Source organism: Theobroma cacao, chromosome 4 (assembly GCF_053813885.1).
Source record: "Theobroma cacao isolate CCN51 chromosome 4, ASM5381388v1, whole genome shotgun sequence".
Lineage (NCBI taxonomy): Eukaryota > Viridiplantae > Streptophyta > Magnoliopsida > Malvales > Malvaceae > Theobroma > Theobroma cacao.
Window position 1 is genome coordinate 20,208,428 of NC_142642.1, and position 72,089 is coordinate 20,280,516.

At 32.4% G+C, this 72,089-nt stretch overlaps 5 protein-coding genes and 2 long non-coding RNA genes across 8 annotated transcripts; 3 read left to right on the top strand and 4 right to left on the bottom strand.

Moving 5' to 3' along the window:
• Nucleotides 1-25,494: 25,494 nt before the first annotated feature.
• On the bottom strand, nucleotides 25,495-29,795 carry LOC18601426 (beta-glucuronosyltransferase GlcAT14A). The gene is made up of 4 exons (XM_007032357.3): nucleotides 29,065-29,795; nucleotides 28,808-28,883; nucleotides 28,576-28,691; nucleotides 25,495-26,149 (listed from the first exon to the last, which is right to left on the bottom strand). Exons 1-4 carry the CDS (start codon nucleotides 29,654-29,656, stop codon nucleotides 25,635-25,637), a joined length of 1,299 nt encoding a protein of 432 aa, XP_007032419.3. The 5' UTR covers nucleotides 29,657-29,795; the 3' UTR covers nucleotides 25,495-25,634.
• Nucleotides 29,796-35,115: 5,320 nt separating this feature from the next.
• LOC148763155 (Tetratricopeptide repeat (TPR)-like superfamily protein) lies at nucleotides 35,116-37,337 on the bottom strand. The gene has a single exon (XM_088805339.1). The coding sequence runs from the start codon at nucleotides 37,294-37,296 to the stop codon at nucleotides 35,278-35,280; it is 2,019 nt and encodes a 672-aa protein (XP_088661465.1). The 5' UTR covers nucleotides 37,297-37,337; the 3' UTR covers nucleotides 35,116-35,277.
• Nucleotides 37,338-44,996: 7,659 nt separating this feature from the next.
• On the bottom strand, nucleotides 44,997-48,447 carry LOC18601428 (HIPL1 protein). 2 transcript variants are annotated; one of them, XM_007032359.3, is made up of 7 exons: nucleotides 48,299-48,447; nucleotides 47,970-48,127; nucleotides 46,844-47,632; nucleotides 46,539-46,755; nucleotides 46,284-46,462; nucleotides 45,832-46,073; nucleotides 44,997-45,568 (listed from the first exon to the last, which is right to left on the bottom strand). In XM_007032359.3, exons 1-7 carry the CDS (start codon nucleotides 48,387-48,389, stop codon nucleotides 45,154-45,156), a joined length of 2,091 nt encoding a protein of 696 aa, XP_007032421.2. In that variant the 5' UTR covers nucleotides 48,390-48,447; the 3' UTR covers nucleotides 44,997-45,153. The 2 variants fall into 2 exon arrangements, with proteins under 2 accessions (XP_007032421.2, XP_088661348.1); XM_088805222.1 differs by having other exon boundaries at nucleotides 46,284-46,465.
• Nucleotides 48,448-50,499: 2,052 nt separating this feature from the next.
• Nucleotides 50,500-52,757, bottom strand: LOC18601429 (actin cross-linking protein, putative (DUF569)). The gene is made up of 3 exons (XM_018119281.2): nucleotides 52,170-52,757; nucleotides 51,769-52,060; nucleotides 50,500-50,576 (listed from the first exon to the last, which is right to left on the bottom strand). Exons 1-3 carry the CDS (start codon nucleotides 52,755-52,757, stop codon nucleotides 50,551-50,553), a joined length of 906 nt encoding a protein of 301 aa, XP_017974770.1. The 3' UTR covers nucleotides 50,500-50,550.
• A 1,554-nt stretch (nucleotides 52,758-54,311) lies between these two features.
• On the top strand, nucleotides 54,312-57,537 carry LOC148763156 (uncharacterized). Its single transcript, XM_088805744.1, has 6 exons — nucleotides 54,312-54,698; nucleotides 54,888-55,362; nucleotides 55,543-55,607; nucleotides 56,287-56,686; nucleotides 56,957-57,183; nucleotides 57,304-57,537. The coding sequence occupies exons 1-6, from the start codon at nucleotides 54,312-54,314 to the stop codon at nucleotides 57,535-57,537; spliced, it is 1,788 nt and encodes a 595-aa protein (XP_088661870.1).
• Nucleotides 57,538-61,392: 3,855 nt separating this feature from the next.
• LOC148763157 (uncharacterized) lies at nucleotides 61,393-63,188 on the top strand. The gene is made up of 3 exons (XR_016025736.1): nucleotides 61,393-61,535; nucleotides 62,185-62,268; nucleotides 63,138-63,188. It is a non-coding gene; the product is annotated as an uncharacterized LOC148763157 (long non-coding RNA).
• Nucleotides 63,189-68,472: 5,284 nt separating this feature from the next.
• Nucleotides 68,473-70,346, top strand: LOC148763158 (uncharacterized). Its single transcript, XR_016025713.1, has 3 exons — nucleotides 68,473-68,615; nucleotides 69,265-69,348; nucleotides 70,218-70,346. It is a non-coding gene; the product is annotated as an uncharacterized LOC148763158 (long non-coding RNA).
• The last annotated feature ends 1,743 nt before the right edge of the window (nucleotides 70,347-72,089 follow it).

Genomic DNA, 72,089 nt, shown 5'->3' on the forward strand with positions numbered 1-72,089 from the left:
ATTTTTTAAAAGACATAATACTCAAAAAAGCTTTTAAATTATTTAAGAAAATTTAAATAAATCTTTATTCTTTTATTGCGTTCAATTAAGTTCTTATATTTTTATTTTAAGTCAAATAAGTCCTTATAACTAAGGGTTGATTAATTGTCATTAATCAAAATACCACTTGTCATTTTATATCCACATGGTACTAACATAACATTGGTGTAAAGAGTGAAAAGTGACATATATATGGTCATGTTATTATGTCATAGTAGCATGTCACGTTATCATCAATTATAATATATTAACATCATTTTCAATTATAACATATTAACATGTTACGTCAGCATCACGTGATATTGAATGACAAATGGTATTTTGACTAATTAATTATTAGTAATAAAAACTTATTTGATTCAAAACAAAAATATAAAGACTTATTTGACACAAAATAAAAGTATAAGCACTTGATTAAATGTAACAAAAATATAAAAATTTATTTAAATATTTTAAGAGGTTTTTAAATATTATGCCTTCTTGAAATCAAATCCAAATTATAATGCAACTGGTTTCTCCCACACCATGACCGCATCATTGCCTGTCTCAATTCAGAAAACAGCTCTGCAAAAAATCTATAACAGTTTTAATAGGTTCTTTGACCTTTTCATTAGATTAACTCCAGATTCAGTGGTCTTATAGTCTTTTAATCAAGTCTAACGGAAACATTAATTTCAAGGTCCCTACAGGCCGAACTTCTCTAGTCGTGTTTATATGGACCAAAGAACTTTTCAAACTTGTTTACTGAAAGTTGAATAAAAGGACATTTACCCGACAGAAAGTAATCAAGTCTTTCTTTCAAATGCACGTGTGCACAAATTTGTCCACTTATAAGGGTCCTCCTCTCTCAGAAACTTAAAGATTAGCAAAGTGTGATTCAAGTTAATTAGAAATTCAGAGTTGCATTGGAATCCTGTCGCAAGGGAGATGGTGTATATTTCATTTTATGTCAGGACTTTGAATAGTCCAGGCAATGTTTTTGAAATAGGCATCATCTCTTTGCGCCAGGATTCCAGGAATCTCTATTCTTTCCTTCCCTGCTTACCTATATATGCACATTTGTCAAGGTCGTTGCACTATCTCTCTTGATGGTTTCCGCATGCATTTTTAGTGACAGTTGAGGCTGGTTTGATCAGTAGATATCTCTTGATCTTGAGTCTATCTCTCTGCATTTTTTTATTTTATGGATTCTTTTGGTTGATTTTTCATTCCTTCGGCAATAGATTTATCCTGAGTCCTTGATACGCTCAACAAAAATTTTCTTTTCTAAACAAGTTATGATTTCTGCATTCCTGTGGCGATATGAAGCAAGTTAGAGGTGCTCTGTGGTTTTCCAGCCTGTAACTTCTTTCTATGCATTTTATTACAAAAGCCTGCATCTCCATGCCTATCTACTTATCTTCTCCCTTTATTTAGGTTCCTTTTCTGAAATCATAATTATTTAATTAGTTTCTTTACCAAGTTCATTCTTTCCTAATAATCTTTTATTTAATACTTTCGGAGAAAGTAGGATGATAAGGTTTACAGGATTTTGAATTACACAAACAACATATAACTATGCACAGGTTACATGAAACCTTTCAATTAGTCATTTTACGTTTTAATGATTTGTGTGTTTTCTTTAGACCTGGCAATTCGTGTTTTCGTGTCTTAAACGTGTCAGACACGATTAGACACGAAACACATTAAGGCTAAACACGAACACGACACGTTTAATATTCGTGTCTTAAATTTGAAACACGTACACTTACACGTTTAATACACGTATAACATGACACGACACGATTAACACGTTTTACACGTTTATTAAACGTGTCAATATACGACACGACACGATTAATAACACGTTTAACACGATTAACACGTTTAACACTATTAAATAAAAATATTTATAATTAAATATAATTTTATTATTTAAATTTAAAATCTATAATTATAAAAATAATTATAACAAAAAATAATAATAATAACATCAAATATAATAAAATTTAATATAAATAACATATATAAAATTCATTATCATACATAAGGTTAAAATACACATTAAATAATTATTAAAAATTATTTATATAAGGTTAAAATAGTTTTTAACTATTAATGTTTAATAAGTTAATAAACATGTAATGTATACACGTTTAAACACGTATACACGTTTAAACATGATAACACAATTAAGTAAGCGTGTTTAAACATGTTTTAAATGTGTTTGTCGTGTCTAACACGTTAAGACACGAAAATTTTCGTATCTTAACGTGTCAGACACGATTAGACACGAAACACGTTAACAGGTTACATGAAACCTTTCAATTAGTCATTTTACGTTTTAATGATTTGTGTGTTTCCTTTAGACCTGGCAATTCGTGTTTTCGTGTCTTAAACGTGTCAGACACGATTAGACACGAAACACATTAAGGCTAAACACGAACACGACACGTTTAATATTCGTGTCTTAAATTTGAAACACGTACACGTACACGTTTAATACACGTGTAACATGACACGACACGATTAACACGTTTTACACGTTTATTAAACGTGTCAATATACGACACGACACGATTAATAACACGTTTAACACGATTAACACATTTAACACGATTAAATAAAAATATTTATAATTAAATATAATTTTATTATTTAAATTTAAAATCTATAATTATAAAAATAATTATAACAAAAAATAATAATAATAACATCAAATATAATAAAATTTAATATAAATAACATATATAAAATTCATTATCATACATAAGGTTAAAATACACATTAAATAATTATTAAAAATTATTTATATAAGGTTAAAATAGTTTTTAACTATTAATGTTTAATAAGTTAATAAACATGTAATGTATACACGTTTAAACACGTATACACGTTTAACATGATAACACAATTAAGTAAACGTGTTTAAACGTGTTTTAAATGTGTTTGTCGTGTCTAACACGTTAAGACACAAAAATTTTCGTATCTTAACGTGTCAGACACGATTAGACACGAAACACGTTAAGGGTAAATCCAAAACCTATTTAACCCATGTCTTCTCGTGTTGTGTTAACGTGTCATGTCCAAAATTGCCAGGTCTAGTTTTCTTGAAGGATCCATGTCTTTTGTGACAACAAATTTTGTAGTTAATATTATATTCAACGATCTCTGGCTCCCCAGTAGAATCTATTGCTGGCCAAATACAAAAAAGATGTTATAACTTATAGTAACCATCATTAATTAATTAAACGGATCATGGTTAATCTTCTACTTATATGCTAGTGCAAAAATATTCTTCTACTGAACTAAAATTTTGGGGTTTTGACTAATAATTTTGAAATAAATAATCGCGCGCACGTGTGTGTGTATATATATATATATCGTTTGCTGTCTTGAAAGTTTTTACACCTCATTTGATTCACGGAATGAAATAAACGGAGAACGGAATAATTATTATGTAGAAAAATAAAATAAAATATGAATAAAACAAAATAGTTATTATATAGTTTGGTTCGTGAAATAGAATAAGACACGAATTGCTATTATGACTCATTCCAATGTATGATCAATAAAAATAGTTTTGAAAAAACAAAGGATAGGCCATAAAAACACAAAAATGAAAACGTTTATTATAATATTTTATTTTTAATAAAATATTTATTTTTTATAATTTATAAAAAAATTTAAGAAATGTCAATTTAAAACTCTAATATGGTTATTCATTTTAATTCTGTTTATTTTTTTAAAATATTGACGATGTATGATTTAAACATAAATAGGATTATTTTATTTAATTGTTATTTATTTATAATTTAAACATTATTATGATTAAAATATTTATAATTTATTTATAATTTAAATATTAATATTTGAAAATTTTTATTATTAAAATATTAAAAATTAATTTTCCAATTTAAAATATTAATTTTTTATCATTTTATTTTAAATTCTTTTTTCCTTGTTTGTTTTTTTCATTAGTAAGCCACTAGAGATGTGGCAAATGTAATGGAACACCGATCTAGCGTTTCTTGTGGCTGGATTTGGTCATTAGGGCGTTAAATCGACAATTCCTGCAGTTAGATATGGCCTTGGAGTGTCAGATCTAACATAGGGATCTGGTCGGGGAGTGTCATATCCAAAGCTTTCGATGATCAAATCTGGCCATGGAAAATAGATCCGGTGTTTCCCATCCTCAAATAGATGGGTAGACCGAAGTGTGAATTGATCTCTAAGTAGCATACAACGAAGTCTAGTCAATGATCATCCTAGAAAATGGGAATTTGTCATCCCTAAAGCTAAATTTGCTTACAATAGCTCTCATAATCATTCTACAAAGAAGACTTTCTTTAAAATTAATTATCGGAGTAATCCTCGACATGTTATTGATATTATTTCTTTATCTATTCAAGCCAGAGTGAGTATTGAAGTAGAGTAGTTTGTTGTTCACAATAAGAAAATTCATGATTAAGATCATGAGCACTTGAAGAAGTCTCAACGTTACAAATCTAAAATTGATGCCCCCAAAAGAAGCAAAGAGTTTGACGGAGGTGATCTGGTAATGGTTTATTTGAGAAAGGAAAATTTTCTTGGTCCATGTCGTATTATTAAAAAGCTTGGTCCTAAGGCTTATCATTTAAGATTACCAAAAGGATTTGCCATCAACCCTTTGTTCAATGTTAGTATCGAGTTGTACCTATTCTATAAGAGTGAAGACTGAGGTACTCCATAACTCAATGAACTAGAGACTAATTCTACATGTCTTAATCGAGTGAAGATTGATGTCTTGGATATTTGTAGCATTACAACAAGAAAAGGAACTTACACTCAATATTTAGTCCATTAAGAAGGAAAACCTAGTAGTGAAGATACTTGGATTTCAACTGATGAACTCAAACAGCTTGACGACGCTCTTTAGAGTGACTTAGTTTCTTACCAAGTTGGGGAGAATGATGTAGAAGCATAGTTAACCATCAATCAAACTAGTTATTTATAGTCAATATTAAAGAAGCCTTTTAGAAGTTAAATTATTGAGGTAATTAATAAAATTATGATTTATAGAAACTTTTGGGAAATCACCTTAGATTCTTGGAAAATGTCTTTCCCATCAAAATAATTTTGACCATGAGATCATATATATGTGATCTATGAAATGACAAAGGCTGACTTGAAAAAAAAATATAAAAACTTGAATTGTAAGTGTTCTTGCTTGAAGATGAGTAATTCCTCTTACAAATGAAGAGGAGGCTTGGTCGCATTGACTAGCATCCATGATTAGTGCTGTTGAGTGGCTTTTGTCACCTTTTAGTTAAGCACCATCCTGAAATATCCTTCTTATTTCCCTTGCACTTGTCTTTACTATTTTTTACAATTCTCTAATCTTTTATCAGCAACTTGGCTTGCATCACCATTGCCCCTAACCAAATGTTCCTTTAAATTTGATGACCTTATAAGATTTTGAAAATTCATCAAGGTGGTGTTGGTATGGAATGATCTATTTAAAATTTAGGATAGTCTTTTTATTGTGATTAGATCATCATGTTTGACAGTAACCTAGAAATATTCTGACAATTAATTTTTCCTTAAATAAACTTGTTAATCTGTATATAAATAGTTCTTGTTTCCCATCTAAAAAGCTTTTACATTTGATGAACTAATAATACTTTGAAAGTTCATCAAATTGGTGTTAGTATGGAATGATTGCTTTAAAATTTAAGGCCATTTATTCACTGTGATTAAATCCAATTGTTTGGTAGTAACCGAAAAATCTTGAAACTCAATTTGCATCTAGCTTTAAGTTCCATCAAGACTTATATTGCCTTTTCTTACTTGAACTTTAAATTGATTGTATTTTTTAAAAATATACTTGAAATACTTGATATCTTTTCAAAATGGGGAGCCTTTACCAGAGTTTTACTAATTGATACAATGAGCTTTAAAAGATTTTATCCATTGAAATTGTTTTTATGCTTATTTGCTTTTAGAAAGGGGGAAATTTTACTTATATCTATCAATTGGTATTTTTTAGCTTTATATTGATCTTTAAACATTTGGTATTAAAGTTGAACCTCTGTGACATGATAATCTATGTGTTTATTGGATATCTTTATGCTTATTTTCTTGAACTTCGTGAATGGTATGCTCACATTTTGACCTCACACATTTATATATATGTGGCATATTTTTTAATGTCTCAATACTTGGTCATAATGAATACTTAAATGACTTTATGCATCTTTTGATGATTTGGTTGAGGATATTAAGTGCATATATATGATTACTTGGTGGCTTAATGGTTACATATCCTTGGTCTTAATGTCTATATTTTTTATGATTTTCGTTAACTATTAGTTCTTGAGCTTACATGTTTAATGCTCACACTTCTTAACCTTTTTGATATAACGAAAAAGGAGAGAAGGCTTATAAGCAAATTTGATGCATAAGTTGAGGGTGAGAATTTAATCTTGAATCATTTCAAATAAAAATTATGCTCATTGTTTTGTCACATCAAAAAGGGGGAGATTGTTAGCTTTAAAATGATTATAGCTTTGATTATGACAAAATGATTAAATTTGCTTGAACGTTATTTGATTGATTCTTGACAAGATTTTGAAATGATTTAACTTTCATACATTTGTTCTTACATAATTACAAGCTTGACTCTTGAAGATATTGAACTATATCAATAAACTTGTATGATGTAGTTGTATGAGTTTATGATCCTTCTAGCATTTATCCTTGAGATTTTAAAATTGCAAGTTTGGTTCACAATTGTTGGAGTTTATATCAAAGCATTCAAAGATCATCAATTTACACTACCCCAAGCTTGCTTCAAGTCAAGAAACTCAATCATCACTCAACATTGGATCACGAGGAAGATATAGCCAAAGTTACATGCTAAAATGTCAAGGAATCTTGAAAATACAAAGCTTGAATCGAACCTAGAGCAAGGCAAGTCGATCCTATGGTAAAACAGACAAGGAAACTTGAAAAATACACAGCCATAGTCGACCCCATAAATTCTATGGTTGACCTTATGGAAAGACTAATGAAAAATCATGAAGAAATGAAGCCATAGTCGACCTTGACAAAGTTATAGTCTACCTTCCAAGCTCTGATGTAAAAAATACAAGCTTTCTGGAAGTGGATCAACTAGAGAACTTTTATACTTGACTAAAGATGACCGTTAGACATAAAATTTAAAAGGAAAATGACTAAATTCTTGCTTTAATCACGTCCAGGCTCCACGATTTCTTTAACTATAAAAAGGACCATTTGAAAGCATTTCAATGTGAGGAAGATGAAAGAAAACGGCCAAACTCTTGAAGATCAAAGCCTTGAAAGAAAATGAGAAAAACCAAACCTACTTGAGCTAAACCTTTTTTGTGTTTACACTCTTATATTTATATCCAATATTTATAACCATTGTTAGACATTCTTCCTCCTTTGTACAAAACTAGCAAAATCCATTTCTTAAAAGCATTCTTGCTATTCCTTGTAAAGGTTCTAACTCATCCTTGAAAAGTGAGTGTGGGTTTGCGGTTGAGCCCGTTAAAAACCATAGGTTGTGCTTGCTCTTAGTAAAAGGCATTATAAGGGTTGTGCTTGTTCTTGTTAAAAGGCATTTGTAAAGTTTGTAGTGGAGCTTGTTAAAAACCATGTGTTGTGCTTGCTCTCATTAAAAGGCATTTGTAAAGGTTGTTGGTTGATCATGTGAAAAGTTGTTATGAGGGTTTAATGCTTGATCACGTAAAAAGTACATTTCCTTGTGTGCATTTGAAATTCCTTGGTGTTCCAAGGGAGTGGATGTAGGCACTTGAGAAAGCCGAACCACTATAACATTCCTGTGTCTTCATTTTTATTGTTTACTTTAACTAATTGCATTACATTTCAAGAAAACTCATTTCATAAGTTTCATATGTTTCGATTTATGCTCTTCACATATTGATTTGTTTCTTGGCTAAATCTTTTTCAAGCATCACTCTTGCCTAATTTTTATTAAAGAGACTTCTTGAAATGTTCTTCTTGAGTTACACTTGTTAAATTTCACTTAAAAAATATTTGAAGTAATTCAAAGGTAATCACTTGCTTGTGCTTGATTGAGTAGTTTTGCAAAAAGATTTACATATGCATCAAAACCCTCTTTAAAAATTATTTCCCATATTTTGAAAATGATTTTTTGGTCAAGGGTGACTATATTGTCGACCCTTGTAATTAACTATATAGTCAACTACAAGGTTTTCAAATTGCTTTAAAATGAGTTCTTCACAATCATAGTCGAATACAACAAGTACTTTCTACCATCTCAAGTTCAAAACAATTTTTAAAATCTAATTCAACCCCTTTTGGATATTCTTGGCCTTTATTCTTTGAGCTAACATTATTAACACTTATCATACATACCTTATTCATTCGTATCACACATTCACATAATCATATAATAATTTATTCATGCTTTCTTGTGCGCCATCACAACACAATGGAATTCTACATCATAACATGTGGGAACGCTATAAACTATATAAATCAATGTATCTATAGCTTTACTCTTGTAATATCTTATCATAACATGCATGGTCACTCTAGGTGCTTAACTAGGCTCTTGAGCCATCATAACCATTCATCTATTAAAAACATGTAGAACATAATGCCATCTAGTGGCTACATAACCATGAAAACATCCAATAGCATTTAAACATAAACATAAAGACTAACTCGTCAACGGAACATGAACCAAACCTTTAGGCTTCAAATGAATTGTTAAAACACTTACCAAAGAAAGATCAGGAGCTCATCTCCATGACAAAGGTAGCAAGCTAATCATTAATCTACAAAAAAAAAAAGGCAACTGACAAGGGAGTTACAAAGACTCCATGAGTAAATACGGGAAGGGGACAAGTCAATGTGAAGAGCTTTTGCATAATCATGATAATTATGAATTTCATAGGTTTCTTTCAAATCCTTGAAATAATGTTGTTCAAAGTCTTTTCATGAGATTCTAGTCAAATATGAAGTTGCATAAAAATTTGGAGTTAAATGGAAATTGAAAACCTTGTGAAAAAGAAGTGAAAAAATTGTTCTGTACCTACGGTATCAATACTTCTTTGTGAGGTATTGATACTTTTACTCCAAAATGCTTTCGGGACTATAAGTGTCGATACTTTCCCAAAAAGTATCGATACTTTTTACAAAGAATGCTTCTTGGGGCATTCTGTTTGTTAGGTATTGATACTGTACTTATAAAACCTAGATTTCAAGGTACTTTTCTGTCTTTCCATTTCTACTTCACTTCTTATACTTAAGGACAATTATGTAGCCTAAGATTCTAACTTGGACTCAGCCATATAACATCATTTTCTCAACTACTTAATACATAACTCACATTCACATCAAGAACTTAACCTTTTCATAAATCTACATTCTATTTGTTAGTTGAAAAAGCTTTGAGGTATAAACCAAGAAAAGGGTGAATTGGTTTTTAAATAAAAATTTCACCTTCTATGAAGAACTAGTTAAAGATTAAAACTTTTGTTGGTCCCAAGTAAATGTGCTAGAGGGGGGGTGAATAGCACTTTTTGGCTCTTGGCAAGATGAGGAACTAATATGAAAAGCAATAAAAATAAACAGAGTAGACAATACGCAGGAATTTAGAGTGGTTCGGTCCAAGACCTATATCCACTACCTTGATTATTCAACCAAGGATTTTCAAACTAATCCACTATGAACAATGCAATTCACTAGCTTTCATCAAGCTTTTACAATGGCTTTTACCATGCTCAGCTAAAACCTTTCATAATAGTTTTTACTGGGATCAACTAAAACCCAACACCTAACTTTTTAAGGCTAAGTTAGAACCTATCCTCAATCAAGCAATCCTAGCTTGAATCAATCCCTTAGAGTGACTCGCTCACTCTAAGAATACAAGAAGAGAAGTGATAAGAGTGTACCTATCATCACATGGTTGATCTAAGTGGTACAAAGTGAAGTGCAGATCACAATTACAAAGATATGAGTTGAGTGCAGTAAATGAGCAAAGAGTATTTGTTGGGTTTTTTGAGTTTTCTTGTGTTCTTAGAAGGCTTCAATGCATTTCTAGCCATTAGAACCCTTTTTTATACTATGAATATCAGCTCTGAAGTGAGTTAGACAGTTTTTGACCGTTGAAAATAGTTTTGTTGCAATTCTGGCAGTTAATCTGTCTTCTAGTGCACAATTCAAATTTTCTAGCAGAATGCTCTTTAGTTGACTAACCGATATCTTAGTTGATTAAGTCATCTCTGTCTTCCGATCCTAATTTCTAGCAGTGTGCACTTAGTCGACTAACTTACTTCTTGGTAGACTAAGTTGGTTCTGTCTCTCAATACTCTTCAGCCCGTCAACTTCTGATTTGAATTTTAGTTGACTAACTCCTCATTAATCGACTAAGGGGCTTCTGTCTTGTTGATCAATTGTGACTTCCTTATTCTTTTTCTCTTTGATATGTGCATTTGAATGATTTATTAATTATTTGCATACAATTTTTGTCATGCACACTCCAGTAAAGATATTAGACACAAATGAATGGGAATATTTTATTATCATCAAAAACTAATGGAGCCAAAAACTTTAAGCACAAATGTTGAAGATCGAACAATATAAGCACAAATAAGTAAGATATGTAATTGGTAAAGTGAAAGGAAAGAGAATAAAAGCACAGCTATGATTTTTTTAAAGGTTCAGCCTCATAAAGCCTACATCTTCTCCTTTGACATCACAAGGAGTTTGAATCCACTATTAGTTGTCTTTTTCAACTAGGTTTATGCATAACCTTCATAACCAACTACCTTTTAAAGATCAAGTACAACCTATCACAAAGTCACTACCTTTTCAAGGTTTAAGCATAACCTCTATACCTTTTAATGTAGTTATAACCAAACTACTTTTTCACTAGCTCAAGTATAACTTTTCTACCTTTTCAAGGAGGTATAACCTTTCACCAGAGGATTACATGATTTGTTGCCTCTAGATAGGCTAATCAACAAAGTGTAAATACAAGAGAATGGAACTGAATCAAAGAATGTAAGCTCAAGAATGACTGATTTGTTTTGTGGAGATATATAGAGTGAAAAAGATGTAAACTTAAGAATGAAAGCTTTTTCTCCTCTTGCAATGAAGATTTTCTCTCTTTTCTTTCTTGGTGTTCTTCTCTCTCTTAAAATGAAGTTCTTGGAGGGTATTTATTGTCACCCTAGAATTCTACCCACTAGAGAGAAAAAAATATTCAAATTTCAAAGTTAAGCGCATTTGAATCGTGTCAGCCATCCTTTAGGAATCAATTTGTGATCTTCTGAGAAGTTGATTCTTTTGCAGTCTACGACATTCTGTTTCTATAGAATCAATCTTTCTACTTTTTAGGTGTTAATTCCTCTTGTCTCAATTTTGAGCCTAATGCTCTTTGTTTATGAAAAATTAATTATTGAGCTTTTGAATAGTGGAATCTTTTCTTCTCATATCAAGTCTAGGGTACTTTGTTTCGTAGGAATCAGTTTATGCTCTCTCTAGAGATTGATTTTTCTTCTTTTTTGGGTGGCAAGTTGAAATCTCAAAATTTGATTTTCCTGCTCAAATCTTCTCCTTTTCTCTTCCTTTGCTTCTTCAATAAGTTTCCCAATTTTCTTCATCGTTGCTTAGGAATTGATCATTGGTAACTTAAGAAGTTGATCCTCTCTGTCCGATAGCTCTTCATTTTGCTTTTGCCTTCGTAGGAATCAATCTGTGTCTCCTTCAAAAACTTATGCTAGCAATCTAGTGGCTTTCTGTTTCTTTAGAATCAATTATTCCTCTGTTGGTAAGTCGATTCCTTCCTGTTACAAAGAAGATATATTGCTTTCTGTTTTGCAAGAGTCGATGCTTCACTTTCAAAAGTTAATTCTTATTGCTAGAACTTTGTTTTTAAAGCATTCAAATGAATCTTTCTTTTTAGAAACAACTTTAAAACACTTAGGGAAAAAAATTCTTCCATTTGAAAATCATTTGCATTTAGTTCCAACACATATTTAGAACACTGAATTTTGTCATTCCAAAACTTGGGTCAATTTCAAAGCTAAAACTATTCATAGTAATCTAATTCTAAAACCTACCAAAGACAATGTACGGTTCCTATTGTCGAGGATAACCAGGGATAGTGGTACAATCCCTGCTATTTAGAACCACTGAGGATAATTGTTCAGTCCCAAATATCTAGGACATTCTTTGAGTGGTATTCTGCCTCAACTCATGGCTATGTATAACTGTATGTGTGGTATATGTCCCACATTAAGACTCTCATAATCATATAGAATTTGACATTTTCATAACTTGTAGCAACATAAAACTCATAATCACATTTCACTATAGCTCATGTTCATGATCGAACTATCTCATCTTGCATGTGGTACTACTTCACATACCAAATTCATAAGTATTCTTGACATACATTCTTGACATTTTCATGTAGATATCACATAATCATTCATAATCATACAAGTGGGAATACATACATCCACCTAGGCAATCTTATCCAAACATACATTCATTTCATACTCAACATTATATCTTGGAATCATTTTGAAGGAAACTATTTAAAAAGACTTGTCTCCTCTTGTTAAAAACTAATATATAGTAGAGATATTTACATACATTTATTGATTCGTAAACCTCTTTGTAAAACATCGAATTTAGATAAAAAGGATTTACTATTATAAGGATAACATTTAAATCATGCAAGCCAAACAAAGTTCATAGAAACCATGCTTAACTTTACATATTAAAATACTTAAAATGGTGTATCCATTCACCTTGAAAACTCAACCTTTACCAACATGTAAACCAATTAGCATTTCATTCCAAGGAATTCCTTGGAGTTTCAACAGCATGTTAAGCATTCAATAATCATCATAATTGTTACTTAAGCTATAAAATCTCGTAGTACTCAACTAAGCTTATTAACTTACTCGAGTTTGTCTAATACTAATTTTCTAGCTTAAAATCCATTTTTCTTCAACTAATTAATGATATAAGCATTTAAATCTTTATTTCTCCCTTACCTTGGTGAGCTAGTAGTGAGAAAAACCTTAGCTTCTTTGAAACAAAATGAAATATGTTGAAAGGATTAAAATTTGTGCTGAAAATCAAGGATTTAAGAGTTTAAAAGTTGAAAAACATTACCTTAGTTGGTTCAAAACTCAAAACAAGCTTGAAATCTTAAAAAATGGGGTCGTTTAGTGAGAGACAGAGAGAGTAAAAGAGTTGTTGGAAGTTGAGAGAAAAGAGAGGGAGAGGCGATCAAAGTTGAGGAAAAAGAGAAAAATACCTAAATAGGAAATTTTTAGGTGAGAAAATATTGTTTTGCTTTTTATTTTTGTGTTTAGGGTATCGATATTTGTGTTTCAGGGTTTCAAGTATCGATACTTGTTCATCAAGTATCGATACTCGATCTTCAAATCCTTTTTAAAAGCTTTCTGGGCAGCAATTGTCAATACTTCTTTTCAAGTATTGATATTTTTGTTCCAGAATGTAAAATTTCATTTGAAAACACATCCATTTAGCCCATATCTCTTCCTATAAACATATTCACTTAGTAACTTGAAAATTTAGGCTTTTCTAAAGAAAGTTTTCAAAATCTTTGAACTAGAAGCACATTTTAAATGCTCACCAAGTAAGATTTACTTTCCTATCCTTCATCTAAAGTGAGGGGTTTCACATTCTTCTCCCTTAAGAAAATCCGTCCTCGAATTTTTTTAATAATCGTACTAACCTTCATTACTGAATAGGTGGGTATTTCGCTCTCATGTTATCCTTAGCTTCCCATGTCACCTCATTGCTTGAAGGATTTCACCATTCTACTTTAACCAAGGCTACCTACTTGGAGTGTAATTTCTTCACTTGCCTATCCAATATGGCTATCAATTCATCCTTGTAGCTCAAGTCATCTATCAACTGTAAGGCGTTGTGCTAGATCACGTTAGATGGATCGAGGTTGTACTTCAAAAGTACGAAAACATGAAACACTGGATGCACACTAGAGAGATCCGGTGGAAGTGCTAACTAGTATGCCACTACGCCAACTCTCTCATGGATCTCAAACGGTCCAATATACATTGAGTTCAACTTGCCCTTCTTGTTGAATCTTGTACTTCCTTAGCTAGTGAAACTCTAAAAAACACGTGATTTCCTATCTCAAACTCGAAGTCTTGACGTCTATAGACGACGTATGACTTCAAAAAAAATTTTAAATTTTCGTTATGCATGTATATTGAGTTGCATGGCTTTTCCCAACACTTTTTTGACCGTATCTCTCCTCTCATTCTTTAGAATTTTTTTTTCAAAACTTATCTCTTGTTCCTTGCTCTTTCCTCAATATTTCAAAATTAATGTTTTGGCCAGGTCTTTCCTTCTCGCTCATTCTTTAGGATTTTTTCTTCAAAACCTCCTTTTTTTCCATTTTTTCCCCTCCCTCCCCGATTCTTCTCAAATTTCACTCATTCACCTAATTTTCTCTCTCCCCATCCATCCCTGCTTTCTTTCTTTTTTTCTTAATTTAGGAACCCAGCCACGTCTATTTGTCAAGATGGAGTACAAAAACGATGCCGCTTTTGTTAAAAGGCAAGCCAATAAAAAAACAAAAAACCATCAATGGAGATGATGTTTATTTTTTAAGCTTTTGGTCAAACACAATAACATTAATCACTTCATATTCGTTGCTCATACTAAATGAAAGAGGTATGGTTAATTATACCTTATAGCAACAATTTATTAACCATAAGTTTGACCTAACCTAATATTTATAATCTATGAAAACAAACTATCTAGATTTTGCAAGGTAATAATTGTGCATAGACGCCCACGTGATTGAATTAGTTAATATCCCACCACTTAACACGATCCCTCCTATTAATAATTATTGGTTCAAATTTCCATTCTCTTGACTAAGGGCTCCTAATTTCCAAAGAAATGGTGCAAAAGATAGAAAACCGATTCTTTCGTTTTCATTTTTCTTGTTTGCTTTTATGAAATGAACCACAAAATTTGTAGCTAGCTAGTCGTGATAAGATTTATGTTACAAGCAAATTTAGTCAAAATGGGACAGTTATGCATGTAAGTTACTTGCAAGCTTCCTATGGGGAGTGAGATGCTCAAATTTGTTGAATAGTTGAGGATGGAACGTTTAGGTTTTTTTCCCATCACACAGCACCTTCTTAGATTTTTCATGGAAACTAGTTATACTCTACTTTAAACTGTCGGAATTAACCGGCCATATGCATATGGAGTAAAGTACTAAAATACTAGCTAGAAAGCAAACAAGTCAAGTGTTTTGCACTATATATAGATGTGGGGGGAGCGCAATTAGATTAATGCAAATCATGGAGATGGAGAAGAGCAGAACAAGAGAGATAAGATAAGAGGAGCTGGAGGTCTCTTGTCGCAGGAGGGTTGACACTGGCTTTTTCCCTTGTCTCTTGGTAATTTAATTAAAGCCCAGTGTCACCCTTTAGCGACACGAAACCTTGCAACTTCTTTGCTACCTAAATTTTCTTCTTCGTGCATGAAGGTATGTAGCTTATGATGTAACTTTGTTACATATATATCACTTAGTCCTCAAACTCTTACCTTCTTTTTCCACTTTTCATTTTCAATATATGCATGGGTATCTCAGACTGCAAATGAAATGAAAATGATCTAATTAGCTATTAGCTATATATTAGAAACTAATTTCTCTTCCAACTTAACCTGTGAAAAAGGTATCATAACTCAGAATTCAGAAAACTATAATATACAATAGATCAAATAAAAATTCTCTCCAGCCATATCTGCATCGACTCTTATGTAAACAAGACATAATAAATTTGGTGCGTTCATAATTTCTTTTTTTTTTCTACGATGAATGGAGGATAAAACCTTGGAATTGCAAAATACCTAAATTAGTAGCCTCCCTATTGAGCTAATCTAGCTAGTGGACTACATTAATTTGAACAAGCACAAATTTGTATACATATGTTTATTTAATTATATGTTCAGAGTTAGAGAGGTTGGACTTTAAGCCTGGATTTTCAAATAGAATACTTGAAGAGATCAAAGAAAAATATAACTATTCAAAGGAAGAGCAAGAACATAAAAACTGAGATGCTAATAGGCTGAAGTTGTGATACCGGCCTTCTATTCTACCACATGCGCACGATATTTTTTCTATTTTTTGATATGACAGACCTTTGGCAAATAGTTTTTGATGTTCTGCCAAACAATTCATTTTTCTACCAAAAAAGTTTGGAATATGGAAATTTCCAAGAAAGAATTAATGGACAATCTTCTGTCAACGGTCTTTGATGGGTTGTAAGGTGACAGCTCATGTCCGGGGATGTGCAAAGAGACCTAGACTCCAAATAGACATAGATAGAGAAAGAGGAGTACTTATATCTCGTTTATTAACCAATTAATTAATTAATGACGATAAATATTCTTAAATTTGTCCTGGCCTCGAACAACCTTTATAATTTATGGGTATCTTAGACATATTTGTAAGATAAGAATATGAACATTATCCTAACCCATCAAGCTTAGCTCTAATATTAATCAACTAATTGAAAAAAAAAGGGCCAAAACGATTGTTCTCAGCTAATATGACCACCTCACCTGGCCAAGTGACTGAAATGGATTTCATAAATGAGATATATATATTTGTGTGTTCAAGAATCTGATTTATAGCCTACCCAATTCGAATTTGGCATCTTAACTACGGTAACTTTCAAAAGAGCTGGATGACTGAATTTTTCCCCACTCCACTAAATCATTTCAAGCAACGTTGACATGCTATTGTCGAGCAATTTTTACCTAAAAATCTTAAACCTGTGCTTTCTTCTTATTGTTACATTTGATGCATCCACCACTTTTTTTTATTTTGAAAAAAAACAAACCCACATTTTAATATATATATATATATCATTAAATCAAATACTCAATTACTATATTTATTTTTTTTATCGAATACAAAGTAACATTCGATGCACCAAAGCCATATATATAACATGACATGAATTAGAAATGCCTAAGTAATTTCTCATTGTTTCATAGAACAAAAATAAAAAGTTAAACTAAACTCACGCATAACAATGTTATGCGTCGAATTCAAACATGATGACATTTCAAACATTAGTGTGCTTCTCGTGTTCACATATATATATATATATATATATATATATATATATATATATATATATATATATATCATGAATGTTTACTCTCTTGTCTCCTAAAACTAAAAATCGGGCAGACAAGAGATGCATGCACTAATGATCATCATATTTCCCATTAATTATAACCGACCATATAATGAAAGTTTGAAAAACACATTAATCATTTAGTGTATCTTCAAAAGTGAATTGGGCCAGATGCATCGTTTCAATGCACAAAATAAATTGACCTCTGTAGTGTGAAAAACATACATCATTTTCCATGATTTGTGTGCAAATATGCACAAGCATACAAGAAATATATAAAATGTCATTGATTAATATTGTGATAACCCATCTCAAATTCGATAGAAATGTAATTGATGATTCTTGTTTAAGATTTAAATTATTTACAATTGACAATTTGAATTTAAACTTATGAAAATCAAATAGTTCAGGTATGAAATTTGCTTCAATGAAAATTATATATATATATATATATAATTTGTATAGCAATTTAATGGGTAATGCAAGGTTAGAAGAGCTTTCGCCGAGTCAAGCGGTGCTGCCAAGGGATTATTCACGGCTGAGTCTTGCCTAAATCCCATTGTTACATCTCAATGATTGAGTAGTCTGCAATGGGTTGATTAATGGTTATGGGTTTGGGAGGAACGGGTTCAGCATTTCGTATATCCATTACGTTGACAACACCATGATCTTGAATCAGTCAAATTTTGACTCTATAATATTAAGAGAATTCTCAAATACTTTCAAGTAATCCCTAGTTTGAAGATCAATTTTCCAAAAAGAAGTATACGGGGGCACAGTAGAGGAACAAGATGTGGCATGGGCTAGATAGATGTGCAACGCATGGGAGCTACCTATTACCTATACGGGCCTTCCTCTTGAGGCCAATTCAAATTCCTTATGATTTTGGAAGTTCGTGCTTAAAAGTTTTGAGCAAAGACTCACAACTTGGAAAGCGAAATTTTTGCCTATATGTGGTATCGTCACTTTGACAAAATCTATTCTTTCCAAGTAGGGTCAAGGATTCAGAGAAATTTTTCTAGAGTGGGGCCTCAAATGGGCGATGGGACATATTTTTTAATTACAGAAATAATGAAGTGTACAGGCTAATTTGTACCTTAAACAGGGATTTTTTTTATTGCATTTAAATGTGGTGCATCCACATGGCATATAATATCATTAATTATTTATAAATAATTAATTAATATTAGATATTATTTTGATATATTTTAATTAAATAATTAATAATAAATATTTGAGATAAGATAAATTTAAATTTAATTTATTTAAATTTAAATTATCTATTCATTGTATTTAAATTTAATTTAAATAAAGATTATTTATTTTTTAAATTTAATTTGTTTAAATTTAAAATATCTTATCTCTATATTCTTAATATATCTATAAATAGTGAATAGACGTATTGGTTTCAAGATACAGCAAAAAGAGTGAACGTGAGTTCTTCTGTAAATCAAAAAAACCAAAAAGCTCTTTTCTCCCTTTTTCTTTCTCTTCATTCTTGACGCACCATTAAAGGCTAGAGGGTTTTGGAATGTGTAGTTCCTTACGGAGGACTCTAGTAACCACTCCATAACAACGAGAGTATAGAAATTATTGTGTACACGAAGGAGGATTTGTAAGGCAAGCTTCTTCAATCAGAAAGGGAGTGGTATATTTTGTTCAAAAGGTAAGCCCACATCCCTACAGTGGTATCAGAGCAGGTTTTGGCTTGCTTTCTTCCTTTTAATTTTGTGTATATTTTGATTATGATTATTGATACTGATTGTTTTTGAAATTGTTGAAAAGGTAAGACTTTAATCTAGTGCAAAAAGGTGCATTGGTCTAAGGCCACATTGTGCCTTATGGATGGCAACGAAAAAAAAAAGAGAAAAGAAAATGCAACTAGCAAGATTCGAACCTACATTAAGAAGGTCATTAAGACTTTAAAAATATCCTTCAACAACTGCACCAAGGAAGCATCCTTAAGATAAGAGTGTGGCAAATAATAAAGACCAAAAGGATCTAGACATTGCCATAAAGGGCTTGATGTGGCAACCACATAGCACCAAAGGATATATTTTTTCATAATTGCATTTTTACCCCACAAGTTTTTGTTTTTACAAAATGCCCAAAAAAAATTTCAATAACATTATTTATACTTTTAGCATGTTACTATTTTATTAAATCCACATGTGTTATAAATATAATTAATTAATATGTTAATTATCTAATTTTTTTTATATATATGTTGTATATTAGAAATTATTTTTCTTCTAAAACATATATATGAATTAAGCAAATGTTTGTTAATGCAATTATTTTACATATGTTGTAAAATGCTACGTAATTATTTTACTTATTTGTTAGGTAAAATTTATAAAATACATGATGTATTTATTTTACTTATTTGTTAGGTAAAATTTATAAAATGCATAATGTAATTATTTTACTTATGTTGAGTTCTTGGTTGGTCCTATCACTGCACCAAAGTTTCTAAATAGTGCTTCAAGACTTAGTTTGAATGATAAAATCCTGCACCTGATTGTAAGCCACACACTCAGACCTTTTGGCTCTAAGCACTCAACTGTTTCAATAGAGGGTATGTGGTTCATGTACACACCAAGAGGAGGACATCTATTGACCTGGCACACTTCATATACAGAAACATGGAGTCTTTGGCTAAAGGTGCGAGAAACAACTTGGTATATGGAATGGCAATCTCTGAAATGCTGGATAACTAAAAGGTCAATAGCTCAATTGATAAACCAGTTATGTCCAATAAGGTTAACTTTTTAAATAAAGGCACCCTTAGTAGGATGGGATTTGAGTATGATGTTGCAACCAATGGGTACATCAAGAAAGGTGATCTACCTCCATAGGCAGCAGCTCCACCTCCTTATGCATCCAACATGCCTGCTTCGCCATCAGTCAATCCTCCAGCAGCATATGTTCCACCTCTACCAACTGGTCCAGGGCCATTTGGATTGCCTTTCATAATGTATATGCCAGAAGGTGCATATTAATTTTTATGTACTCGGATGGACAATCAGGAAAGGTTGTTTGATGAACATTTCACTACAGTTGAGAAAACAATTGAGGAAGTAGTGGCTGCATATGCTTGCAAGTATCAAAACATGTTTGATCATTGTTGCTACTCCATCAACAAAATGAATGCCACTATACTCAAGCTTCAAGAAGGAATGTTAAAGCTTGCAGAGAATCAAAGGTAGCTTTCTGAAAACGAAAAGATCTTGAATGACAAGCTAACCAAACAACGTTCTACATCAACCATCAACATTGAGACCGAAAGCTCTAACTCAGATTGACTAGCACACCTCCAATCACCACAAGCATAACATTTTCATACATTTTCATCACATTTTGTATTTATGTTTTTGCAGTTATGAATCTTTTTACATCATTCTTTACTATTTAATGAAGTTCTTATTTTGTTTATCCACTTGTGCTATTAATCTTCTTATGTTTCCTTGAGCTTCAAAATTGTCTTTATACTCTGTTTTCCACTTCTTTTTTATATAACAAAAAGGGGGAGAATATATAGAGTAAATTTGCTAGCTTTCCTTGAATTCCGTGGCTGGATATGTTCTGAAAATGCTTTTAAATTATTTCAAATAATTTGAAAGGTGAGCATAAATTCAAGGGGAGTTCCTCATGAGCAAATTTAGCTTTTAATTTGTCATATCAAAAAGGGAGAGACTGTTAGTTTTAAAATTGACCCTAGTTTTGATATGACAAAATTAAATGATCTAAATATATACTTTGAAACTAAATGAAAATGTTTTTGAACTTGACGAACAATCCTAAAAGAATTTTGAAGTTGGTTGTGCAAAGAGAAAGCTTTAAATCAATTAATCTCTCAAGTTCCAACTACTAGGATTAACACTTTGAAAGTGAAGGATCGATTCTGAGTAAAATAAAAAGCAAGATTTCCCTTCTAGAGTAGAAAGAATCGACCCTTGAAAAGGAAAAGTGGATTCTAGAGCAAACAAAAGCATTCTAAAAAACCTTTAGAAGAACAAAAATTGACACCAGGTGAAGCAAGTGTCAATTCTAGGATCGCAAAGGGTACACAGAAGCATACTCTGAATGAGAAAATGGACCCCCCAAAGAAGCAAGGTTGAATCCAAACAAGTGAAGAACCAAAGAGAACAAATCTGAGGATTTGGATCGACCCCTCAAACATCAAGTGTCGATCCTTGAAGCTGCAAAAAGAAAAAAAAAAATCAAGACTAGGGGGAAAAGGAAGCCATGGTGTAAATGATAAGGTTGAAGCGTCCCAAAACAAGTTTGAAATTCAATTTTGGCACCTAACGTGGAAATAGGATTGACCCCTGAAGAAGTAAGTGTCGATCCTCAGGAAAACAAAAAGCTCCTGACTTTGGAATGGGACAAGAAGATTCATCACCTCAAGAAGCAAAGGTCAATTCTCAACAGAACAAAATGGTTCTGAATGAAAATCAGACAAAAAGGATTGACCCCTCACACATCTGCAGGTCAATCCCCAAAAGCTCCAGACTGAAGTAAGTGTCGATCCTAGACTATAAAGGATCGATCCTTGAAGAACGAATGATGCAATTCAAGTGGTCCCAACGGTCAAAATTTTGACTCTTAACTTACTCAAACGAGCAAAAATCGCAAGGCACTATAAATACCTATAAAAAGATGTCATTTTGCAAGGAAAAAGAGCAAACGATCATTTCAAAAAGTCCAAAAAGTTGAGAAATTCTGAAAGTTCATTCTTTCTCTCTCTCTCTACTGCTTATTCCCTGAACAGAGCATTCTTTTGCAGTCTTCGTTCTCTGAAAAACCTTCATCCATTTAATTACAAGTGGAAAGTACTTGAAAATCTAATCTCCATCGTGCCTTCTTGTGAGTCTTGGCTTCGTTTAAGAGAAAGCCTGTTTTGTCAGTTTTGTTTACATTTTCTGCCTGATATCCCCTGTGGGGAGGCCGAGCTACAGCTGCATAATTTGGAGTACGGTTTGGCCAAATCTTCATTAATTATGTTATATAAAGCGTTCAAATTTATCAATTAAGTAAATGAAAAAAGCTACTAAGTGTGGGCTCAAACATAGTATATATTTAGACAACATGGGATAAAAAATTTTTAAAGCTCAACCATGGATGGGGCTCAAACAAGCACCCAGCTAATTGTTTGTTCTGGCATCCCAACCCCCCCATTAATCCTTCTCCAGCTAATTAAGTAATTTAATAAGTAATTAATTAATTCTTTCTCCAACATTATTTGGACTAGGATTAGGCGGTGAAGCATATGATTTAGCATAAGCTAGGTGGTCCTGTTTTGGTATTTGTTTAATCAACCACTTGCAAACTGATTAGTAGAAAATGACAATGTTTCTTAATTAGAAAACAGCCATTCAACATCGTTGAACATGCAGTCTCCTGCAAGATGATTTCTCACTCTTGCAAAGCACTACTACTGTCTGTGATAAAAATTTTCTTCATCTCGGGAACTAATTTTTTATGGGAAGAAAAATGGAGAGGCTGCTGTAAATTATAGGCGCTGCCGGCTGCTGGGGTGTGGAAGACTGAAGAGTACTGCAGCAAGGCAGCAAGCGCCGGCGGCCTGTGCATGGCAAGATTCTCCCTTATTTTGCGCAAATGGCTTCTCATCACTCTCTTTATGATCATCTAGGCATGCATATATATGCTCTAGGGTTTGCAGTTGTTTTACTTTTTGTTTGCGGGGTCGGGTTGTGGGGGCTAGAATTTCATCTATCCTAGGATTAGATACTACATTTTGTCTATACCCTTTTATCATCTTGTGACTTTGTCAAAGGAATGCATAGTTAAAAGAAGCGAATTAAAAACAGTGGCATCATATATCTTAGCTAGTAGTATTAAAATATGGTCCATTTTCCAAGTTATTTATTGGATACGATAGCAAGGAGGGATTACAGAATTGATGCTTCACCTGCTAGACTTGTGTACAACATCAAAACTAATTGATATCTTTATCATCCAACATGACATCACTTTATGAGATAATTAAGCTGATTTGATTACTGTAATCATGGTTCGTTGACAATGGATAAACCAATCATTAATACTACAATATTTGTCCTGGATTTGCAGGCTTTTATTGTAGTTTATTACTTTATATCTGTCCTATGAGTTTTCTTTTGCTTCCTTACCCTGGAGCCATCTTCTTATAATCATTTGATGGGTGTCTTTCTTTTAGGAAAAAAGATAGAGAGGCACATCCTTTTTAGTTTAAACTTGGATGTTTTGATGAATTCCTAAAACAATTGAACAAAAACCACGCACGATAACATAACAACTCTGTCAAAAATGAGAATCCAAAAACCAAGAATCAGCCGTTCGATTGCTACTAGCCATACATATTCCTACTAGTCCTGGATATCAGAAGAAACAGGGAACTACGTATATATTACTCGAGAAGCTGCAGAAGATAAGGAGCGGTGCAGAAAACCAAGATGTTACAGCAAGAGATGAAGAGGGACTCCTGTCGCAGGAGGGATGACGCCTTCTGCCATATAAGAGGCATGCAACCCTTTTCAATTTGAGCAGTAAGCTTCATCTCTCCTCGACTGAAGCCCCTTTCAATTTCTTCCAAATGTGTATATTTTATACCTAGTTACTCACAATACTTCGAACTTGAACAGAGGTGAGCACCTCCTTTCTGTTTATTTTACCAGCCAGGTGAAGTGTATATCAGATCGTACTACTTCTAATTGCTTATATATCCCGTAAGATATATATATATATCTATATGCATCAGATCTTACATATTGTGAAATTGAAAATGGGTCGGATTTTGCCCGTCTCAGCTCAGCTCCTCTTCCACTAATTGGCTAAATGCTTTCGGTTGTTACACATTCTTGTTGCATGCAATGAGAAAGGACTCATGTACTTGCAAATTGGAGATAATATTGGTGCCTAAATGTAATGGATAACGAACAAGGAAACCACGATTTTCATGAGGATAGATAAACTACTAATCAGAAGAGAATGTTGTGGTAATTTACTCTTCATTTATCGGAAGAAACTCATTAATTGGTCTGCTATACTCTATTTTCTCTAACTCGTTACAGACGTTAAACCAAATATCCGCCAAAAGGAAGGAATATGTCCATTGCAAGACTAACAAAAGGAGCAGGAAAAGGGGTTCATTCAGACGGTAAGTTGGCAACTGAAAACGGGGTTTAACACCCCAAATCAAGCCATCAATTTTGCAGTATTTACAGGAGAAAACAGAGCAGACGAAATTGTGAAAGCAGAAGAAGGTTTTTCCTTTTGGCTCACGCGGTTCAGCATCAAAGACTGCAGTTGCAAAGCCACGAGTTTTTTATTGATGCTAAGCCTGATTAGTGTAATGGAGATCATCTGTAGCAATTGGCTGACTGCCTTTTTTTCACTTTGTAAAAGAAAAAAATCATTAATTCCATACAAAATTCTTCTACTTTTTACTTACATCCGCCCAAACAATTTTTTTCCTTCAAAAACAAAAAGTAGACTTTTTAATTATTCTCTCTCAATTACTTTGATTTTTGGCTAATTTTTAGGTTGAGTAATTTCTTAATACTATTACATTAGTTTACATATGAATCAGATAGTCATTAAAGATTAAAACCAATCTAGAGTCCATTTGAATAAGTTGATCCAATTTATGAATCCAAATTCAGTCTCATTCTAATAGTTAAAACTTTAACAAAAAATTTTCTACTAGGTTTTATTCTCACTCAAAACACAAAATCTATATTATATAAGAAAATATCATTAACTGTAAAAGTAATTCATTACGCATAATAATAATAGTAAATCCGTCACTGGTTCCCAAGTCATTAGTATTGGTTTCATAAATAATCTGGACTTATTTGGAGTCTCTGACAGCTTCAGCTTGAAATTAACAATGACATATCGGGTTTATGCTAATAAAATTCACCTTTTTACAAAAAAACAACGGTCGTATTTTCATAAATGATGTATATTTTATAATCGATTTAATTTGAAATAAAACCCTGTAATCCAGGGCATGAACAAGTAACTAGTCATATTTAAAATGGGACAATATTATATTTCAATGGTGACTAGTAAAATTAAATTTTTTCTTCAACAATTGTGATAGTTACATAACACTACAAAAAAGATTTTAAGATTTCAGTGGGGGCAACTGCCCCCATTTCCACCACTGTAAATCCATCTCCGATCACGGCTCTATAATTGATATCCATCTTAATCGAGGTACTATATAAACCAGAGAGATCATGTATACTTCTATCATTCCTTTTACCCCTTACCAGAAGGATCAGTTACTACCGCATTGCATCATCTCCATCTTCTGATATGAGCATAACCCAACCCATTGGAATGAGTGCCTCCCTTAGCCAGTTTCCATTGTTATTATTTGCATTGCCGCGGCCTAAAATTGTCATTGGATAGAAGAGAGCTGATCAAAGTTTCCAACCTTTTCGCTCCAGGGCCAGGCCTGAGGACTGTTGTATTACCAACAACAGAACAAGGATCAGTCCCATTTTTCACACTTCCTACACACCAACCACCAGGAGTTAACATTCCTGGACCCCGAGACAACAGCTCAGAGTCAATTTTGTCAAGCACTGGGTCTTCCTGAGGGAACTTTCTCCCAAAAGGAGCATTGCTGTTTATCATTCGTTGCATGTCATCAAGCTTGAGGTGATGCGGATGCTGCTTAGGAGGGTTATCCCATGATATAAAATGGAGATCACTGTTTACAGTAGTGTTACGGAACTCTTGAGCATTACAAACGACTGTGTGGAAGTAACCTTCTGGAGAAGATAAAAAGTTTGCATAGTACATGAGGACTGTTCGAGGTAGGTTGTCCCATCCCCAGATGCAATAATCAATAAAAGGCCGAGAAAGTGCCATCCACGCAGAACCTATTACATAAAAAGATGTACTTGTTAGTGATGCCTAATGCAGATAATACTACACATATACATGGCTGTCTAATAGATTCTTCCAACAAGGTAGTTCAAAGAACATTTTGCCAAGGAACAAATGATCATATTTTCCAATCAGAGTAGCATACATGATACAACAGCCAATTCCAGATGTAATCAACCACTTCGTGAGGAGCTTCCAATATCCGGACTTAAAAGCATACTACTTCATGAGAATGTTCCAGTAGCATACTAATGTTTCTTCTCATTAAGTACACTAAATTAGAATATATTTTCTCTAATGAGACTCAGTAAAAACAAATAATTGATCACAAGATTAGATTATTCAATGCATAATCATGAAACTTATGCAAAAGCACAAGTAGTCACAGACTCACAGTTATCATGAAATTTCAATGAAATTACAAACTTACAAGTTACAAACTTAACATAACATACATGCATATGGTTCATCATTTAGATATCTGAGTTAATTGGAACACTAAATCTATACTGTTTTGCCTTAAATTGTTAATTTATGAAGTTTTAAAGAACAGAACTATTTTGAGCCTTCATTTTACTTTAGTTACCTTCATCCACATATATCAAATATATAACAATCCTACACATAAAGGAAATCAAATGACATGGTATGTAGCAATGCAGAATCACACTGACTTAAATCAGAAAATGAATTTGGAAAGGTAGAAAATAAAAGAAAAACAAAAAGAAAAGTAATAAAGAAATGATGTCAGCTAAACTTGGAAGCCAAATCTAAATGATCACATCAGTCCCAGCAACACAGAACGGAACAAAAATAAGGCTATATTTGGTTAATTAATTGGCATGTAGCAATGCAGAATCACACTGACTTAAATCAGAAAATGAATTCAGAAAGATTGGGAAAAAAAAAAGAAAAGAAATAAAGAAATGTTGTCAGCTGAACTTGGAAGCCAAAACTAAATGATCACATCACTCCTAGCAACACAGAATAGAACAAGAATAAGGCTATATTTGGTTAATTAAGTCCCTGTTATTGCTTAAAATAAGCATTTCCTTATGGCAATAACTTCATCATCCTATAAAGCCTTAGATATGAGAGTTATGTAAGGTTTATTTTATACTAAGAAGCAGTTTTGACTTCTGTGTTCTCATCGAAGAGATTACAAAATTCAAGGACCTGCTGCACTTTGTGTCATCCAATTAACCATCCAATGTAACATTTAATTTTGTTTTAAAAAAAACACTAAAAAATAATAGGCTATACTAAGGATAGGTAATGTCAGAGAGGAACTAGGCAGGGTTCAAAGGAAACTTGAGTGATCTCAGGACTTTTAACTTCTTCTCTAGAAAAAGGGAACACAGGGGAAAATGAATGCTGACAAGTACAGATAAAATTATCTTTCTAGCACATCCAAGTTTCCATAAACGCTTTGGCAATATTATAAAACCAATAGTAAATGAATATGCGAATGCACAAGACGCATATCTCTCTTGAAAAACCTTTCAATTTCAATGTTTTAAGGGTAAGTGAGAGAGTGAATTTATAACCATGAATTCACTGCATAATTGACAGGGGCATTATCAAAAACTCCCAGATCAATTCAAAACGTTTCCATGGCTACTGAGGAACAAAGAGAAGATATAAGTAAAAAAATTTAGTTTATTAACAAGATATTTCTGCCTTGCACCAATTTTCCTGAATGTTTATCACCAACAATCCCTTGTGCCCAGCAGCAAAGCATTCTTAGTGTGCAACAGTGCATTAATATGACACTGCAACTAGTCATTTAAATGAGTGAAGCAGTGTAGACATGCCATTCTACAAGTTCTACATATTTGTCCACTTCCTTTGGATCAGAAATTCCAAAATCTTGTAATGCTATGAGAGGCATTAAAAACAAAATCATTATCTTCTAGATAGTTGCATGAATAAGCTGCTTTCACGCAATCAGAAAGCAGAAGAGAACATGAAAGGGGAAGTTGCATGTTCTCCACAGTCCACCCAATTGACCTCAATCCAAATTTTAGTTCAATTAAATCTGTTGTTCTCTGAAAACCCAGAACCAGAGAACATTACGTTCAGATTTCAAAAGTCTTAACTTTTGACCTTTAATTTGCTTATGAAAGATCATCAATTGAAAACTAGATTCCTATTTCAACCTCAATTTCACTATCCTAACAATATAACCAAATTTATTCAGTGAAAATATTATCTAAAAGAATTTTTCAGATCTCCCGGAAATCATTATATGACTACCAACTATGCCAAAAAAATGAAACAGATTCAACCGATGCACAGAAAAGACTATATAGACTGTATCTCTAAACAGAACTAATCTAAAATTGGCAAATAACAGCACCACCAAAATTCCCACAACTAAATACACTTGAAAAAATATTGAGGCTTTCAGCATCTTTACCTGTAAAGAGTTTGAATGCAGTTGGAACACTTCTCCTCTGTGTCACCCAAAAAACATCAGCTTTTTTCACACTATACAACCCTGGATCTATAATAATTGGCTTAGCCCGCTGAAACCTGCCAATTACAACAGCAAAACCCAATGATCACTCAGTTTCCAGAAATATAAAGATAACCAAAAAAGGAAACTCTAAAGAAAAGTAACAATTAAAAGCATTAAAAGAAGTACTCACTCTTTCCACCCAATATTGCTTGTATGATCAATGAAATTCAGATCCCTTGGCAAGTATGAAAATGTGTGCAACAGATCTGAAAAAAACCCAAAATCGCATATCGAAAACCAAAGTCAAATGTCCAAAAAAACAAAGCTAAAAACACAAAGGAAACGGTTTTTTCCAATACCCAATTCCAAAAATCAAAGAAAAAGAATGGACTTTCACGCAAAATAAAAAAAAAGGAAAAAATCATCTTTTTGGAAGATCCAACTCACCATCTTGGGTAACAAGGGGATAATCAGAAGCACTAAGATTAATAAACCAATCCCAATCTCCTCCTTCTTTCAACAAAATTGCAGCAGCATGAAGCGTATTAGCAACCATAGTAGGTCCCCTATAAGTAACCAAATTAGCTTTCACAATCATCCTAACATTCCCAACTTTATTAAACACTTGATGATTTTTCACAAACTTCTCCAGATCGAGTCTCTCTTCAGAGCTAGCTTCCCTGTCAAGATGGACTACGTATTGGTTTAAGGGATGGTAAAGGGCTAAGAGGGTCCTTTTCAGCATGCGACCGTCGCCGGCTGAGCCGGAAACGAGGTATGCAAAGCGGGGAGGGGGAGGGAGGGTGGAGATGGGGATGGGTTTTAGCTGGTTCTCCACGAAAGTGGAGGAGCCGCCGATTACGGTGGAGGAACGGTAGAAGAAAAGAAATGGGGAGCCGTCAAAAGAGGTTAAGGTTGTTAAAAAGAGTAAAAATAAGGAAACAATGGAGCCAACAGCTAAAGGGAAGATCCATCTGCGCTCCATTGCTTGATTATTATTGTGACGAATTTGCATGTAATAGGATTTTAATCTCTTCATTTCTTGTTCTTTTTTTGTTGTCTCTCGTTTTCCCCTTGCTCAGATTGGAAAGCTTGGGAGAGAAAAGGAGAGGGAGAAAGGTTGTGAGCTGATCCGAGAGAGTTAAATTTGCTGCTTTGGGAGTGAATTTAACTTATCTTTTGAGCTTTCTTTTTCTGGTACGTGTTAGATACGGCGAAGGAAAGTATTTCGCCGTGAATGTGGGGGAGTTTAGGAGAGATTAATTAAGGCTTCATTTTTGGATTAATTAGGACTTAATGTGGGGAACCATGATGACTTTTACAAATAAAATATCTTGACTCGTTTTATTTCTTCTTTGTTTTTTAAAATTTTTAGGTCTAATTATCATAATAAATATTAGTATAAAGAAGAATAATTACATATATTTTATTATAAAGAGATGCCTTCAATTTAGATCGATAATATTTTAATGGAACTAACAATTTTATTTTTTGTAATTCAATATATATATATATATATATGAGAGAGAGCTTAAAAAAATTGGAAAAATGCTAAGTAATTATATGATCTTGTAAGAATGTACATTAAAATTTTTATAAATTATTGTCCTTGGGATTGTAAAAATTTATTAATTAATCAAAATATTATTTAATTGATAAATTAATAATTTATACATTAATTAATAAAAAAATTAATTTATCAATGTATTCTTTATTTTTTTTCCAAATATTGAAGTTAATACATATATTGTATATTGTGATTATAAGAATATTACCTAATTACCGAATTATGAATTATTGTTATTCAATATATTTATTTAACTAAAACAAGTTCATGAATGTAATTAGTTTCATTAAACAGAAATCATGAATCTATCTATTTTTATAACAAATTAAAATTACATTCAATGACAAAGAAGATGAAATTGAAGAGAATAATTCTGTATTAGAACCTATCTCCCACAAAAATACACTCAAAATGACATTCACATTGCATAATTTTCTTTTCTAATATGACAATACTACACCAAAACTTCTTAAAGTATTAAGAAAAGTTAGAAATGAGATTCAAGGAGACAACAGTTTCAAGAGGGAATAAGTAGCATTTGAGTCATATTTTACAAAGATTTTCTAATTAAATCATGCATATGTATAATTTTGATATATAAGAAGATTATTAATTTATATATCAAGTGAGATCTATGTTTTTTTTAACTGTATTATTTTATAAATTTAATCAATTATTAATTTACCATGTTGTTGTCAAATCGAGATCAGTCAAAAATACTATTTAATCAAGATTATTAATTTATCGAGTATTAATTTATCGAGCTTTTACTGTACTAGCAATAATATAATATTAAGAATTTGTATTTTTCTTAATGATTGGTGTATGATATTTTTGTTAAAAAATTAATGTTGGAATTATTTTTCTTAAAATAAAAAAATTAAATTTTATTAGTCCAAGAAATAAATAAAAAAAGGGTTTCTAAACTTCAAAATCAAAATCTTATTGCTTAACTATTAATGAATAGTTTTTTTTGGCTATCAGTTAAACTTAAAACCTCTCTAAATCTTAACTATATGTGACAATTAAGTTAACAGCCTTTATTTTGAATCTCGATTTATATGATTGAGTTCAGAGGCCAGCTATGTCAAGAATGAAGATTTCCACAATCAAAACTCAAATGTTCCAAATAATTTAAATTTTGTTATAATATTTTTTATTATTTAAGACATACTTAAATATACAACTAATTTCATTTCAAAGTTAGGCATTTATGTCAAAGATCTTACTAAAGAGGCAAGGCAACCCACATTCTCAATTGTTAATTAATTAGTAGATTTTTGGTTTACAATTTTTAATTAGATTTTTTGAAGTGATCGATAACCCCACACATGTATAAAATAAATAAATGAATAAATTAAAGTCCTATGGATCTTTTTTCCCCCCTTTTAATAAATTCATGTCCTACAATTTTAAATCAATAATAATAATAATAATAATAATAATAATAGTATTATCAAGACCAAGGGTAAAGTGTTTTTTTTTTTTTATTTCTCTCTCTCTCTCTCTCTCTCTCTCTTCTTTAAACAAGAATAAGATAAAGCTATCACTAAATTAATTGTGCAATGAATTAATGTTTTGTTCTAGGCCATAATTTCACATATATGCAAAATTTTCTTTATAAAATTATGTTAATGCTAAACCAGAAAAGATGATAAAGATGGTCTTTCTATTAGGCATTTCTCCAATAAGTCGGTTGACTTTGGAGAGACCTAAACAAGCTGAGAAATAAATGATGAATTACTCCTCTACAAGTCAAGTCATGAGAAAATTCCAATTGAAATTATACATTTTATTGGAGACATTGATGATTTTAGTTGAAAGTAAAGGACAAATGATAGAACAAATGGCATAAGCAACAGCAACGCTGGAAATATACGAGAGAATCAATTTGAATTATCATCAAAGTTATGATCTTAGCACAGCACGTATTCATTCTTTGAATTTTTTTTTTCTCAATTTATATATACAAAAATAAAAGTTTTACGAATTTTGATTAGGTAAAGTTAATCCAGAAATTAAGGGGAAGAGAAAAATAAGTTAAAGGACAAAACAATTTATGTCATTTGGTTCTTAACAGGTCAGAGTGAAACTCTTAATGAGAGTAATTAAAGAAGTTAAATACTCGTTTTTTCCTTGTTTGACTTGGAACCCATTTAAATCAGATCCTTCGTAATTGTTGTAATGAAGTAGTTTATGCAAAATGCAAATTTATTAAATGTACATCAGTCATAATTTGGTGAGATGTTTGAGGAATAATTTGATTAAAGTGTCAAAGATTACTTCAACTAATTTAACCATATACTTGGAAATTGGGATTCATAACCATTTCCCTTTGAGGGGACCAAAGGATAATTGACCAGAGAAAGAATGGCATGGCATGAAGAAACTAAAAAGCCTGTTGACCTAACTGAGTTTGTCACCAGTGAAATTCATATTCTCATTGATTGAGACAGAGTGACTTTTTAACTTGAAACTAATAAACCTACCAAACCAAATTGGCCTGCTCTTATCCAAAATTAATACATAATTTACTTCTTTTTTTTCTACATTTTAAGTATAAAGTATGGGCTGATGAGTAAATGGCAAATGAATCAGTTTGCTGTTGATGCGGAGGTGGCTGGCCCTACTAAAAAAAATGAAGAATTTGAACTTCGTAGGTTCCAAAAATAGTTAAGTAACCATATTTCCCTCCTTGTAATCTCCCAATCTTGGTTAATAACAAGGTTCAATTTTTGTTATAGTCCAATAACCTTTGTACGGCTGTTGTCTAGATCCAAGCTTTGCCATGTTAATCAACTATCCTGTTTAGGCAATCCATCAACAAATATGTCTTCAGCCTTTACTTATATCATCTTCAACTTGCTCTATTCTTAAAGAAAGATTTTTATTAATTCAACACTTGTACACTTAAACACGCATATTAAATATCAAATTTGGAATATTTCGTTATCATTAAAATCAACATAGAGTTAACAATTTGTTATTTTTTTTTATAACCATAAAACACTCTATTCAAAAGAATGCAATAGAGAATTCTTTTTTTATTTCTTTGGTATGTAACGTGAAAATCATTACAAAAATATCAAGCTAACCAAAAATTAAAATAAATTACTTGAGGAGATAATCTTGCCTGTTCTTTTTCTTTCTTTGTGCATTTTTTTTTTGTAAAAAAAAAAAAAAACTCTTACAATATATGTTAATTTCCTTGTCTCATTGCATGATCTCTGCTCACTTTTAAATAGCGTTTGATACTTTACAATATAATGTGATTGCAAATAATGTGATTACAAGCAATATAATTGTAGGAAAGATAACATTACAGTGTTTGGTATATAAGTAATGTAATGATTAAAATACAAAGAAGATAACATTACAGTGTTTGTTTTATATGTACTTTACAAGTTATGTAATGTTAATTTCCAAAACTACCTTTATATATTAAAATACAAGTTTAACATGTATTTTTTATTGTTAATTTTTATATAATGTCATTTTTTAAATATATTTTTAATTAAATATATTTTATTTTTCATTTCTTATTACAAGTATATATTTTATTTTTTATTTTTAATATAATTTCTTATATTATATATTTTATTTTAATTTTTTTTTAAAAGATAATATTTTATTTTTATTTCTTAATACGTTTTATATGTATACATTAATGTGATAGCTTCCTCTCTTGTAACCAATAACAAATTGACAATAAAATATCCATAATTTTCAATCTCCAATTAATTTTTTTTTAAATATCATAAATTCAAAATAACTTGTTATCAAGATAAAACAAAATATCAAGCATAATATCACTAAAAATATATTTAAAAAATATTACAGTCAACGAGTGTTTGGCCATGGCTTTGGTCATGAACACGCCTTTTTTTGCTTCAAAAGTATTTTTCCTCTTTCCCTGTTCGTGTTGCGCGCGGTTGTCGTTGCCCCTGCACTGCCAATTTCCCACCACTTTTCTTGACTGCCCTTTCTTTGCGACACGAAATTGCTTTGTAACCCCACTTTCTTGTCAAAAAGAATACTGATTTTTGATTTTTCATCCACACATATCCATCTAAGTAGCAGAAGTATTAATTAATAAGCAAAGCAGGAGGGAAACAGCATGGCTGCAGTAGCTTGTGAAGGCAGGGAATGTTTTTATTGAAAATGAATGCAGAGTACGTGGGTCAAAAGGGTAAGCCCCTTTGTTTCCGTCATTTGATAAAGAGAGTTTGAGAAACAGACTAACAGTAGTGTGGGGTGGGCTCTGTGTCTGTGTGTGTGCCATTAGTTTTCAATATCACGAAAACATTTTTCTCCATTTCTCTAATCTTTCTTCAAAGAATGATTGCAGAGTTGAAGTTAGAAATTACCTGTGCCTCTTGAAGATTAGCCCCAAAAACCAACCTCTCTTATTGATGAAGGACAAAATTGTTTCACTTATAAATCTTAAAATATAAATATAAAGAAAACCTAAATTAATAAAAAAAAATCAGATTAAAAAATACCAAAAGAAGATAAAAAAAAAGAGAAAGAAAAAGAAAAATGAGAGATTTTAACTCATAATTTCAGATGATGAAAAAACAGAACTAGAAGAAGGAGGAGCAACTTTAGCAAATGGAGAAGAAGTAGTAGACCCTAAACCCCAAAAATGACGATGAATTTTGTTTACTTTGAATTGTGAGTAATTTTTTTAAAAGATGATGGATAAAAATATCTTTAAAGATAGTGCAATATAATGTGATTGCATTACAATCTTATATTACAGTAATCTGTTACAAAATAAATACTGTAATGTAATTTACTTGAACACATTACAGAGAATATAACTTTACATCTCTTATACCAAACACACCCTTAAAGTTGAAGAGCGTGCTGCAAATGAAATAGAATAAGCAAAAGGCGCTTGGTATTAACCCAAGAAAACAAAATTATAATTTGCTAGAATTATAGGTATGCATTAGAAAGGAGGGAGAATACAATACGTGCACAGCATAATCAGCTCAGGAGAATGTGATTTACAACAATACCAAGAGAACAATAAAATTCCATTTACACCAGTAGAGAGATTTGTTAACTATGAGTTGATTAAGAAACGATCACGACTTCAAAATTCCTCTTTCACTCATTCTGTTCATGATTTGCGAGGCGTCATTTAGTCTGTTTCCTCTTTCATAAATGCTGGCAACAACAAGATGCAGCTCCTTTTTATTGATGTTAGGATCAGAATCAAGCTTTTCAAACAGTGATTCTACCATCTTAAAGTCTTTTCTAGCACCACAAAGACTCAGCATTTGGAAGTGAACTTCATCAGGAAAAACACATCCTTCTTCCTGCATCTCCTTATATACAGCATCTGCTTTCTCAAACTCTCGCAACTTCCCGTAGGCATTCAGCACCAGGGCAATCACATTAGAATCAGGAAAATATCCAGCACTCCTCATCTTCTCAAACACCTCAATGACATTTGCATGCTTCTTATTCCGTGAGAAAAGATCAATCATCAATCCAAACACAGATATATCCTTCACCTCACCAGCATCACATGCCTGTCGAAAAACCCACGTAGCCTCTTCAATCCGACCAGCACGGGCAAGAATCATAATCGCTGTATCCCTAGGGAGATTATCCGGTTGCTTAAGCTCATGAAGCAAGCGCTTAGCATGAGCAACCAAACCAGCTCTTTCATAAGCCACAATCATTGTTTGATAAAGCACCTGATCAATCTCAACCCCAGAGCTCCTCAACTTCTGAAATAACATTGCAGCCCTATCCAACTTCCCTGCCTTACCCCATATAGATATTATGGTTGAATATGTAATGGCGTTAGGTTCAATCCCCCTATTTTGCATTTCTTGCACAAGATTATACGCCTTTTCATGCTCAAGAGACTTCCCATAAATCTTAATCATCGTATTATATGTAACAACATTCTGCTCAATATCCTTCCTATGCATCAACCTAAAAAGATGAATTGCTTCCCCGTAAAGCTCAGCCTCACCATAAACCTTTAAAAGGGTATTATAGCTAACAACATTCGGCTCAATCCCCATCTTCCTCATACCCCAAAACAACCTATCCGCCTCCTTCGCCATATCAAGCTGACCATAAACATCAATCATAATATTACAAGTGGTAAGATCAAGTGGACACTTCACTTCGTTCATCTCAGCAAACACCGATAATGCCTCAACAAACTTGTGATTCTCCACATACATATTTAAAACTGTTGAATAACTAACTGTATCCGGCATGACCCCAACATCCCTCATTTCCTTAACCAACAGCCTTGCTTCTCTAAACAACTTAGCCTTCCCAAACACATTAATCATCGAATTATAACAAACAAGATCAGGCACGATTCCTGACCTCTTCAACTTATTAAAAATTGAAATAGCTTTGGAATAATCTCGTAGCTTCCTCGATAACTCAATCAAATTGCTAAAAAGAACAAGATCGCCCGAAACACCATCATTTTCCATCTTTTGAAGCCAAGACAAAGCCGAATCAAACATGCCCTCTTTCCCAAAATACGTTATCAATGTCGAATAAGTAAACCTGTCGGGTGTTAACCCTTTTTCACGCATTTCTTCAAACAGGCCATGGGCAATGGCCCATTGTTTGGCTTTCACCACGTTTCGAATAACAACGTTGTAAGCGAAGAGTGAAGGCGAGTAACGGGCTTCTTCGTTGACCCAGTCGAGCAAAGCTAACGATCTTTGCCAGTCTGTTTCGCGGGAAAGGAGGGATACCATGAAACGGATTGAGAGTTGGCGGGTCTTGTATGGGGATAGAAGGGTAAAAAGGTCTTTTCCGTTTTGGGTTTTGGATATTGAAGCGAAAAGCTCTTCCATGTCGATGCTGTGGTCTAAAAAAGTGGAGTTTTGGGAGGGTTTTGGGCGGTAAAACGGTGCCGTCTTGGATCGTCTCCATATGTCTTTGGTTGGAGAAGAAGAAGAAGAAGAAAGTGCCTGGAGGGTGAGATGGTTTCTGCCTTTTGTTGTGAAGGGTGTGGTAGTGTAAATTTGATGTTTGAGGAGGGGTAGAAAGGAAAAACAAAAGGAAGAAGATGCAAAAGTTACGGTTTCTGTTTGCATGGGAGAGAAAGATGAAATCATCGTCTGAAGAGTGAGAGGAGGATTTTTGGATCAGTGATGGGTTAGACGGTTAAAAAGGTTTGAATTTTGGAACATTTTAAAAAGTAGTACTTAAAGAAAAGATATTTTTAAAAATAATTATTTTTATAATTTTAATTATTTTTAATTAAGTTAGACAAAATTACTTTTAATGAAGTTACACGCTATGATGTTACACGTCATGTACAAAAATCTGTAACAAGTCATAGTTAGCGTGTAACACGTCATGTACAAAAATCTTTGACACTTCATGTACAAAAACATGTGACAAGCTATGGTTAGCGTGTGACTCGCTATGTATAAAAACATATGACACGCCATGTACAAAAACATATGACACGTCATGTATAAAAATCTGTGACAAGTCATAGTTAACGTGTGACACTCATGTACAAAAACATGTGACACATCATGTACGAAAATCTGTGATAAGTCATGGTTAGCGTGTGACACACCATGTACAAAAGCCTGCGACAAGCCATGGTTAGCGTGTTACACGCCATGTACAAAAGCCTGTGACAAGTCATGGTTAGCGTGTGATACGTCATATACAAAAGCCTATGACAAGCCATGTACAAAAACCTGTGAAACTTCAAATCTTCTCAACTTTTTTCTTTTTTTTTTTTGTTCTTTTTTTTGACAATTTGGCATAAATTAAAGTGTTTCTAACATGTTTTTATAAATCAAAATACAAATATTTTTTTTATCTAAAGCACCCACTTTGACTAAAAAAAAAATCTTTTGAAAACCTAGATTTATAAATTTCAAAATTTTGAGTTTATTGATATCTGGGTCATGAATTGATTCAATTAAAAGCTATTTCATGCATTTGTGATTATTTTTACCGTTTTAGTTTTATCCAAAATACCTAAAAATCGAATTTTCCAAACAGCCACTCATCCAAGCATGTCAAAATCATTGTTTGGTGTTTTGAAAGCATAAGAAAGAGAAATTTGAAAACGTGAGAGAGAGAAATCGAAAGCATAGCAGACGAATGTCGAACAAAAAAATCGATAAAATTTGAGAGACTTGGATGGTGAGAGAGAAATACGAAGCACAAATGGGGAGAAATTGGGAGAAATTGTGATGAATGGTTTAATTTATTTGAAATAGTTTAAAGGGTATTTCTATCAAGTCATGATTAAATATGACTAAAAACAGTTAAATTTATTTTGATAGTTACTTTTAAAATATTTTTATCAAGAAATGTCATTTTCCACAATTTTCTCTTGAATTTTTTGGCTGTATAGGCCAAGTCTTCCGAAACCCAACTTGTCTTTTAGGTGGGCTTAGACTTGCGTTTAAGGTTCGGACATGTTAATATTATGCCCCACTTATGCCCCACTTATGAAATATTTCAAACAAAACATGTTTTATCTTCTCGTGCAATCCACCGTAACAGATGAATTGTTTTAAAAATATTAAATTATACAATTAATCTCCATATTTTACAAGAGGAATAAATTTAGTTTTTATGTAATAATTTATGTAAATTAAATTTTTATATTTCGTGAATTTGATAATTACAATCCTTAACTTTAATACTGTCAAGTACGTTGACATGGCATTAACTATATGTTGATGTGACATAGTCGTGTTGATGTAGGACAAATGTTGACATGGCACAACACAGATATGGTATAATTTTTTTTTAATTTAAAAAATTATTTTTTATAATGTATAATATTAAAAATATTTTATTTGAAACTTTAACATGATTATTTATTTATTTATTTTATTTTTTAAAATATAAATAATTTATAGTTATTTAAAAGATTAATAATTTATAATTTAATAAAATTTTAATTTAATTTTTAAATTTAAAATATTAATTTTTATAATTTATAATTAAAATTTTAAACTTTTTTATTTTAAATTCATTTTTGGTTTTCTTTTGTTTTTCCTTTTTCTTTCTTCTTTGTTGGTTAGTCACTAGAGATGTGGCCAATGTAATGGAACACTAATCTGGCACTCCTTGTGGCAAGATCTGGCTATTAGGACACCAGATCAGTGCTTTCTGTGATTGGATCTAATCATGAGTTGCCAAAATTTGATTGTAGGGTTCTAGTTAAGGAGCGCTTGATTAGTACTTCTCAATCAGATCTAGTTGAGAAGTGTCAAATCACGCTTTCCATAGCCAAATCTGGTTGCGCTATCATCGTTTCCACCTCTCTTTGTTGGTGAAGGAAATTTAGAAAGAGAATGAGAAAGGTAGATCAAGAAGAAAGAGAAAGAAAAGAGAAAAATGACATAAAAAGAAAATATTTAAATGTCTAGGTTAGTAATTTTTTAAAATAGACAAGGGTATTTTAGTCTTTTACTTTTTGATACCTATTCCACTGAGAATGGAATACTTAATACTAGGGTGGAAGGTAATGGTATATAGAGTTTTTAGGGAATAGCCATTTTTTTGGAATGGCTAAAGGAATAAAGTAATTAGTTTGATTTTTTTTAATTTTTATAATCATTAACCAAATAATTACATCCAAGCATTTGACTCATTAGTTGGTACATAAACCTCCTGCCTCAAGAGTAGGGTTCAAATCCCCCCTCTCCCAATTAAAAAAAAATAAAATAATTTTATGACACGTGGTGGGGTAAAAAAGTAAATACATAATTTTTAGGTAATAATTTTTAATGTCACATCATCTGTCACGTGATAGTGACATTATCCAAATGGCACGTCTACTGAGATTTGACCTCATACTCAAGTATGAAATTAATCACGAAATTAGAAAACATAACGCAACGAAAAAAAATAAAATATGCATTTAATCAAAGAAATAGTCGAATCCCAAATGACCAATGTTTATGTTTTTCATATAATTGTCAAATTAATTATGAACATTCATAAGTTTAAATATTACATACCTTGCTCTAGATAGCATAATCAAAAGCCAATTAAATCTAAAAGGGTTTGAAATGAAGCAAGAAACCCAAAATAGAATAAGTTAGTTGGAAATCCTGCAGCTAAAATCTTTATTTTTTCACCTTTAGGATTCGTCAAAATTTCAACCACCTAAGTGTTTGGACTTTAACAATAATCCATACAATGACTAAATAAGACCTTCTCAAATATAGGATTTTACTTATGCTAGAAAGTTTTGTTTCGAAAACAAAAAGACCAAAAGTTCTTGCTGAATCTTATTTTTATCAGACAAAGAAAACTATTTTTCTTTTCTTATTTTTATGAAACAACTAAAAAGTGGTTGAAGGCTTAGATTTTTAGTTGGCTAACATAACATATTTATATAGCCAAACTAAATTGTAACCCTAGATACAATATTTGTATTTTTATTGAATTAAATCCTTGTGAACTTAATTAATTTTATAACTTTATTTAGGTTTATTTCAATTAAGTTCAACTTAATTGATTATTCTTATTTAATCTCAATCACGTCTCTTAATATGCGTGATCCATTAGGCTTCTAACATGTTGATAATATATATAAAGGATAATCAAATATCAATTGATAATTGATTTATATTTATAGATTATGAGCAGTATCTAGCAACATATTATGACCACATAAACGTTAAAGAGTCAATTAAAGAATTTGACAAAACCCTTCAATAATAAGCTTCTTAATGCAACACAGTCCTTTCATCAATTATCCTGGATATGTCATAAAGCATGGCTCAGTGCCTACTTATAACATTCTATATTAGTTCTCACAATTCGTGACTAACCTTATATATTTATGAAACTAACTTTTCTTAAATTCATCATGCTTTGGCCAAATACTTTATATAAGTTAATTTAAAATTAAGAACAAATGAGATACATACCTTTATATCGCTTGGGGTGACGAATTCTCTCTTAACCACTCATCCACCTTTGTATGCTTCATGTCATACCAAAAAACACCATATTTAGGCATCTGGTTGCCTCCAGACCCATAAGAGGTGAAATCAAAATATGTCATTCCCTATATAAGATGACCTGGTGTCTCAAGTTCAAGAACTAGTTGTACGACTATCACATGAAAACATATTCCATAGACACTTAAGTGAAATACCAAGTGGAGTTCTCATAATGGGTCATGTTCAGTGAACTTGTTCTCTAACAAGCACCCATCTGCCATCCTCAAGTATCTCATATACTTCAATCTATGAGTTCGATTGCTTACTTCTCAAGTAAGGCGACTTATAATGTAGCAGTCTTTAAGTATTGTCAATGCCCTGTCTTGACAATACAATGACCAGGAACAATTTTAGGAACATGGCTTTGATGCATAATGATCTCATAATTGCAACAACTTTATAATTCTCTTGCAAGGCCTTTATGTTCCATGGCTCCATCTAATCAGTACTTAATAACTCCTTATTATTACACTAACATGAAGGAAAACCTTTGTCACATATAGTTATGTGATTAAGTATGCATTAAATGGCAGCATATATTCCTTGATCAATCCAATTGGCTTAAGGGCATATACCAACAATCTCACACTTGCACTTAAGTCAATTGCTAACATATCCAATATCAAAGTCTTTCGCTTAGTGACTATATTTCTACTATGACAACTCAAATTGCAAATTTGGGAATATGTTAATTTATATGCTTGACAATCTCCATTGTCATAATCAAAGTACTCATTTAGATCATAACAAGACCTTAATTCCTTTATTATAACTCTTATTGTTACTTTAACAACTTAGAATCATTTATTGGTTTGTTAACCAAAGATCCAAAACTCTCTCCTTTTGCAGTCTATACAAAAAGATTTGTATCCGATTATAGACATAATTGTACAGTTAGCCTTTGTTTTGGAATCATTCCAATACAACTGCCCAATCATGACATTATATCACTTTTAACACTTAGGATTCTTTTTATGTTAAACTCCTTTAATATGTCATCCTAAATTCTTTTGTTGAGTCCCTTTTTAGGCTTTAACTGTTTAGTCTTATTTTATTTTATTTTTTTAACCTAGCAAATGTATCTTATACATTTTTAATGAGTAATTTATCTTACTCCTACTAACCTTATGATGTGTACAAAATATGTTTATCTTATATAATGTATTCAATTACTTTAACTTTATTCCATTGAATAGAGATTGTTATCCAATCATTCATGTTTGATCATTTAGTAGACTCATTTTATATGAGTAGGGCATCAATATGCATCCTACTAATGGTTTGTATCTAACGGATGAATTTAGCATCTTTATACATCCCATTAAATCAATCTTTATATATAAATCTTATCTATTGGATTTCATAATTTCATGACCCTTGATCTTTAAAGTGTCATTGGCTCCCACTATTTCTATCATGTGTAGAAATCTTACCAAGTAAACTTATTTACTTTCCTTTCATGCGTTTTAACCATAACTTTTATGTATACTTACATATCATAAGTCGTTCATCATTGATTATGAGATAAAATCCTCTCAAAGGTTAGTTTATGCGATTAATTGAGTTTGCAATGCTTTGTGATTCATCTCTTATGAATTCAATATGATACTCAATTGTTATTTAGTTCTAAGCAATCTTAATTTAGATCTTTTATCTCAATAAGAATGCTCCTTAACTAAATGTTTTCATAATCCTATTATGAATTCATTGAGTTAGGACTCAATGTTATTTAAGTCATCTCATTAATTTCCTTTTGATTTATAATAAAGAAAAAAAGATGTTAGGACTTAGTATTGATTATCATGTATGCATGGCTATACTTAAGGATAAATAATTTAGAACAATTTCAAAATAAAATGAGATGTAATGTAAATATAAATATATAAGCTAAGCATCTCGTGCTAGCAAAATATAAATCTATGTTTCCCAAACATAAAATAAAATATTCGGCCAAAAGCCTAAAATCAAAACATCTCATCTTGGCAATCATGCCATAAAAACATTCAATGTTTTAAAATTATTTATTGTTCCTCAATCTAATCTAGACTGATAAGCTTGATCACCATCAATTGAGGTTGTTGTTTTCATGGTCTTATTCTTCACTACTCCTTGTCATTAGGTCTTACAATATGTCATGCCTATCAGAACATTAATAAAGAGTAAGGTATCATATACTAAGCAGTGAAAAATAAATCATCATATGATTCATACCTGAAGTGGAAGTTTCTTTTTGTTTGTTCTTTTTGATGGATTAAGATAATCCTTGCAATTACGCTTCTTATGCCTTAGTTCGCCGCAGAAATGGCATTTGTCATTGTCTTTTTCCTTCTTCACTCTTCTAATAGCCTTTATACCTTTCGAAGTTGATGCCTTTTCACCTTTATCTTTCTTAAAAAATTTCTTTTCTTATTTTTATTTTTCTTAAAAGAGACAAGATGAACTAAAGGCTTCTCTTTCGTAGTAGTTTTCTCAACTTGTGTAAGCATATTCAATAAACCTGATAGGGTTACCTCAATCTTTTTCACGTTGAAGTTCAACACAAACTATGAATAGCTCTTTGGCAGCGAATAAAGTACTAGGTCTATACTCAATTCATGATCCATGACCCAATCTAATTGCTCAAGTCGAGTGATATATCCTATCATCTTAAGCACATGAGGCCTTACTGGGCTTTTTTCAGACATCTTATATCGAAACAATTCCCTTGAAATGTCGAATCTCTCTGTGCGACTTTTCTTATCGAACATTTCTCTAAGGTTTAGGATAATATCTATGGCATTCATAGCTTCATGTTGCTTTTGAAGATTTAGAGCCATACTAGCCAATATCACACATGTGGCTTGATTGAGATGATCCATATAAGCTTTATAAGCCTTATTTTCCTTATTTTTAGCATCATTGCTAGGTTCCTCATGAACAGAATCATCTAAGACATAAGCCTTTTTCTCTAGTTTCAACATAATCTTGATATTTCGAAACTAGTTAATGAAATTTGGGTCTGTCAACTTGTTTGCAACAAGTATGCTTTTAAGTGACAAACTGTTCGCCATTGTCGATTTATATCATTTATAAACCAACATATATAAAGCTTAGTCATTAACACAAATTATGTGATCATAAGGATAAGGTTTTAGAATCTTATATGATCATTCTCAATATTTTATCAAAATAATAGCCCTCTTTTAATATTTCGAGAAATTTAACTTTTAAACTTCTTATTGAGCTAGGACCCTTTTCATCTCACCATGACCTTGAGTGACTTAACAAGCCATAATGAAACTAATTAGGTAGGTAACTTAGCTTACCAATTGTATCTTATATAACTCCTAGATCAGTTAGGTAACAACTCCTTGTCTACATATATCATATACATTATACCTAAATAAGAAAATAAATAAAATTTAGTCAATATTTTGAATTAATAAAAAATCATTAATTAAGGATAAAATAGTTGATTTAATAATTATCAAGTGTATATGTTCACTTTTTTTGTTTTGAAGTTCGTGCATATAAATTATATATAGTAATGATAATGATAAGAATTCATAAAAATAAAAGAATTTTTATATTAATAATCTAAACTTAGATAATGACATATAACATATATATATATATAGTCAAAGTTGAAATAAAAAAAATGTCGAAGTAAATAAGAGGAGTATAAAACATTTTATATGACTATATTGAGATCAATTAGTTAAGAAAAAAATAACATTAGAATATTTGACTCATTGGTTAATGCATGAACTCCTATTTAAAAAGTAAGATTCGAATCTCATTCCCCCTATTCAAAAAAATTAATCAAGAAAAAAATGATGTAAGCTTAAATGTAGTCTATTTGTATCATCTTTGACTATATTGAGAAATAAGTAAGAATAAGAAATCATGGAATGGAAATGAGTGGGAAAAGAGATTATATATGACAGCCGACATTCTCTTTTTCTTCAACAGCAACTCCCTACTCCCTAGTTTAGACTACAAGAAAAAGCTTAACAAAAGAAACAACGAAGCACAAGGAAAGACTTGCAGCAACCTTAGAGGATTAGTCAATTTGCTCCCAGTTGAAGGGGAAGTGGAAGGAGGCACAACAGTTTCAGGACCAGAAAGATCTGTAACATTTTCCCTGGAACAAGTGTAGTTGCAGCGACTAGGACGAACTATTCTATATACACCGCTGCTGGCTAAAATGAAGATGTCTTTCCTATTATCCTGGCCAAAGGAGAACACAAACCCCAATGCAGGAGTTGTTGAATCTGGCTGAGTGGTACACGGTATAGGAGAGTCATGAGCGCATTTGATAGGAAGCTCAGAGGTAGTGAAGTTCCCACTGCCTTTTGGGCTTTCTGTACCTGCCCATATGGCATCGGCATACAAATCTGCATAGAGGTATCTGCAACCATGATTCAGAAGTGATTAGATCATGGTAATTGGAATTGTTTATGAGAAATAAGCACCTCAAAGTCGGTAGTTTGTAACTAAAGAACTCCATCAAGATTGAATATGCCCTGCTAATAAGCTACTTTCAATCCGATTATGTTTTGAAACTTGAAACAAAATATATAGTACTAGAAACTAAGTTCTTGTTCTATAAGGATCTTTGTTACACTGTTAAGGGCTTCCCTGTCAGAAGGGAAGGCAGATTCAAGTTCGCACCTTCCATACAAGCATGGATCAGTCCTGGATCGATAAAAATAGCCGCCTGTAATTGATGCAGATCCTTCAACTTGGTTTACATCAGAATGCTTGTATCCCATTACTGGGAAGATTGCATTTATGGGGCTGGCAGATTTATTAGCCACAGAAGAGTTTGAGGAATTGTATAAGAATGGGCCCTCATAAAATCGCCAGCCATAGTTTCCTCCTTTGGTGACTATATCTACTTCCTCATATTGATCCTATAAGATCAAAGATCTATTTATCAGTAGCAAGGTTGTGTAAGTGCTGATAGACAGAAATATACAAGAATGTCTAATATTCACTCACTTTCTTTAATTAACAATAATTTAGTAGTCTAAATATTCAATGAACAGATGCATTTGAACTGCATTTAACAAAAACCCCTAGATTAATTGACGATAGCATATAGCCAAAAAAGTAATCTTAACCTGACCAACATCTGCACATAGGAAGTAGGAAGGCCTCTCAGAGTCAAAACTACATCGCCAAGGATTTCTAAATCCCAAGGCCCAAATTTCTGGCAGCAATTCCTTATCTTCAGAAAATGGATTATCTTTAGGAATAGAATAATTTCCCCATAGACCAAGGTCCCTGGTAGCTTTTGCACCTGCTAAGTTGAAAGAGTTAGAACATCAGACAACACTTAATTCAGATTCTAAGAAGAACTCGACGCCAATACTTACTTGGTATGCTATCTATGTCAAGCCTCAAAATCTTTCCAAGCAAGGATCTCTTGTTTTGTGAAAAGCTGTAAGGATCGCCTATACCTCCTCCATCTCCCATCATAAAATATAAATATCCATCTTCAGGTCCAAAGAGAATCTGACCACCATGATGGGAGGTGAATGGCAGTCCTATAGTAAGAATTCTTCTGACTTCTACTGGTCTAATTCTAGTAACCTAAAATTCAAGTCAGATTGGATGAGAACGAAACTTGAGTGAATCATGATAAATAAGTGTTACAAGCAGAGTATATTCAAATTTTTACCGAGGAAATATCTGATGTGGTACCATTAGTTGTGAACTCTGCTATGACGCTATGATATTGGCATGGTTGAGCCCCATTGTCAGAACTTAATTTTGAAGGATCACATCCCACATCAGTGTTACATGAACATCTTCCTAAACACCCTGCCCATTGAACCTTGTCACAGTTAAATGAACCAAAGAGGCGGCCATTTTTTTGGAAGTTTGGATGAAATGCCATTCCCATGAATCCAAGCTCAGAGTCAGAATGTACTTCATCAGTCAAATCTAGTAAAGGATTTGATTCAACAATGCCCAATATTTCTCCTGATCCCTCCTCAGGAACAGTTGCCAACCAAATTTTTCCTTCTTGGTTGGATAAAATGACTCGGCTTGAACCATCAGGATGAGCCACCATATTAAGGTAGGGTGCATTCCCAATTTTTTCAAGGCAAATACCACTAGGAGGAGTAGGACTTTCAGAACTGTTTAGCATAACTGGACCTCCAGCAAAACATGTTGCACCATCATAAGAAGCTCCACCAAATTCATCACAGAAAGCACCCGTAGATTGCCATAGATCAGTCAGCTTGGAAGTGGAATTAATCAGAATGCCACCTTTACCTTGCAATGCAAAAGGCGAACTTGTGATGGATACATTATGGCATTCATCCCAAACTTTTGAACAGAAGTCAATTGTGGCAAGTTGGGACAGGCTTGAGTTTGTTGAAAGGGAAGAGTTGCAAAGAACAGGAACTGGTCTAGGTATTGATTCAAATTGATAGAGCTCCGCTGAAAATTGGTCACATCTCTGCAATCACATAATCTTTAGATCATTTTAACCTGTTGGCAAATGAACGAAAATCTATAATACCTAGTGCAAATAAAACTTGACAATTTCTGCATCTTTTTGAGCCTTTGCTAACAGGAAAATAAGGGTGTTATTTTCATGAGTTTGAAAAATGTTTAGGCATAAAAATCAAAGTTCTTCCGAGCAATATGACAATTTGCAGACATGTTGATGAATCTGACCAAACAGTTTATTTCATACCCATAATCCAATCCGTCTTTCAGCCGGTTCATGTTAATTTAAGCAATAAAACTTCAGAGGTAACATTGTATTGCTAAGACTTAATTGGCACTCTTACCGAACAGAGTATTGATTTAAGGAGAGAAGCGCAACCAGAATCAGATACATTCATTGACTTGAACTGATTTCTCAATTGCAGATCCTCGGTGGAGTTGCAACAAACACTTCCATTGTACTGACAAAAGGATAGAGGGGTCTTAGAGGTAATTGGTGCTCCTGTTTCAATAAAAATTGATCAAATTTCAATATAGTTGCGCAGAACCAATACAATGGAACAGATATTTCAGTCCAAAACAACTTTCAATTCATGTATACTTTCTGTGGCTATCAGAAATCAAATAGAGCATGCAGAAAGTGGATCACTATAACAGAGAGAAAGAAACCTACTGAGGTTTGTACATAATGGATGTGGAGAAGAATGATGGGTAAGAAGAAGCTGGCAAGAAAAGATGAAGATTACAGTAAGAACACCAGCCATCTCTTAGAGAGTAACTGAGAAGAACCACAAAGCGACTTTGAACAATCATAAGCTTCTGATCTTCCTCAAAATGATACTGAATACTACAAATACTTTTCTTAGGGTGTTCTAACTTTATATAAACTCAAGAACAACCCTCTACTCAGTTCAAACACAGTGGAAGGCTTATTAAAGATTAATATTTCTGTCTCTCTCTGCCAATCAATTTCAACATTCTTATTATATTATATTATAGCAATGCAGCATCTGATTATTTTCTGTCTGTCATGGTTGACTTTCCTTGTTTGCTTGAATCTAAAATGTTGAAATCAGTGGAATGGGAAGAAGGAAATGGGAACAGAAAATCAAGTTGACCTTAGAATATTGTATAATAAAAACCAGAAACATATAATAAGTGGGGTTTGATTTGATCATGGATACACTTGAATGAGAAAAGAGAGTAGGAGACATAAAATGTAAAGTCAAACACTCAAACTCCAACAGATTGAGACCACATTTGCATATTGCCTTCAGTTAATCAGGATGCTTTCAGTGATTTGGACTTGGCTTAAACCGAAGTGAAAGATAGAACTTTATAAAAAGGAGAAGCCTACACGGACTCCTCATTTGCACTTAGTTTAATGGAATTACATTATAGCCCAAAATGATTCTAGGCTTTTCATTTAAGTCCCTAGAGAAAAGAAATAGCTAAATCTTTGGAATTTTTTTGTTGTCAAGGAAACAAAAATCAGTTAAGGTCTTAGAGAATCTGATTATCACCCAAGTCTTGTATCTCAGTATGTCTCTTTAGAGGAGTAAGTGTTGACAGATAGCAACTTAAGTTGAAATGTAAAAGACTCAAAGGTAATTAGAGTTCACAAGATGGCATAAATTTTTAAAAGCTTATCTCGATCTCAATTTAGTTATGACAATGGTAGCAATGATATCTTCAGGCTAAGTAGAATAAGGAGAATCCCGTTCAAAAAAAAAAAAATAGAATAAGGAGAATTTTAGAGAAATAATAATAAGAGATGTAGAAAAATTAATTAGAATATTCCAAATGCACCAACTGTAAAATATATAAGAAAGGAATCTTTGTGTTAAACATAGATTATGCAAGGAGAATATAGTAGAAAACTGTATTCCAATAACTAGAGAAGATAATGCTTTCCAATTATTATTAGAAAGATTACTTTAAGAACATGTAAACAAAAGGATGTAAATATTTATGTATAGGATTAGTTTAATTAGGCTGCTCTTAAACCCTTAACCAGAATAGGTTTAGAATGCTTCCTAATAGTTTGCCTTGTAGATTTTGGACATGATATATTTATAGATTTTATACTAGGAATAGTAGAATGAAGCCTGTATGTAGGACCACTGTAATTTCATTGTAGTCCGAGATTTACAGATTTTTACTGTATTTGTTATTGTAAGTAGACCTTAATTATTGCTCCTCAAGATTCTTGTATTAAGAAAATACCAAATCCTGCAAGTGCTTATGTTAGTCACCAGCCAAATAGTGTTGCAAATTGAGCACAGTTGCTTGTAGAAGTTGCTTTTATTGCCTGTTAAGAAATAATCGGTAAGAACTTGCATTCATTGTCTCATTCTTCACTCTACCAACCATACAACCACGGTGCTCATTGGCAATTGGATAGATAAATAAGTATATTCATGCTCTTATTGAACTTACATTCAACACTGTGACAGATTTTTACATTGTTTATGCAACCATCACGTTAGTTTGTCTGATTTGTGCTGCATTTGTGAAAATCTCTGCTGTCAAAGAAAAAAAGGAAAAGGAATACTTTTAACTGTTTTTTATTTCCCATGGAGGAAGAGATATAATTCTGCAAGAAAGCCATTGCCAGCAAGTTGATTTCCTTCATATGAAATCTCACAGCAAAAGGGCAAAAAGAATTCAACTTCCAAGCATTCCGATTACCATACATCTGCTAACTGTATAAAGATATATCTTTTGTTGTTGAGTTCAGCAGATGATTAAGTGCCAGAGCTAATACAAGAACACTCCTTTAGCTTTCTTGTGCGTGACAAAATTTGGCTTGTCTCATTCCAATGCTATTAGCAGTCTGTACCAGGGTTGGAGTAGAATGTACATTAAAATTAGGTGCTTCATTTGATTCAATGTGGTGCAGTCGGATTAAATTGGCATTGGGGTTCAATGAATCTCAAGATCTCGTGCGACTGGTAAAATTTCCAGAAAAACAGAAACTTTCAGTGTGTCAGAAGTATGAACTATATGCATGGTTCAACACAAGCATGCCTATATGCACACTTGAGGTAGCAATAGGAAGCAACAGACAGCAAATAATTGCTAATAAAAACTGAAGAAATATTTTATCAGAAAATCTGTTTCATTGTTCCCTTTCTTGAGCATGTTTTATTATTTTTGGACATGTAATCAAAATCTAAGCATGCAAAAAAAAAGGGGAAAACAAAAGACAAGAAAGCATACAGACAGGGTCTAAGGTACCTATGACAGTCTAAAGTACAATTGTGATTAAACTGCAGTTCTTTCCTTTGTCTAACAGTTGCAATTTGTAATTGTCAACTTGAATGAAAAACGTTTTAAGTTCAATTAAGATTCTGTCATAACATGTACTTCAACAAACTATGTGTGAGATGGGGAGAAAAGAGCAGATTATTTGTGACTGAACTCCTAATAAGCTATTTGTCCAAAATATGAGTTTGCACAAAGCAATTAATGCTTCATTCTCTTTGTTCACCTCCATCCTATATGGACAAAATCATCTCTACAAGGTTAATAAAACTGCAAGTCCAGAATTTAAGTAAACATTCCATGATCTAAGCTTTCCTAACTGGTCAATTAGGCCACTCTTAAATTGTCTTTATAATAACAGAACTCCAAAATCCACATAGTATTAAAAGAAGATTATTAGAACAAAGAGCTGACTGTTATATCTTCTTCAATTCTCTTCCTTCCTAATCCTGATAATTCATTTTGCTGGACAGAGTAATCAGGGATAGAAAATGTCGAAACAAATGGCAAAGCACTTTTACAGTTTCAAAATTTCTTTTGAGCAAAAACAGTGAAGAAATGGAAACCATGAATATAATATAGATCATATAAATTAACATGAAAATTTTTTTGAAAAAAAAAAGATAAAGAGAATATGATTGATTGTTCATAGCATTATGAATCTAGTAACAGATAAACCAATCAATGAAACAAAAAATAATGTTCCAAATGCTAGAACCAAAAATAGAAGGATATATATATGACTGTAAGACTTTCTTCAATTCCTTCTTGGATAGCATTTCCATGTTGGTGAAATTCTTGAGCGTTCAAGCGCTCAACACGAAGATCAAAACTCAAAATCAAACTCAATGAATCCAGTTACATAGTAGAAATAACCTTTAGATGATAGAGGAACCACAATGACATGCATGGCTGTATTGTTAGGAGGAAGATGCAGCCGAAGGCGATAAAGCTTGCCATTTAAAGGATTACGAGAACAAATGCAAACGTCCTCACTGACCCCTGCCTCTTCCTTCAACATTTGCTTCAATTCCTCAACCCCACTACCCTTAAAAGTGAAGGTACGTTCTCCAATTGCCTTATCAACATTCCCATTATCATCAAATACCTCATAATTGATAACCCTTCCTTCAAATACCACTGGTGAACCATGAAATGAGTCATCAGACTGCATTAAAAAAAAAAAAAAAGTCAAACCATCAGAAACCAACCTCAAGATTAATTGTCGTACCATAAACATAATTTCATTTCTCAAACAAAAGTCTTATATGCCATACCTCAAGTCTAGACATTCTAGGGCCCTTAAGTGAAATTTCTGTAGGTGAAGCGGGAGCAGAAGGTGCACTATCAATTGGATTAACTGCAGGCTGAGATGGTGGTACACGAGGAGCAGGAAGAGGAGGTGGAGCTTGTTTTCGAAATGCTACAACATCAACATTCCAAAGAATCCAATCTTGCGTTGCGGTTCTATGAGGAACATCATGTGTAATGTGATTCCTCCAAGGTGGTAATCCTCCATTTGCACGCAGATATTGTCCATAACGAGTCCTGAGCCTAACCTGAACACCATCTCTAATAGGCTCCCATTCTAGAGAAGAATCCAATCTTCTTGGTAGAGTTTGCAGCACTTTTTTCCCTGTCATTCCTAGAAGGAATGGCATGTTGGAAGCTGTCAGGTATTTTCCGTAACAACTTTTGAGACGTATACAACTTGCATTTGATTCCAAAATCTCCACCGTCCATTTTGCATTCCTAACCGTGCCATCTCTTTCTTGGCAAACAGTTTCCTGATCATCTTCTGCCAGTAGGTATTTGTCATGGTGGCTACGTAGACGAACAGAAGTTGCTTTTTGGAAGATTTCCATGCCACTCTAAATATCAATGGAAGAAGAATATACCAATATCACATCGAATACTTATAAAGAAATGATCAAAGACACCCGGCATCAAAATCCATGTTATCGATCAATGAGATGGGATTTATAAGCAAATCTTTAAATCGAACCATAGGTGTAGAAGTATTAATCTAGACTAATAGCTCTATCCATTTCTCAGGTCAATCCTTTTATCATGAAAATTATTCTGATTTTCAGTTGAGTATTATTTTTTCTTACCTGAATCCAAGTTGAACAAGATCCAAATCAAGAATAGACCAGAAGTTGTTTGGGAGAAAGGAAACCTGATCAGGACAGGTTTTAGAGTGTTGAGGAGGAAGGGGAGAAAGAAACTTAAATAAGGCGGGGAGTTGCTGTGATTGTAAACCAGATTTCCTTGCTATTCTGGGTTGCGCTAAAAAAATGGTTTGTGGTGCAACGATAGGCAAACCAATTTCAATATTCGATCTTGCTTTTGTTTGTGTAGAAATGTTGAGGGAATCAGCGTTTCACGTCTCCGCCTTTGGTGTCCACTGATTTTACCGTGTAAATTTGTTGTGTGGTTAATTCTTGGGCTACTTTCGTCAATCTTTCTTCTTTCCGGTGCATTTTTAGGGTAAGTTAATTAATCTGTATTAGTATGACTTAATTATCATGTGACATTTTCATTTATAAAAATTCTATTTTGATTTTACTATTGTGATTGACAACTATGGTAGGATAAGTTTATTAATATATATATATATATATTTTTTTTTTGAATTTAGAGAAATGAGATTTGAACCATACGAACATTATTTTGATCGTTGTTAATATCAATTTTAAGAGTTAATATGGTAGGTCATTTTCTCACATAGCATTTTGAGATTTTTGTTTTTCACATAAAATCTTGTATTTTGTCACTATTCCCACAAGGGATAACGATGTTAAAATTTTACAAAAAAGATAATAAAATCTTTGTAATTTTGAGTAAAAAGATAAGGAAACTCTTATATTTAAAGCCATATTTAATTTTTTGCATTTGAACTTTAAACCTTCTCCACACACTTACTTGAGATTAGGAAAAATATATAACAGAAAGGAGAAAAAAAATCGATGATCATGTGCGTTGAAATTTTTTTTCTTTTAACAATAAAAAAAAGGGACTGGAGTTAACTTAGCTCATTGTAATCTTATGCTAGATTGCATGAGTTATTGCAATTTATCAGAATTAGAAACTGGGGGTCCCAAATACAGATGGTGGAAGAAAAGACATGGCTTTGATTGCACCAGGGTCCATTTGGATCGAGGATTAGCTAATGAGGAATGGAGAAGAATTTACCCTCATGCTGAAGCCTTTGTTTTGCCAAGAACATATTCTGACCATCATCTGATCCTTGTACGGTGTGCGGATTTCTCACTTTTAGTACAAGCTACAAAGAAGTTCAGATTTGAAGAAGCATGGATGACTCACCCAAATTTTATTGATTTTCTCAAAACAAAATGGAGCTTTGCAGAAAAAGACATGTCTATTACTTTGAGAGGATTAGCTGAAAATTTGTAGCAATGGAGCTTAGAGACATTTGGAGATATATATATAAAAAAAAAACGAGGTTATTAGCGCGCCTCAAGGGAATACAAAAGAAACTTGATGCGGAACCTAATGATTACCTTCAACATTTAGAAATTACTTTGATTGAGGAGTATAATGTTGCTCTCTATCAGGAAGAGTTGATTTGGCAACAAAAGGTTAGTTTGGACTGGCTCAGGTATGGGGATAGCAACTCAAAGTTTTATCATGCTTTTGTGAAAAGCAGACAAAGGAAGAAGAAGATAACTGCACTTCATACAGATGATGGATCATGGTGTACGGATCCTAAAGAACTAGAGCAGATGGTTGTCAACTTTTATCAAAATTTGTATAAGGATGATGGGGTTCGGGTCCCATTACCGGTATCGCTAAATTGAAGGTTAAATGAGGATCAAATTTCAGATTTTGCAAAGGCATTATCTAATGAAGAAATCCAACATGCTTTATTTGACATGAACCCAAGGAAAAGTTCGGGCTATGATGGTTTCCCAGCGAGCTTTTTTCAACAGAACTGGCAATATATCAATGTTGATTTGGTTAATTTTGTCCAGATGGCTTATGCTACAGGTTCGGTTCCACCAGCTTTGAATCATAAATTAATTACCCTTATCCCCAAAGTTGAAAGTCCAGAGATAATCACTCAATTTAGGCCTATTAGCTTGTGTTCTGTTCCTCTTAAATTGATTAGTAAAATATTAGTTGATCGGTTGAGACCAATGCTTGAGGCATTAATTGGAATATCACAAAGTAGCTTTATTCCGGGAAGGCAAGCTATAGACAATGTTATTGTAGTGCAGGAGGCTATTCATACAATGAGGACCATGAAACGAAGAGAAGGAGCCTTGGCGCTTAAAGTGGATTTGGAGAAAGCCTATGATCAAGTTAAGTGGAGTTTTATTCGTGAAGTAATGATGGAAATAGGAATTCCTTTTAATTGGATTTCCTTAATTATGAACATTGTGCAATCCCCTACTTTCGCCATTATTTGGAATGGAAATTCGTCAACATCTTTCTCTCCATCAAGAGGTATCAGACACGGAGACCCTCTATCACCCTATCTATTTGTATTATGCCTAGAAAAGCTGTCTCACTTAATTAATCAAGAAGTTAGACAAGGAAATTGGAAGCCACTTTCTTTCACAAGAAAGGGACCCAACATATCACATGTCTGTTTTGTAGATGACCTCATGTTGTTTGGAGTGGCAGCTTCACACCAAGTTAAAGTGATGTTAAGGACTCTTGATAAATTTTGCCAAGCATCTGGTCAAAAGGTAAGCTTAGAAAAATCCTCCATGTTAGTTTCTGCTAATATTAACTCCACAAAGTCGAAAGTTTTGAGCCAGTTAGCTAAAGTTCCTTTAGTTAAGGATTTTGGGAAGTACTTAAGGACTCCGATGATTCATGGAAGAGTGTCAAAAGCCACTTATCAGGAGCTATGCAGCAGAATTAAAAAAAAAAATTAGAGAGCTGGAGCAATAAACATCTGTTGATGGCGAGAAAGATTTCTTTAGTTCAATCTGTCACTAGTTCAATGATATCATATATAATGCAAACTACTCTCATCCCAGATAATGTAGCATTGGAAATTGATAAACTTAATAAGGACTTTATTTGGGGTCATTTGGGTGGGATGCAGAAGCTCCATGCACTCAGTTGGAAAATAATTTGTCTTTCAAAGGAACTAGCTGGGCTACAGATAAGGGAGACTAAGAAGTTTAATTTGGCTTTACTAGCTAAGTTAGGGTGGCAGTTATGGATAAATAAGGACTCCCTTTGGGTTGATATTCTGAAAAGCAAATATTTAAAAAATAAGACTTTTTATCAGTTAAAGCTAAGACTACAGACTCCTATACTTGGCAAAGCATACTGAAGAGTAGAGAAATTTTGGTTAAAGACCTGGGTATGATCCCAAATAATGGACACTCTACTTTATTCTGGACGGACTCCTAGCTAGCCTGTGGACCTATATTGAAATTTGCCAATAGAGAAATTTCTATAGTGGAAAGCGCTCTACCTGTGGCAAGCTATTGTGATGAATATGGAAATTGGGACTTTTATTCATTACAACACCTACTTCCTGCTCGGATAATAGGGATGATAACAGCTATATTTGTTGATCCCAATAGTAATGCAACTGATGAAGGGTATTGGACCTTGACAAATAATGGTGTCTTCTCTGTAAAGTCAAGATATGACTGTCAAAGTGATGTTTCATTATTGACACCTATACATTGGGAGAAGATTTGGAAGATTACAAGTCCTAGGAAAGTTAAAGTTTTTCTTTGGAGAGCTTTACATGAATCCTTACCTACAGCGGACTGGTTGCTTAAAAGGAATACGGTTTCTTCGAGTCTGTATTTTAGATGCGATAATGCTATTGAGAGTTTAATACATGCTTTAAGAGACTGCAGCTGCTCAAGAAATATGTGGCTTAATATGTGACCTGATTTGAGCTCAAATACTTTCTTTAGTATGGACTTACAACAATGGATCTAAGAGAACATATCTGTATCAAAGCTTTGGGATGGAGTTCCATGGGGAATCATCTTCTCTCATGCAATATGGATGTTGTGGCATTGGAGAAATAAAAATATGTTTGATTGTTCTTTTCGTTGGCCAGATAATGCGGCACAGTATATATGGTGTAAGGCCAAAGAAGCTTGGGATATTTTGGGGAAAGCAGAGCATAAATCCAAAATAGCAACTCCAATATCTTGGACAAGACCAAATCGCTCACATGTAAAGCTTAATGTGGATGGCGGCTCAGAAGGTACTTTTGGAGAATCTACTGTAGGGGGATTGGTAAGAGATGATGAAGGGAATTGGCTTTTTGGTTTTGTTCATGAGGTGGGTGTAACATACCCACTTGTCGTAGAACTTTAGGCCATTCTTCAAGGCCTTAAATTATGTTGGGAGAAAGGTTTTAACAAGGTGTAAGTAGAAACGGATTCAATGGTGGCTATTCAGAAGATCTCAAACTCGAACTCTTCACTGGATCCCTGTGCAAATTTACTAAGGCAGATTAAGGAGCTGTTACAGCAAGATTGGGACTGCACTATTACTCACATATATCATGAGGCCAACCGAGGAGCCGATTGGATGGCTACAAACTATGAAAACTTGGAGATAGGTTTACACATCTTTAATGTTCCACCTCCAAATATTTCCTCTATTTTATTAGCAGATAAACTAGGCATATAACGGACTAAAATGGTGTAAGTTAATGTTTGATTAATTGAATTTCCCTTTTACAAAATAAAAAAAATTCTCGAGTACAACTCTGGCTTACTAGTATATTAAAGTGGTTTTATCGTTGATTAGTCTTTATATTATTTTTTTGAAAGATGTTTTTATAGCCACTACAACAAATTTGAATTAAGATAGCACATTTTTAAAATGTGCTACAAAAAATTTTTTAATAACACTTTTTTTATGTTTTTTAGAACATTTTTATAGATCTAACTTTACTATATAAATTTTTAGATATATTATGAATAAAATGTAATGATAGAAATTACATACACTAACAAAAGTTGCACTTTTTTATATTGCTACTAAATGTGAAAAAAGTGAAGTTAAAAATTTAAATAGTTGCACTTTTTAAAATTTTACTATACCAAAAAATATGTCAATTAAAAAAGTGTGATTAAAACTCAATTTTTTTATAACGAGCTTTTAACCTTAATTTTTTTTAATTTAGAGAATTGACTTGACTCTTTGGATAAGGAATCAATAATAAACCTATGAGTCAAATACTCAAATACCAGTGTCTTAAAATACACATGTGAAATAAAAATTATCATAAAGTAGCTAGCATTTGTATATCATTGGTGGAATATATTTTTATGCTTTAATTTACTATGAAAGCTTGATAAACCAAAACTTAAGCATAAGGGTTTTAGAATATTCTTGAAGAACATTATTTTGGTCGTTGTTGATATCAATTTTAAGAGTTAATATGGTAGGTCATTTTCTCACATAGCACTTTGAGATTTTTGTTTTTCACATAAAATCTTGTATTTTGTCACTATTCCCATAAGGGATAACGATGTTAAAATTTTACACAAAAGACAATAAAATCTTTGTAATTTTGACTAAAAAGACAAGGAAACTCTTGTATCTAAAGCCTTATTTAATTTTTTGCATTTGAACTTTAAACCTTTTCCACACGCTTACTTGAGATTAGGAAAAATATATAACAAAAAGGAGAAAAAAAATTGATGATCATGTGCACTAAAATTTTTTTTTCTTTTAACAGTAAAAAATAAAAATCATTTTTACCCAACAAATCAATTGAGTATTTTATACAGAAAAGAAATACAATTAGATTCAAAGTTCTCTACTTCTTTCCTAAACCTCTTAAAACTAGAACAAAACTAAAGGCAATTGCTTGGATCAACCTAAGGATTATAAAAATTTTTAAATCAAAATTCTTTCTTTTCCATTACCTCTATTTTTTTACTAAAACAACAAGTCTTAGACAAAAAAAATAAAACAAAATGTAACTTTGAGTACTGTTAAAAAAATGCAACTTTGAAAAAGTAACGTGCTTTAAATGCTACTCAGTTAAAAATATTTTTTTTTAACAATTCCAATGCAGACTTCAAATATTGATTTCATTCCATCAATATCTTCAAAGCAAAAGCAAATATAACAAAAATCTTGCTAATTCTCCTTTGGCTAAGTTTTACGAATTGAAAACTTTTTCTCTAAACATAAAATTCTTTTATCCACTATTGCTTTCAAACGTAGAAACTGTTAAGATTTGACCACATGCTCAAATATGAAAATAATTAAAAAATTAAAAATATAATGTAACTAAAAAATAAAATAAGCATTTAATCAAAAAAACAGTCAAATCTCATAAGATTAATATTTGTAATTTTTCATATAATTTTCAAATTAATTATAAACATTTATAAGTTTAAATATTACATACCTTACTCTAAATATCATAATCAAGAGCCAATTAAATAAAAAAGACTTGTGATTGTAGATACTTGATTTTGTTTAATACCTATTCTCTAAAGAATTATTTTTACAACATATTATTGTACACAGAACAACTAGAGCAAGTGAAACGTTACTTCATGTAGAACAATTAGAGCAAGTGAAGTTCTACTTCATACAAAACAACTAGAATAAATGAAGCACTACTCCATGAGAAACAACAAATATAAGTAGAATAACTATTTCACACGGATGACAGAAAAAGCAACTCATAATAAGTGGCAGAGTTCATGGGTTATTTTCATCTTAGGATGTTTTGGAGAGTTTGACTTGGTGGCTTAGATATAGAGGTAGTTAAGAGGTCTTCCTCTTAACCTTTTTCTAAAGTACAAGTGTTTCACCCTTCTACCTTATTCTCGTATATCTGCTCACATACACCTTCTTTTCTTGTACCTATTCATGTACAACTTCTTCTCTTGTACCTATGCTCATATAGCTTCTTCTCTTATACCTTTTCACGTATACCTCTTCTCTATTACCTTTTACTCGAGAACATGTCTTATTATATCTAATTACAGTAACGATTACTCACATTAAAGTTTTTCATAATAATGTCATTCATTAGGCGCATCAGAGCCTATTCTTGAGTAATTATCACTTTTAGCACTATATATAGAGCCTCACAATTCATTTAGAGGGGCTCTCTCTCACCCTTAAACCTAATACATTCTCCTTTAGAGCTTCTCTCTAATTCTATTCTTATTCTTTTTCACTTGCCACGACACTCAGTACTTCAGGAAATGCTCCAATCTTCCTCTTTGCCGACGACGCATCTTTTCACTTGTTTGCAACACTTTCTCTTCCTATCACAAGAACCCCTTTTATAGTGATGAAGTAAGAAACTCGAAAAGAGAATAAGACGATCTAAAATCTTGCAATTGAAATATTTGTTTCTTCATTTTTATGATTTGTCAAATCTTCAGCCACCCATGAAATACCCCATACTTTGATATGGTGATAAATAAAGTTGATCGAATGCAAATTGAGGTCAATTAAAATGTTTAGAAGTGATAAAAGACGAAAGGAGTAGTTTAGGATAAAATGCTTCGCAAGTGAGAAAATAATAATAAAATAATAATAATTTTATCGGAGGAGAATTTGTGAGATAAAAGGCGATTTGGAAGTCAAGTGAGGCATAATAAGGTATTTTTGGTACCAAGGAGACAAGATAAAATTTTTAGAATAAAATAATATTTTATTAATAAAATAATATTAAAATATTAATATTTAGCCGGATGTCGAAGTCAATCAAGAAGGAGGATCATATGGTTGATCCAAGTGGGGGAGAAGATGACAAGCCCGACTCTACAAAAATATTTATCATGACATACATGTGATGGATAGCATGTTTGCATGCTAGGAGAGTCTCGAAAAATTTACAAAAGTCGGTATTGTACCTACAGGTACAATAAAGTTGATTTAAACCTCGACTAGATCAAATAGAGAATTTACGATGAAATTAAGAATTTTAAAGTCCCAGAATGGTTTAATATGGTGATTCGGAGTTCGAAGATCAATTTTGAGTCAAACCGGAATTTTCGCTATCTAAGGGCAAAATGGTCATTTGCCACCTGGGGACAAAATGGAAATTTTTAGAAAAGATTTTTGGCCCCATTTGACTTATTGGAGTAAGATTTGAGGTTTAGAAGTGAAAAATTTTAATTTCGGTATAATTTGGAGTAAAAGGGTAAAATGGTAATTTTACCATTCAAAATCGAAAATTTAATTTTTTGAAAGGATTTTGATCAAATTTAATTATTTGGAGTGTGAAATGAGTATGAGGAGTGAAAATTATGCATTATGGAAAATTTTCAATTTTGGGGTAAAAATGTAATTTTTGAAAAGTTCGGGGGCAAAAGTGTAATTTTGAAAAATTTGCTCCACCAAAACTTTGGAAAAATCTGAAAATTTCACTTAAGACTTGGATAAGTCAAAGGAAATGCATGGTGAAAAAAATAGGACAAGTGGATGGCTAGAAAAAAAAATGAATTAATAAAATATTTAAAATATGAATAAAATAATATTATTTCATTAAACAATAAAAAGGCATAAAAAAAAATCAGCCCACCCATTCTTCTTCTTCAACATTCGGCCAAGCAAGAAACAAGAGAGAGAAAGGAGAAAACAAAACCCTAGAGAGAGAAAATCAAAGAAAAAGTGTGAATTTTCAAGGAAATTAAGTGAAAAAGGTGAGATTTTTTCTATTAAGCTTGAGTTTTCTTATTCCCAAGAATTTCTCTTTATTTTCCATGATTAAATTACATGTTTTCATGATGAATTCAATTCTGAAAAAATGGGTTAGGAGAGAGAAAGTTGTTGGATTTATTTGATTTTAATTTATGTTAGTGTTTTTAGTTAGTTTAGCATATTTAGAAACAAAACAACAAGAAAATAATTTATTTTCTCCTCCAACCATTAATGGCTGAATTTACCATGTAGTGAGTGAGGATGAGTTTGATTTTATTCTAGGAGAATTGGTTAAGGAATAATGAATTATGAGCCTAGAAAAATAATGAGAATTTTCGGAGCAAAAATATAAATTTTTACCCACTAGGGGTATTTTCGTAATTTGCTGTTGGGACTGATAATTTGCATCACACTGAGGGACATTAAGTTAATTTGGGTGCAATTGAGGTATAGAAACTGAAAAGAATTAAATTGGAGTTTAAACGAACCCGTTAGGAATTTAATCGGGTGATAAGACGAATTAGGCTAATACCGGATTTAGATAGTTACCAGTGCATTTTTGCATTCCATATCATGCATTGGTAGTCCAAATTAGTTTAATTTTGATTTAGTACCAACTTAGTGAAATTCTCGATTTTGTATTGTGTCAAGGTGGTGAGTCCTCCAATAAAGGCAAGGAAATTGCATCCGAGGACCAGTAGACAGAGTGCTTCGAAAGTTTGCATTCTAGACATTGTGAGTGAACTTATTATCGTCTTAATTATCTAGAGTAGTTTTATACAACTGTGTGATTTTATGAAAAATGGGTTTAAATGGTAAATTGCTATGTTTTAAGAGAAATTGTGATTTTATAAAATGATTTTATAAATTTTCTGGAAAATCGAATATTAGTTTTGAAAATAGAGTAATTGGAGACTTCTAGTTTGTGTTGTAAATTTATGGTTCTGAATTGAATGGCTTATGACAATAAATGAGCATGAATGGCTAAACTGATTTTGGTGTTATAATTATTTATACTGTGTATTCAACCTTGAGAGGCTAGGTTGTGATAAATTGCCATGACATGCTAGAATGAATTTTATTGATTGGTGGATTATATATTAATTATTTACTGCAGAGGGGGTTCCGTGGACCAGCCTATTAGAGGGGCACGGTAAACTCCATTATATTCTTACCTCGAACGGAGAGGCGCGTAGGGTATCTCCTGGGGTATAGCTTAGGGTTCACTTCACGCCAAACCACCACGTGAAGGGGAACTCAGCCAACGCCAAGGAACGGCTGTATTTTTCTCAAACTAAAAATATATTTTAAGTGTATATAAAATTTTAACAGCCTTGGCGAACTCGGTTTGATGCCCTGCGCAAGGTATCACCGAGTATGAGTTTTGGCACAAGCCAAAGTTTTAAGAAATTCATAAGCCAAGTTGATTACTCGATTTTTATGGATTGATTTTATTTGGTTGAAATGAGTTGAATGATAATGAAATTACAGTATGATAATTTATTTTAATTGTCTCCATTTACTCGACTTTAGATAGTTTAGATGATATCTGTTTACTCACTGGGATTTTATAATCTTACCACCCTCATTTCCTCACATTTCAGGCTCAGGGAATTTTATAGTTAGCTGACTTGAACAAGGACCTTCATTTGGACTCGAATCGGTAAAAGCTGTAGGTTTCCAGCTTCCAATGCATTTTGGATAGAGATGGGCCCACGTGTCACTGTAAAAGAAATTTTATGTTTTGGTTATTTGCTTTATAGTATATATGAATATAATTATCTTTTACGCTATAAGAATTATGTACCGATAGTTTTATGAAAATTATTTTACAAGAAAATAGTTTATTTTATTGAATATTTTTATCATATTCAAATGGTCAAATTTTCACTTCAAATGAACGTTTTAGATACTTAATTTTTTTTTAATCATTAAATATATATTTTCGGCTTACCTACTACATTTTTAGCAAGTTTCGAGGTTTTCGACAGAAATGACGAAAATGCCCCTGTGAGCAAAAAAAAAATGTTATGTTATGATTTGGAAATGATTTGTAATCCTTCGTATTTTGATTATTTGATAACTATTGCTCACCGGGAAAGTGCGAAAGCTGATACGAAAGCCTTGCGAGGTTTCGATCGACATTCGGGGTGAAGAATGTTTGTCGAGGCTTCGCGGCGGTTGTCACGGGCTCGATGGGGAGTTTCGGGTCGTGACAATTTAGATTGGTATCAGAGCATGGTTTAAAGATCAGATATTTTGATTTTAAAGCTTTGGATTTTAAAGTTTTTGATTTTAAGGTTGTTTTAAGAAATCTACACTGACACTGCGTGGCCCCAAGTCCAGTTAAGTTAAGATAAGTTAAGTTAAGTTAAGTTAGGTTAGATTGAATAGAATGTATGCATCTACATATAGAAATCTACCTATTTTTGAGATGCATAAATAATTAAATAATTACTATTTGATTGCATATAGGTTTTGAGGTGCGCTGGTGACACATACACCATGTCTAGGAGAGACGGTAGTCCCGACGCCTCTCATAGTATTAGCGAGGGATCGCTAGATTCTACTGCTAAGAGCCGATGGCAACCCGAACCGAGTAGTCCAAAAAGTGCAGATAGTAATAATATTAATGTAAGATAAGAGGTTCCCTTTTGAGAAAATCTAAGGAACATGTTAAAGAAAGGGGGAAATTAAGGATAGCCGAAGGAGGTATTTGTTCTAGGAAGAGCGTGACAGTAGTCCGACACTTTTCACCAGGTTGTGGGAGAAATGTAAGGGGACAACCAGAAAAGGATAAGGAGAAAGTAACAGTGGCATGTAAACCTCTTAGAAAAGTGTCAGGTGTACGATATTTTCCTCCCGATTGTGGAAGATATGCTACACCGGTGAGTGATGAAGAATATAAGAGAATACAACAAGCCTGGATTGAAGAACAAAGGAGAAAATCTCAGGAGGAAGAGGATCCATTGATGTGCCCGGATAAGGACAATGAGGAACCTAAAGATGTTTAATACTTTAGTTGAAGTTGTATTGTCATAAATCTAGGCAAGTGTCGTTTAAGGGAAGATGTAGTAGTTACCTGTGTAAAGGAGTTAGGAGTGGCTTTTATTTTGTATGACTCGAACGGAATGTAAAATAGCAGTTTAAATAATTGGATATGTATGGGAATCTTTTAGTATAACAGAGATAAATTAATAATATAATTATTGAGGAAGGTTATAGAAGGAAGCAATAAGGTTATAAATGACATTCGGAATGGATAATGTGATTAAGTTAATGATTGTAATTTAAGCATGAAAGGGATTATTCAGTGATGTTATGACACTATGAGGTAATAGTTGGGCACAAATATAACCCAATGAAGTTAAATTATGGAATATGGGGAATATAAAATTTTGATTCAGTAAGGATTGTGAGAATAAAGTGAGGAGGAAGCCGGGCTATTTTCGTAGTTAATTATACCGAAAGTCAAGAAGATTATTGGAGTATAAGACAAAGAAGATAATTGGATAGGGATGACAATAAATTTGAGGAAAGTTGTAGATAGTAAGCAACTTATGTGTGGAGTGGTATATTTATCATGAATTTATTACACTGTATGGAAAGGATGTTTTGAGGTGGAATTTTATGAATGTTGATAAAAGTCAAAAGCTGACATGAGATGAAAGTATTAATCTAGCTTAGTGTGTATGACAAGAAAATAGAAGGTACCTATACTTATGGAACTCATGATATATATCTAAAAGGGAAACCACTTGTTGAGAATGATTGATGTGGTGACTTTGAATGCAAACAAATAGCTTTGATGAGAAAATTTCTATAGCTACAATACTTCAGCATTGACTGTTCAACGCTATATCGCTTCAAATACCTCATGTTTATGATGCATGAGTAAGATGGGAGTGACATGATAATGAGCTTACAAATTGAATTTTGGTTGTTGGTCATTGTGTTTTGTTATTTGGGAGTCTTAAATATTCTGGAGAATGTTTACCCAAATGAATTGAAAAACTTCTTTATTGCCTTGTATAGAGGCATATAATAAAAAAAAAAATTTGAAAGATTCTTGAAATGACTATATTGAGATGAGATACCAAATAATGAAAGTGTGAAGGAAGAATTACGAGACTGGTATAGAAAATCAGTTTATATAGAATATCATTACGAGAATTTGTAATATCTGTTTTGATACAGTAAAATGACAAGGGTTAGTAACAACATGAGGCTAATTGTGTGGCACCCTGGAAACCTATGAAGACGAGTTAAGGATTGAATGGATGAGTACGTATTTATATATCTTTAAGATTAAGTGTTTTAGGAATACATAAACATCTTTGAGAAGAGATTATAATCATACACAGCAAGTATGAAACGTAAAATTTTTAAAACTTGCTGAGAAGCCTAATGGCTAAATCACAAGTTAAGGGATCACATGCTGTGAGACATAAGTTTAAGATAGATATTCCCAAGGAAATACTCAAGAGAAGTTTTGCTCTGGATCTCGTTAAAGCAAGCACTAAGTTATGTGATTATAAAAAGGAAGCTGTAAGCTGAGAGTGATATTAGTATTAGTATTGAAAAATACTTGAGGGGAATCTAGTTTTAAGTTTTACAATTTCAAGTACAATTTATAAATTAGTTAAGGAAGAATGGTGTTATGTTCATATGAAGGAGTGGAACAAAGGATGATAGAAGTTGACCTTGAAAATGAAGTCAGATAATGAAACTTTCCTAATATATTATGGAAATTGGAATTCGAAAATGCTTAAGGCATACATGATTCAAATGGGTTTGAGTCTTAAGTGACAAATCAATATCGTAATGCAAGAAAGATACAAGGTAATATAGAGGCATGAAAGATGATTAAGGACAAAAAGGATGACTCTTAGGAATTGTGGTATTGCATGAGATGCAATGATCAAGTTGAGATAAATCTTTGAGGCATTAATAGGATTATAAAGCATACACGCATAATAGATTATAATTCAATGGAGATGACATTGTGATGAATGATATATAGTATAAGGAAACTCAAACATATGGTTGGAAATGATATGAATGATATGAAGTTATACACAAGTATAATAAGAAGGTTGACATGCACTATAAGAATTATTATATTGAAACTAGGATTGGGATACGGATGAATAATGGGGGAATGTAGTCCAAGGCATGTGAACACATGGATTCCTATATATAAAGAGAGAGGTTGACATTTGAAAATGCATGTATATATGTATATATGAAATTGATAATTTTACTAACTGAAGTGAAGAATGGTTCTCGGTAATTGGGAGATTTTGAAATAGTGTCCAGAGAGGTTAGTGAGCTAAAGTGTTAACAGACATGTAATGAACGATTAAAGTTATGAATGACTTTGAAAGTAAACCTTGAATTGTTTAAGTTTTTAATGGAACTCCATTAAAGGAAGGGTTTGGACCAGTATAAGATGGATGAATCAAGGTTGAGAAAATTGGTATGGAGCAAATTAATAAAACGATGAATAGGTATACATAAGTAAGTATGATATGTGATCGAAATCGGTATAATTGAGATGAAGTTATGGTTTAAATGTAATAATGGTGATAAAGGCATGCTTAGTGTCTAGATATAAGAGATCATGGTTGTGAAAAGTATTACTGATCCGATTCCAAAGGATGATAATTGCCGTAAATAAAGCATTTAATTGAACTGAAGGTGAACGAGGGAAATAAATTGAATGTCCCTATAGAAGGAACAAGGAGTAGGATCATAGAAGGAGATTGATAACGCAACATCGACGGGAATTCGAGGACGAATTCTATTTAAGTGGGGGAGATTGAAATACCCCATACTTTGATATGGTGATAAATAAAGTTGATCGAATGCAAATTGAGGTCAATTAAAATGTTTAGAAGTGATAAAAGACGAAAGGAGTAGTTTATGATAAAATGCTTCGCAAGTGAGAAAATAATAATAAAATAATAATAATTTTATCGGAGGAGAATTTGTGAGATAAAAGGCGATTTAGAAGTCAAGTGAGGCATAATAAGGTATTTTTGGTACCAAGGAGACAAGATAAAATTTTTAGAATAAAATAATATTTTATTAATAAAATAATATTAAAATATTAATATTTAGCCGGATGTCGAAGTCAATCAAGAAGGAGGATCATATGGTTGATCCAAGTGGGGGAGAAGATGACAAGCCCGACTCTACAAAAATATTTATCATGACATACATGTGATGGATAGCATGTTTGCATGCTAGGAGAGTCTCGAAAAATTTACAAAAGTCGGTATTGTACCTACAGGTACAATAAAGTTGATTTAAACCTCGACTAGATCAAATAGAGAATTTACGATGAAATTAAGAATTTTAAAGTCCCAGAATGGTTTAATATGGTGATTCGGAGTTCGAAGATCAATTTGGAGTCAAACCGGAATTTTCGCTATCTAAGGGCAAAATGGTCATTTGCCACCTGGGGACAAAATGGAAATTTTTAGAAAAGATTTTTGGCCCCATTTGACTTATTGGAGTAAGATTTGAGGTTTAGAAGTGAAAAATTTTAATTTCGGTATAATTTGGAGTAAAAGGGTAAAATGGTAATTTTACCATTCAAAATCTAAATTTTAATTTTTTGAAAGGATTTTGATCAAATTTAATTATTTGGAGTGTGAAATGAGTATGAGGAGTGAAAATTATGCATTATGGAAAATTTTCAATTTTTGGGGTAAAAATGTAATTTTTGAAAAGTTCGGGGGCAAAAGTGTAATTTTGAAAAATTTGCTCCACCAAAACTTTGGAAAATTCTGGAAATTTCACTTAAGACTTGGATAAGTCAAAGGGAATGCATGGTGAAAAAAATAGGACAAGTGGATGGCTAGAAAAAAAAATGAATTAATAAAATATTTAAAATATGAATAAAATAATATTATTTCATTAAACAATAAAAAGGCATAAAAAAAAATCAGCCCACCCATTCTTCTTCTTCAACATTCGGCCAAGCAAGAAACAAGAGAGAGAAAGGAGAAAACAAAACCCTAGAGAGAGAAAATCAAAGAAAAAGTGTGAATTTTCAAGGAAATTAAGTGAAAAAGGTGAGATTTTTTCTATTAAGCTTGAGTTTTCTTATTCCCAAGCATTTCTCTTTATTTTCCATGATTAAATTACATGTTTTCATGATGAATTCAATTCTGAAAAAATGGGTTAGGAGAGAGAAAGTTGTTGGATTTATTTGATTTTAATTTATGTTAGTGTTTTTAGTTAGTTTAGCATATTTAGAAACAAAACAACAAGAAAATAATTTATTTTCTCCTCCAACCATTAATGGCTGAATTTACCATGTAGTGAGTGAGGATGAGTTTGATTTTATTCTAGGAGAATTGGTTAAGGAATAATGAATTATGAGCCTAGAAAAATAATGGGAATTTTCGGAGCAAAAATATAAATTTTTACCCACTAGGGGTATTTTCGTAATTTGCTGTTGGGACTGATAATTTGCATCACACTGAGGGACATTAAGTTAATTTGGGTGCAATTGAGGTATAGAAACTGAAAAGAATTAAATTGGAGTTTAAACGAACCCGTTAGGAATTTAATCGGGTGATAAGACGAATTAGGCTAATACCGGATTTAGATAGTTACCAGTGCATTTTTGCATTCCATATCATGCATTGGTAGTCCAAATTAGTTTAATTTTGATTTAGTACCAACTTAGTGAAATTCTCGATTTTGTATTGTGTCAAGGTGGTGAGTCCTCCAATAAAGGCAAGGAAATTGCATCCGAGGACCAGTAGACAGAGTGCTTCGAAAGTTTGCATTCTAGACATTGTGAGTGAACTTATTATCGTCTTAATTATCTAGAGTAGTTTTATACAACTGTGTGATTTTATGAAAAATGGGTTTAAATGGTAAATTGCTATGTTTTAAGAGAAATTGTGATTTTATAAAATGATTTTATAAATTTTCTGGAAAATCGAATATTAGTTTTGAAAATAGAGTAATTGGAGACTTCTAGTTTGTGTTGTAAATTTATGGTTCTGAATTGAATGGCTTATGACAATAAATGAGCATGAATGGCTAAACTGATTTTGGTGTTATAATTATTTATACTGTGTATTCAACCTTGAGAGGCTAGGTTGTGATAAATTGCCATGACATGCTAGAATGAATTTTATTGATTGGTGGATTATATATTAATTATTTACTGCAGAGGGGGTTCCGTGGACCAGCCTATTAGAGGGGCACGGTAAACTCCATTATATTCTTACCTCGAACGGAGAGGCGCGTAGGGTATCTCCTGGGGTATAGCTTAGGGTTCACTTCACGCCAAACCACCACGTGAAGGGGAACTCAGCCAACGCCAAGGAACGGCTGTATTTTTCTCAAACTAAAAATATATTTTAAGTGTATATAAAATTTTAACAGCCTTGGCGAACTCGGTTTGATGCCCTGCGCAAGGTATCACCGAGTATGAGTTTTGGCACAAGCCAAAGTTTTAAGAAATTCATAAGCCAAGTTGATTACTCGATTTTTATGGATTGATTTTATTTGGTTGAAATGAGTTGAATGATAATGAAATTACAGTATGATAATTTATTTTAATTGTCTCCATTTACTCGACTTTAGATAGTTTAGATGATATCTGTTTACTCACTGGGATTTTATAATCTTACCACCCTCATTTCCTCACATTTCAGGCTCAGGGAATTTTATAGTTAGCTGACTTGAACAAGGACCTTCATTTGGACTCGAATCGGTAAAAGCTGTAGGTTTCCAGCTTCCAATGCATTTTGGATAGATATGGGCCCACGTGTCACTGTAAAAGAAATTTTATGTTTTGGTTATTTGCTTTATAGTATATATGAATATAATTATCTTTTACGCTATAAGAATTATGTACCGATAGTTTTATAAAAATTATTTTACAAGAAAATAGTTTATTTTATTGAATATTTTTATCATATTCAAATGGTCAAATTTTCACTTCAAATGAACGTTTTAGATACTTAATTTTTTTTTAATCATTAAATATATATTTTCGGCTTACCTACTACATTTTTAGCAAGTTTCGAGGTTTTCGACAGAAATGACGAAAATGCCCCTGTGAGCAAAAAAAAAAATGTTATGTTATGATTTGGAAATGATTTGTAATCCTTCGTATTTTGATTATTTGATAACTATTGCTCACCGGGAAAGTGCGAAAGCTGATACGAAAGCCTTGCGAGGTTTCGATCGACATTCGGGGTGAAGAATGTTTGTCGAGGCTTCGCGGCGGTTGTCACGGGCTCGATGGGGAGTTTCGGGTCGTGACAACCCAAGTGTTTAGCTTTTAACAGTAATCCACACAATGACCAAATAAGACCTTCTCAAAGGTAGGATTTTACTTGTGCTAGCAAGTTTTGCTTCTAAAACAAAAAGACTAAAAGTTCTTCCCGAATCTTATTTTTGTTAAACAAAGAAAACTATTTTTCTTTTCTTATTTTTACGAAACCGCTAAGAAGTAGCTGAAGGTTTAGAGCTTTAGTTGGCTAACATAACATATTTATATAGTCAAACTAAGTTGTAACCTTGGATACAACTGTTGTATTATTATTCAATTAAGTCCTTGTGAACTTAATTAATTTCTCACTTTATTTTGGTCTATTCCAATTAAATCCAACTTAATTTATTATCCTTATTTAATCTTAATCATGTCACTTAATGTGTGTGACCTATTAGGCTTCTAACATGTTGGCAATAAATATAAATCCTAACCAAATATCAATTTAATGATTAGTTTATATTTATAGATCATGAGCGGCATCTAGCAATCCATCATGACCACCCAAATATTAAAGAGTCAATTAAAGAATTTGACAAAGCCTTTCAATGATAAACCTCTCAGTGCAATGCGGTCCTTTCATCAAATATCCTGGATATGTCACAAAGCATTGCTCAGTGTTTACTTATGACATTCCATATTAGTTCTCATAATTCATGAGTAACTTTATGAATTTAGGAAACTAACTTTCATTAAATTATTCATATTTTGGCCAAAGACTTTATACAAGTTAATCAAGAATTGAGAATAAATGAGTTACATCTTCTCATATAACTTGAGGTTATGAATCCTCTCTTAACCACTCATTCACCTTCGCATGCTTCATGACATACCAAAAAATACCCTATTTAGGCATCTGATCGCTTCTAGACTCGTAGAGGTGAAATCAAAGTATATCATTTTCTATACAAGATAACTTGGTATCTCAAGTCTAAGGACTAGTCACACAACTATCACATGAGAACATATTCCATAGACACTTTATTATATATTTTTTTATTGTGTTTTACTAATCATATTTTAGATATAGTTTAATTGCTCATACTTTGACTAGAATTGATCACAACTTTAATGCTTATTTAAGAGTTAAGCAAGTTTCCTTCACATCAAGTTCAAACATAACCTCCTTAATGTAAGGTTAAGAAGTCCTTTTTGACCGTATATAGTAATGTGAAGGGTGAACGATATGCAATATATATATATAATAGCGTTTAAGTTAAAAATAAGTTAGGCTAAACAAGCTCTTAAA

Coding starts and splice junctions, on each gene's coding strand:
- LOC18601428 (XM_088805222.1), bottom strand. CDS start 48,389: ATGGCTGGTGTTCTTACTGTAATCTTCATCTTTTCTTGCCAGCTTCTT. Junction 46,756..46,843: donor CCACATCAGATATTTCCTCG/GTAAAAATTTGA, acceptor CTTGAATTTTAG/GTTACTAGAATTAGACCAGT. Junction 46,074..46,283: donor TATGTGCAGATGTTGGTCAG/GTTAAGATTACT, acceptor TTGATCTTATAG/GATCAATATGAGGAAGTAGA.
- LOC18601426 (XM_007032357.3), bottom strand. CDS start 29,656: ATGAAGAGATTAAAATCCTATTACATGCAAATTCGTCACAATAATAAT. Junction 28,692..28,807: donor AGCAATATTGGGTGGAAAGA/GTGAGTACTTCT, acceptor TGTAATTGGCAG/GTTTCAGCGGGCTAAGCCAA. Junction 26,150..28,575: donor TGCATTCAAACTCTTTACAG/GTAAAGATGCTG, acceptor TTTATGTAATAG/GTTCTGCGTGGATGGCACTT.
- LOC18601429 (XM_018119281.2), bottom strand. CDS start 52,757: ATGGAAATCTTCCAAAAAGCAACTTCTGTTCGTCTACGTAGCCACCAT. Junction 52,061..52,169: donor CTAGAATGTCTAGACTTGAG/GTATGGCATATA, acceptor TTTTTAATGCAG/TCTGATGACTCATTTCATGG. Junction 50,577..51,768: donor GGTTCCTCTATCATCTAAAG/GTTATTTCTACT, acceptor AAATTTTACCAG/TCGCACGAGATCTTGAGATT.
- LOC148763156 (XM_088805744.1), top strand. CDS start 54,312: ATGGAGCTTAGAGACATTTGGAGATATATATATAAAAAAAAAACGAGG. Junction 56,687..56,956: donor AAGGAATACGGTTTCTTCGA/GTCTGTATTTTA, acceptor TTCGTTGGCCAG/ATAATGCGGCACAGTATATA. Junction 57,184..57,303: donor TTTTTGGTTTTGTTCATGAG/GTGGGTGTAACA, acceptor GTGGCTATTCAG/AAGATCTCAAACTCGAACTC.
- LOC148763155 (XM_088805339.1), bottom strand. CDS start 37,296: ATGATTTCATCTTTCTCTCCCATGCAAACAGAAACCGTAACTTTTGCA.